The sequence below is a fragment of the Bufo bufo genome, chromosome 2 (assembly GCF_905171765.1).
Source record: "Bufo bufo chromosome 2, aBufBuf1.1, whole genome shotgun sequence".
Classification (NCBI taxonomy): Eukaryota; Metazoa; Chordata; class Amphibia; order Anura; family Bufonidae; genus Bufo; species Bufo bufo.
In genome coordinates, this window is record NC_053390.1 from 54,153,806 (window position 1) to 54,225,894 (window position 72,089).

At 44.3% G+C, this 72,089-nt stretch overlaps 1 protein-coding gene across 2 annotated transcripts; it reads left to right on the forward strand.

Annotated features, from left to right (window-relative positions):
* Positions 1-2,547: 2,547 nt before the first annotated feature.
* LOC120992250 (CD5 antigen-like) lies at positions 2,548-27,019 on the forward strand. 2 transcript variants are annotated; one of them, XM_040421104.1, is made up of 5 exons: positions 2,548-2,659; positions 17,262-17,288; positions 17,893-18,210; positions 24,743-25,060; positions 26,749-27,019. In XM_040421104.1, exons 1-5 carry the CDS (start codon positions 2,569-2,571, stop codon positions 26,751-26,753), a joined length of 759 nt encoding a protein of 252 aa, XP_040277038.1. In that variant the 5' UTR covers positions 2,548-2,568; the 3' UTR covers positions 26,754-27,019. The 2 variants fall into 2 exon arrangements, with proteins under 2 accessions (XP_040277038.1, XP_040277039.1); XM_040421105.1 differs by lacking the exon at positions 17,262-17,288 and having other exon boundaries at positions 2,606-2,659.
* Positions 27,020-72,089: the final 45,070 nt, after the last annotated feature.

Here is a 72,089-nt window from a genome sequence, read left to right on the forward strand (position 1 = left end):
TTTTTGCTCCTGTTATGAATGTGATTACTGCTGTTATGCCAGAATTTCCCCACTGAGGGACAATAAAGGGATTTTCTTCTTCTTCTTCAAGACACATTACCTTTGTATTTTAAGCAAAAACTATTTTCTATTTTCATCTTTTAAATTTTCAAAATAATAAAACAGTTAAAGGGTCTGAAGCAAAACTTTAGGCACCCTGCATGGTTAGTACCTAGTAGCAACCCCTTTGGCAAGTATCACAGCTTGTAAACACTTTTTGTAGCCAGCCAACAGTCTTTTAGTTCTTGTTTGAGGGATTTTCATCCATTCTTCCTTGCAAAATTCCTCCAGTTCTGTGAGATATCTGGGCCATCTTGCATTCACTGCTCTTTTGAGGCCTATCCACAGATTTTCAATAATGTTCAGATCAGGAGATGGGAGGTCCATGCTAAAACCTTCAGCTTCTGCTCTTCACTTTTTGCTTAAAATACAAATGGAATGCCTTTTGATCATTTCATCTTCAGCATCCTTAACTGTTCACAGGGTAGGAGCAGGTGCCCCCATGTATTCATAGACGCCCATAGTATAGCTTTGATTACATTGACAGTAGTGGCGCACCTAGAGAAGCAAGGGCCCCATAGCAAGGATCAAACCCGGCCTCCCACACAGGATAGAAGGGTTTCCGCCTAAACCCTTTTCAAAGACCCTTGAGCCATTTTTCCACTGCCTCATTTGCTAAAAGCTGTTCCTTTAGAGAAGGGGTGGGAAACCTTTTTGCTGCGAGGGCCATTTGGATATTTGTAACATCGTTCGGGGGCCATACAAAATTCTCGACTAAAAAATTTGACGGCTATATTTGGTCAAACATATAAGTGACTTAGGGGTAAGTTACAGAAATTGCGCTTCAATTAAAAAAAATCCAGAGCGCTGTATTTTTGCAGCACAAAATGGAGCCTGCACTATATATTACAAATAGTACAGGCGCCATTTTGACCACATGTAGCAGTCTAATTTTTAAGCTGAAAATGTTATATATTTAGTTCTTTATTTGGCATTAATGGCAGCAAAGCTAAACCCAGAGGGGTCCACCCAGCTTTCACTCTCCCTGATAACGTCCCTGCCTTTGTCCCTTTCTCAGCCTCAGATCTGTCCCCCACCTCCATCAGCCTCAAATTAGTCTCCTTTCGTACCCCCAGGCCTATATCAGCCTCAGGCCCTTATCAGACCCTCCCCAGCCTTAGATCAGACCCCCATCAGACCTCCCAACCTCAGATCAGACCCCCATTAGACCCTCCCCAGCCTCAGATCAGACCCTCATTAGACCCCCAGCCTCAGATCAGACCCCTCAGCCTCAGATCAGACCCCCAGCCTCAGATCAGACCCCCAATATGCCTCCCCAGCCTCAGTTCAAACCCCTATCAGACCCCCAGGCTTAGATCACACCCCCCAGCCTCAGATCAGCCCCATCAGACTCCCCATCCTCAGATCAGACCCCATCAGACCCCCAACCTCAGATCCGACCCCCAATAGGCCCCCCAGCCTCAGATCAGACCCCTATCAGACCCCCAGCCTTAGATCACACCCCCCAGCCTCAGATCAGCCCCCATCAGACTCCCCATCCTCAGATCAGACCCCATCAGACCCCCCCATAGGCCCTCAGCCTCAGATCAGATACCTATCAGACCCCCAACCTCAGATCCGACCCCCAATAGGCCCCTCAGCCTCAGATCAGACCCCCATCAGACCCCCAGCCTCAGATCAGCACCCATCAGAGCTCCCAGCCTCAGATCAGACCCAATCCGACCCCCAGCCTCAGATCAGCCCCAATCAGACCCCCCAGCCATAGATCAGACCCCCATCAGACCCTCCTCAACCTCAGATCAGCCACAATCAGACCTCAGATCAGACATTTAAAATAAGTAAAAAAAAAGAAACTTCTCGAGCTCCGGATGGCGCTGCCACTTGGCAGATTCACTTACCCTCCCTGGTCTTCTTCCTGCCACGCTGTACTGTGACCTGACAGAGCACAGCGTCAGGTCATAGTGCGCGTCTACGTGCACTACGTCCTGACACTATACGTGTCATGAGACAGCGTGGGGCTAGAAGAAGACCAGGAAAGGTGAGTACAGCTAGAAATGCGCTGTTCTCACCTTCCTGTGCCTCCCGCATGCTAATGACCGCTTCAATAATGGAAGCAGTCATTAGCATTTTCATAATATGTTCTGGCAGGGGGCTGGGGGCCACATGAAATGGTTTCCCACCCCTGCTTTAGAGGGTACAGTCCTGACCAAGTTTTCATCTCTAGTAGAAGAGGAGATAATCCCAACTAAGACTGGGATCCCTCTTGCCTGGGGCCCATAGCAGTCCCATGGTCTGCCGCTATGGTAGTTACGCCCCGATTGACAGTATTGTATAGAGTTTTGTCCTAGAAATGGTATATCCTGCAGATACTTCGGTTCATGAACACGTTGGCGCCACTTACATTTACCAGTTTTTATATTTATTTGCAAAAGTTATTGGCAGCAAAAATCTAGGCATCATTTTAAATCCTATTTCATGAGTTCAGCAGTAAATGTGCTGATTCCACTTATGTCCCGAACGTATAAAGTTTTACTTCATGTTCAGCGTTCTAGTTCTTACCCGGCCGGAACCATGAAGGGTGCGAGGCTGATACTGCTGGGTGAGTGTCTGCAATAACTATGGACATTGATTGCTTTTCAGTATACTCTCTGTATGACAGTATAGTGTACAGCAGGGGTCAGCATCCTTCAGCACTCCCAGTATGCTCCATTCAATTCTGGGAGAGAGTTTGGAAAAGAGCAGAGGAAGTATGCCTGCTGGGAGTTGTAGTTTCACAACAGTTGGTGCACAGTCACCACTGGAAACCCTATACCATTAGTTCAGAGGCTTGATTAAAGGGTTAATCCCATCTCAGGCATGGCCTAAAATGTGATTGGGACCCACAGTTATCAGGGGTGACCCGACCCCTCTCTGACGATCTGACACCCCTGACGATAAGCTGAATGAAGGCACACCAGTGATCACCGCGTCCTCTTGAGTGATAAAGAGGAACTGTCACCATAAAATATTTTCTTATAACTGCATGCTGTCATTCCTCTATTATTCCTATGAGAAGTTTATTGATAAATTGACAATTGGGTGTCACCAGTTGGGGGGGGGGGGGTTCCCTTCAAAGTTTTCCACTGCCAGGACTGATTGAACAATGTCAGACTGTACAGGGACCCCCCCCCCCCCCCTCCTCCCTCAGATGTAACAGCTGTCAGATAATCCATAAACGTCTAATAGGAATAACAGAGGAGTGACACAAAATTGAGTCAAAAGAACAGATGTTCCAGAATTGTTATTACATGGGAAATGCAATTACATAAACAGACATTTTAGGAGAGAGGACGGGTCCTCTATAACTCAGTGCTCCCTGTGTATTTGGTTGTGGCTGTGCTTGGTACATTGAAGGGAATGACACTGAGCTGCAGTACCTGGCACCACCACAACTGAATGTATTGCACTATGGCTGATTAACAATTAACTGGATGCAGCTGCTCTGAGAGGGTAGTAGGAGTAGTAGGGTAGTAGGAGTCAACCCCTCCACTAATCAGATACAGATGGTCAGTCCTAAGGATTACAGTCATAGTAACATAGTTTATAAGGCCAAAAGAAAACATCTGTCCATCCAGTTCGGCTTGTTATCCTGCAAGAGGTAGAAAAACCCCTGTGATGTAGAAGCAAATTTTCCTCACTTAAGGGGAATAAAGGGCTCATGCACACGACCGTATGCCCTCCGAGACATACGGTCCGTGAGCTGGCTATACACTGCGTGCAGAATTATTAGGCAAATGAGTATTTTGACCACATCATCCTCTTTATGCATGTTGTCTTACTCCAAGCTGTATAGGCTCGAAAGCCTACTACCAATCAAGCATATTAGGTGATGTGCATATCTGTAATGAGAAGGGGTGTGGTCTAATGACATCAACACCCTATATTAGGTGTGCATAATTATTAGGCAACTTCCTTTCCTTTGGCAAAATGGGTCAAAAGAAGGACTTGACAGGCTCAGAAAAGTCAAAAATAGTGAGATATCTTGCAGAGGGATGCATCACTCTTAAAATTGCAAAGCTTCTGAAGCGTGATCATCGAACAATCAAGCGTTTCATTCAAAATAGTCAACAGGGTCGCAAGAAGCGTGTGGAAAAACCAAGGCGCAAAATAACTGCCCATGAACTGAGAAAAGTCAAGCGTGCAGCTGCCAAGATGCCACTTGCCACCAGTTTGGCCATATTTCAGAGCTGCAACATCACTGGAGTGCCCAAAAGCACAAGGTGTGCAATACTCAGAGACATGGCCAAGGTAAGAAAGGCTGAAAGACGACCACCACTGAACAAGACACACAAGCTGAAACGTCAAGACTGGGCCAAGAAATATCTCAAGACTGATTTTTCTAAGGTTTTATGGATTGATGAAATGAGAGTGAGTCTTGATGGGCCAGATGGATGGGCCCGTGGCTGGATTGGTAAAGGGCAGAGAGCTCCAGTCCGACTCAGATGCCAGCAAGGTGGAGGTGGAGTACTGGTTTGGGCTGGTATCATCAAAGATGAGCTTGTGGGGCCTTTTCGGGTTGAGGATGGAGTCAAGCTCAACTCCCAGTCCTACTGCCAGTTTCTGGAAGACACCTTCTTCAAGCAGTGGTACAGGAAGAAGTCTGCATCCTTCAAGAAAAACATGATTTTCATGCAGGACAATGCTCCATCACACGCGTCCAAGTACTCCACAGCGTGGCTGGCAAGAAAGGGTATAAAAGAAGAAAATCTAATGACATGGCCTCCTTGTTCACCTGATCTGAACCCCATTGAGAACCTGTGGTCCATCATCAAATGTGAGATTTACAAGGAGGGAAAACAGTACACCTCTCTGAACAGTGTCTGGGAGGCTGTGGTTGCTGCTGCACGCAATGTTGATGGTGAACAGATCAAAACACTGACAGAATCCATGGATGGCAGGCTTTTGAGTGTCCTTGCAAAGAAAGGTGGCTATATTGGTCACTGATTTGTTTTTGTTTTGTTTTTGAATGTCAGAAATGTATATTTGTGAATGTTGAGATGTTATATTGGTTTCACTGGTAAAAATAAATAATTGAAATGGGTATATATTTGTTTTTTGTTAAGTTGCCTAATAATTATGCACAGTAATAGTCACCTGCACACACAGATATCCCCCTAAAATAGCTAAAACTAAAAACAAACTAAAAACTACTTCCAAAAATATTCAGCTTTGATATTAATGAGTTTTTTGGGTTCATTGAGAACATGGTTGTTGTTCAATAATAAAATTAATCCTCAAAAATACAACTTGCCTAATAATTCTGCACTCCCTGTATGTCCTGAAGCGGCATACATCGTGCGCACAGGAGTACACAGCATCATAGGTTACTATGATGCTGTGCGCATCGGGCCGCCCGCGGGGCTATTGTCCTGCACTCATAATATCATATGAGTGAAGGACAGTAGTCCCGCGGACGGCCCGATGCGCACAGCATCATAGTAACCTATGATGCTGTGTACTCCTGTGCGCACGATGTATGCCGCTTCGGGACATATAGCCAGCTCACGGACCGTATGTCTCTACGGTCATGTGCATGAGCCCTAACTCCCTGGATCAACGACCCCTCTCTAGTAGCTGTAGCCTGTAATATTATTACACTCCAGAAATACATCCAGGCCCCTCTTGAACTCTTTTAGTGAACTCACCATCACCACCTCCTCAGGCAGAGAGTTTCATAGTCTCACTGCTCTTACCGTAAAGAATCCTCTTCTATGTTTGTGTACAAACCTTCTTTCCTCCAGACGCAGAGGATGTCCTCTCGTCACAGTCACAGTCCTGGGGATAAATAGATGATGGGAGAGATCTCTATACTGACCCCTGATATCAGGGGCGTTGCTAGGTAAAACATTCGGGGCCTGGGCCCCTGATGTTTTGTCCTAGGCCCAGAAAGTCCTGCCTGCCTGCTAATGGCAACTGCATTGCCATCCTCAGGATGGCAATACCATTTAATCTAATGCACTGGAAGAGCTGAAGGACCTGTGGTGACATCACAGGTCATGTGACCAGCAAAACAGGCAGTGGTTTAGAAGGACCTGCGATGATGTCACCATCATGTGACCACTGCAGGAGAGGACGGCAGTGAAGAGGAGAAGGATCTGTGGAGATATCTGCTACATAAGGAGAGGTAAGTGAAGGGAGAGGCAGAGCAATGCTGGCAGTTGTGGTTATTTAACTGGGACTGTATGTTAGGGCTGAAGGGAGTGATGTTATTTACATGGAACTGTGTGTTGGAGGTAACTGTAGGAGGGAGTGATGTTAGTTACATGGGACTGTTTGTTGGAGGGTGTGGCAGGCGCAGCACTATGAAGTGCCTTTTGCTCTGTGGCATTAGAAGAATTTTGATATCTCCGACTTTTAGTCTAACCAGACTGTCTATTACTCTGTAATTCCTCTAGCGCCGTTCTATGGAAACAGTAGGTTTAAAGAGCACACCAAATGCTTGAAATAACGTCTTTATTAACTTCAACTTTTCTTCATATAACACTGCCGCCTCCGCAGCAGATAGTCCATGTACATAACACGTGTTGAAAAGATATCACAAAATGGCGGTATGATTAAGATGGTGGCTCAACTGTTCAATCTTGTCATTCAACATAAAATGGTGGATATATTTCTCTCTTCAGTATCTGTGCTCTCACTTTAAGTTATTTAAGCACTGTATGATCTTTCTGAGGTCTAACTAATAGTTCTGCTGAATTTGGTCGCAATTTGCAGTATGCAGTTAGCAGTAACTATTTGCAGATTGGTTGAGTATGATCTGGTATGGTTGTATGCAATTTGGATTGCAATATGGAATTTGAATTTGGATTGTGAACTTTGTAGTTTGCAATTGGATGCAATTTGTATGGTTGCAATTGGTGGAACTATTTTGGCCTCTTGTTCCCAGGCTGTGTGTGAGGCTGGCTGTGATTTGTGAAAACTATTGCTGTATGAGAAGCTGGCTGTGATTGGTCTAGACTTCTGCCCAGCAACAACAGATTAACACTATGCATTCTGTTGTTTCTGCTGTGTCATTGAGCTTACCTTACATTACAAAATGAATCTTAAAGGCATATTATCTTTTTCTGCTTCTGTGAACACAAAATATAACAGTAATATGACATCCAAAACATGATGTCACAGTAAATAACTCTACTTTTGCCTTTAACACATAAACATAGGAACTGTATTAAGGTTATTGGCAGATTTAGCTGTATAAACATATAAGCTATATTAGCAACCTAGGACAGGTCTTAGCTGGCCAACTACACTCTCACCAAAATTACCTAGAAAATTCTATGTTCTTAGTGGTAGGACTTGAACATGAATTTGAGGAATTTTCCATCAGGTTCTCAACTTCCAAGTGTCTTTTATCACTCTCAAGTAGAACAACAAACTTCTGTATAGGATGTTCCAACATGAGTGGAGTAGTGAGACGTTTTCCTTTTTTTGTCAAGTTTTGAGTCTCCTATTTGTAACAACACTCTTCTTACTAGTTTGTCTTTATCCTTTTGAACGTCTAGAACTTTGGCCAATTTCCATTGACTTTTAGGTAAATCTTCTTCTTTTACTAACACTATGTCACCAACTTGGACATTTCTTCTGGGTGTTTGCCATTTACTTCTTAGCATCAGATTGGCTCAGTACTCTTTCCTCCATCTTTTCCAAAACTGTTCTGATAGATATTGAACTCTTCGCCATCTCCTTTTAGCATATAAATCCTCTTTGATAAACTTGCCAGGTGGTGGCTGTATGTAATCAGACTTAAGGTGAAGTAGATGGTTGGGAGTTAAAGGGTCCAAACTTGTTGGGTCGTTGATATTATCAACTGTAAGTGGACGACTGTTAACAATAGACATTACTTCATAGAACAGGGTCCTAAGTGAAGCATCATCTATTCTTCCAGCGTTCTTTTTCAACACGAAACTTAACACATTTCTCACAGTTTTAATTTGTCTTTCCTAAACTCCTCCTGTATGGCTTGCATGTGGAGCATTCATATGAAAATCACACTGTTTCTCTAACAAATACTCAGTTACTTTTTCTTTATCGATCTCTTTTAGAGCTTTCTTCAATTCATTCTTTGCTTCGACAAAATTAGATCCTTGGTCAGAGCTAAGCTCTCTGACGGTACCTCTAATGGCTATGAAACATCTTAAAGCGTTGATGAATGCGTCAGTTGACATGTCCTCTAACATTTCCAGGTGAATTGCTCTGGAACTCAGACAAGTAAATGTTAGTCCATATCTCTTGTACTCCTTGCGGCTCTGTTTGGTGATGAATGGGCCAAAGCAGTCCATTCCGCTATAAAGAAATGGTGGTGATGGGTTTACATGATCTGCCGGTAAATCTGCCATTCTTTGGTCTTCTGTAGGTCTACATGCCTTTCTGCAGACAACACATTTACTTATATACTTTGCTATAAATTTGCTTCCTTTCACAATAAAGTAACCACCTTCTCTCACACAGCTTTGGATAATACATTTATCGGGGTAATACATTTTGTGTATGCAAATATACTGTGAGCCAGCCTAATTTATTATTGATTTAGTTTTGGATAAAGCTTCTTCCTTGATGCAAGGATATGTTGTGGTAGTGATCAATAATCAATCTTGTGAAGGTAGAGTTTTTGGGTAGAATTGCTGGATGATTCACTCTGCTAGGTAACGATGCATTTTCCAGTCTCCCTCCCACCGACCCCGTAAGTTCAAAGCAGATTAGGGGGACGGCATTGGTCTAATTGACTAATGACCGACCAAAGCCTTGTACACAGGTGTAGGGCAGGATCATGACCTATGGGGAGTGGACACTTGGCGCCCTGGGATTTGTTAGCAGGCACATAAAAGGTGGCTTCCCAGGTCGGTCAGTGCCCACTGTTATCCTTCCTTATCCAGGTGCAGGTCAGTACTGTTAGCTACTGACTGAAGTTTGCTGGCATTCCATCCGTTCCAGAGGTAACCAGGACCCGGGACTTTCCGCGACGCATCCGTTTACCTGGCAAGTGGCACAGAGACTTATGCACGGATCGGGACTACTCCTGGCTTTCCTTCGTTTTTTGTTTGCCTGATGTTTGCCCATGTGAAGTTTACCTGGACTTTGATTATTTTGTTAAATAAACCACTTTTACTTCACCCTCACTGGTCTGTTTCATTGCTGCCTTGCATTACAGAACAGTGGGCCCAACAAATAGTTGCCATGGAAAGAATCCAGCAGCAGCTAACTGAGTTAACAGGAGCAGTTAATCTGTTAACCGAACGACGCCTGAATGTGCCGTCAGTCGCTGCAGCTCAAATCCAGGAGCAAATGTCTAGTGTGATGGGGGAGGTTCAGCAGCTGCTCCAAGGAGCTTCCACGTTACCCACACGATCCCAAGACACCAAGTGGAGCCGAAGATTCCTCTGCCTGACTCCTTCACAGGAGATAGACAGGAATTCCTAAACTTCAGGGACTCCTGTCTTTTATATTTCCAGTTGCGGACGATAGCTTCCGGCAATATCAGACAGAGGATTGGAATCATAATGCTTGCTGCGTGGAGATCCCCAACGTTGGGCGTTTAATTTGCCCCAGGACCACGCCGCCTATTTGTCAGTCGAAGCTTTCTTTGAGGCCATGGCCGTTATCTACGACGACCCAGATCATACCCGTACTGCCGAGAACCATCTCGAGCATATTTAGCAAGGTCGCCGCCCTGCCGAAGAATATGCTGCAGAATTCAGGCCATGGGCAGCTTTCACCACCTGGGGCGACGCAGCCCTCCGCCATCGTTTTCGGCTGGGACTTTCTGATGCAGTTCGGGATCTTCTTTTAGCCTTACCCACTCCCGTCTCATTGGAGATGACCATCTCCCAGGCAATCGATGCTGACAGACGGAACCGGGAGAGGCGGGTAGAACGGTCAACTCGCTTTACACTTTCACGGCCACATCCAGGGGGCCACCAAGCAGGCAGAAGAGCCAATGGAGGTTGGGTCCTCCCATCTTACACAAGCGGAATGAGCTCGTCGCCAACAGAAAGGTCTGTGCCTGTTTTATGGAAAAGCAGGACATCTCGTTAAGACCTGTCTCCTCCTGTCGGCGGGAAACAAATGTACCTAGGGGCATAGAGGAGAACCTCCTAGGTGCTATTATCCCTCCTCCAACTCGAGTGATGGTATCCATTTCACTACAGTGGCAAGACAAAGTCCATGTGTTTTCTGCCCTGATTGATTCTGGAGCAGCAGGGAATTTTATGGACTCAGTCTTGGTGCATCGACTTGGCATCCCGCTTATCCAACCAAAGACCACCCTGTCGGTGACTGCTATTGATGGATCTCCTCTCCAGGATGGTTGTGCCGTGTGGATGATGCCCGGGATGCAGGGAACGGTAGGGGCTGATCATCGGGAGACCTTAAGCCTTTTTGTCCTGGACATGCCATCCACTAGTGTGATTTTGGGTCTCCCTTGGTTGAGACTACATAATCCGATAGTGGACTGGCGCTCAGATCAGATTTGCCGGTGGAGTACTGAATGCCTCACTCAGTGCATATGTCCTGAATTGCCACTAGCCTCCACGGAAGTATTAAGTACATTACCACAGCATTACCATCACTTCCAGGACGTGTTCAGTCCACAGAGGACTGATGTGTTACCTCTCCATAGGTCATGTGATTGTCCCATAGATCTGTTGCCAGGTACCATGCCACCCCAGTGACATCTATATAATTTCACTGACATCTATATAATCTCACTGGGCCTGAGATTCAGGTCCAGTGTGATTATATTAAAGAGAATCTCGAGAAGGGTTTCATTCATCCATCTACTTCCCCCACTGGAGCCGGGTTCTTCTTAGTGGAGAAGAAGGATGGAGGCTTGAGACCCTGCATCGACTTTCGCTCCCTCAATCGGATCACGGTGAAGAACTAGTACCCTCTGCCTCTGATTGACAATTTGTTTTCTCAGGTGGCAGGGGCCCGGATCTTCACCAAACTCGATTTGAGGAGTGCATATAACTTGGTATGCGTCAGAGAAGGTGATGAATGGAAGACCGCATTCAACACCAGGGATGGGCATTACGAGTATCTCGTTATGCCTTTTGGTCTCTGTAATGCTCCTGCGGTCTTCCAGGAGTTTATCAATGATGTCCTCAGGGATTTCTTAGGTAGATTTGTTGTTGTCTATTTACTCGTCTATTTACTAATTTACTCGTCGGATCTGGTGTCTCATCGGAGACACGTGTTTCAGGTTTTCCAGAAACTGAGGGAGAACCACCTCTTTGCCAAACTAGAGAAGTGTCTGTTTGAGGTAACGGAATTGCCTTTTCTGGGGTACATTATCTCAGAAAGGGGACTGGCTATGGATCAATCCAAACTTTCTGCTGTCTTGGATTGGCCTCGGCCTAAGGATCTGAAGGGACTGCAGCGTTTCTTAGGCTTTGACAACTTCTACCACAAGTTTATTAAGAATTTCTCTGTGATAGTGTTACCTCTCACTAACCTCACTAAGAAGGGAGCTAATCCTTCAAAGTGGGCAAGAGAGGCATACAGAGCCTTTGAAACGCTAAAGCAGGCCTTTTGCACTGCGCCAATCTTTACTCATCCAGACACTTCCCGACCTTTTGTCCTCGAGGTCGACGCCTCCAAGGTTGGTGTTGGGGCAGTTCTTTCACAGTATTCTGGGGTCCCTGAGAGATTACATCCCTGTGCCTTCTTCTCTCGTAAGCTCTCTCCAGCCGAGTGTAATTATGACATCGGCAATAGAGAGCTTCTGGGAGTAAAACTGGCTTTCCCAGAGTGGAGACATTGGCTAGAGGGTGCGGAACATCCCATTACGGTTTACACTGACCACAAAATTATAGAGTACCTAGAGACTGCCAAGAGAATCAACTCCCGACAAGCTCGGTGAGCATTGTTTTTCACCCGCTTCAATTTTCGCCTCACACATAAGCCAGGTTCTAAAAATGTGAAGGCAGATGCTCTGTCCCGCTGCTTCCCTGAGGCTGCTTTCATCCTGAGATTTGAGCCAGAGACTATTCTTCCCACTAAATGTTTTCTGGCCGCCCTAGGTACCGCAGAGTTAATTGAGGACTTGTTCTCTCTTCTCGAGCCTTTACAGGCAGAGAGTCCGCCTAACAAGCCCGAGGGGCGATGGTTTGTACCAGTTAACCTTCGGTTAAAGGTTATCCAACAGCTTCACGACTCCAAGTCTGCAGGGCATCTGGGTGTTAAGAAAACACTTGCACTTGTTAAACGTCACGTTTGGCCCAGTATGTCCGTGGATGTTAAGGCCTACATCCAGGCATGTAGTGTGTGTGCTCGATGTAAACCATCTCGGTCCGCCCCTTCTGGTACTTTGCTTCCATTGCCCATTCCTCAGGCTCCATGGACTCACATCTCCATGGACTTGATCACAGATTTGCCAAGGTCCTCTGGAAGTACGGTAATCTGGGTAGTGGTGGACCGTTTTAGTAAAATGGCCCATTTTATCCCACTTCCCGGATTTCCCTCGGCCAGAGAATTGGCAGATCTGTTTTTTAATCATGTCTTTCGATTACACGGAGCGCCGAATGATATTGTTTCAGATAGAGGTGTTCAATTCATCTCTCGGTTCTGGTATAAATTTGTCTTTCTCTTCCGGTTTTCACCCAGAGACCAACGGTAAGACAGAAAGTACTAACCAGACCCTGGAGCAATATCTCCGGTGCTTCGTGTCAGACTGCCAGGAGGAATGGGCCGCGCATCTACCCTTCGTGGAGGTGGCTTATAACAACTCTGAGCATGCGTCCACTAAGATGTCTCCATTCAGGTGCGTGGGGGGCAGGGATCCAAGGCTCTCTTCTCTGGCTGGGCCCTCTACTGATTCACCGGTGGTGGATCAATGGTTCGAGGATAGACGTCCCATTTGGTCGTCGGTTCAGTGGAATCTCCGCAGTGAGGTGGCGCAACAGAAGAAATTTGCTGATCATCATTGCACTGTAGAGCAAAAGTTTAAGGTGGGAGATCAGGTGTGGGTCTCCACCTGGAACATTCCGCTGCGTCAGCCATCTTCCAAGTTGGGTCCTCGATTCATTGGTCCATACCCGGTGATGCAGAAGATCAACTGAGTTACATACAAGGTTGCTCTTCCACCGTCAATTCGAGGAGTGAACACCTTTCATGTATCACTTCTCAAATCGGCGGCCGACTCCGCCCCCTTCATTCAGACTCCACCCCCGTTGGAGGTCCAAGGGGTGTCAGAGTTCGAGGTGAACAGGATTTTGGACTCTCGTTTTGTCCAGAGGTCTCTCCAATACTTGGTAGACTGGAAGGGTTTTGGTCTAGAGGAGAGATGTTGGGTACCTGCTCGTCAGGTGCATGCGGATGAGTTGGTGGCAGCCTTCCACCGGGATAATCCGGGGAAAGCTCGCTTGGAGTCTTCTGAGCCGCCTCCTCAAGGGGGGGTAATGTAAGATCCTCACCTGTCTCGCACTCCGGTATGACCAAAAAGGGTCCTCGTGGAGTTGCGGGAGAGGTTACGCGTGTCTCCATTGATACACCAGCTCCGACCCCTTTGCGAACCGACGCGGGGATGCGTTCGCATGTGTGCGCCGGAGGGGAAGACCGCATGACTTTCGGGGACAGCTTGGCCGGGCTAGTGGCAGTACGCTACGGCTGAGCTTGTCTCTGGTGCCTGTTGCGGAATTCAATTTCGGTGTCCAGGTCGACGTGCTCGCGCACTCTCGCAGGGCCTGTCGTGCATCCGCATTTAGGTTTGAAAACGGGTTTGCAAGGGGATACGCGGTTGCGCGTACGTGCTTCTTATGCGCTTCGCCGACCAGCGAAGGGAATAGCACCTGGCCGCAAGTTCAAAGCAGATTAGGGGGCCAGCATTGGTCTAATTGACTAATGACCGACCAAAGCTTTGTACACAGGTGTAGGGCAGGATCATGACCTATGGGGAGTGGACACTTGGTGCTCTAGGATTTGTTAGCAGGCACATAAAAGGTGGCCTCCCAGGTCGGTCAGTGCCCACTGTTATCCTTTCTTATCCAGGTGCAGGTCAGTACTGCTAGCTACTGACTGAAGTTTGCTGGGACTCCGTCCGTTCCAGTGGGACCCAGTACCCGGGACTTTCCGCGGGCATACGTTTACCTGGCAAATTGCACAGAGACTTATGCATGGATCGGGACTACTCCTGGCTTTCCTTCGTTTTTTGTTTGCCTGATGTTTGCCCCGTGAAGTTTACCTGGACTTTGTTTATTTTGTTAATAAACCCCTTTTACTTCACCCTCACTGGTCTGTTTCATTGGTGCCTTGCATTACACTTGTACAATGGGTGGATGTTTGGAAGCCTTTTAGGTTCTTGACTAAGTCTCTTCAACTCTTCACTGTAGAATCTCTGTTAAATGAGTCTTATGACTTCTTCAGCTTTCATTCTTTCTTCTACATTCAACAATTCCTTCTTTCTGATTCCCTTTGCCAAACGTTAAATTCGAGCTACTACGTTTATGACTGTATTGCATTTTGAACATCTGGCTAGTCTTTCAAGTAAGTCATCCTGACACTTGGCAGCAGTGCTCAATGTTTGTACAACTTTTACTTCTGGATCATCCATAGACAATTCTCTGTAATCTTTACTGTGTGTGATTTCCTTTTCCCAAAGGAACTCTGGACCGGTGAACCAGTTAGAATTTTTCAATTCTGTTATATTCAGGCCTCTTGACGCATGATCTGCTGGGTTATGCTTTATGTCAATGTGATGCCAGTGTTCCGGATTTGTTAGGATATAAAATGAGAATGCTCAGACTGGGAGAAAATATATGTACGTGGGTAAGTAACTGGTTCAGTGATAGAAAACCGAAGGTGGTTATTAACGGTACACACTCAGATTGGGTCACTGTCACTAGTGGGGTACCTCAGGGGTCAGTACTGGGCCCTATTCTCTTCAATATATTTATTAATGATCTTGTAGAAGGCTTGCACAGTAAAATATAAATTTTTGCAGATGACACTAAACTGTGTAAAGTACCGTCATTAACACGGAAGAGGACCGTATACTGTATATATATACTACAGAGGACTGTATACTGTATATATATACTACAGAGGACCGTATACTGTATATATATACTACAGAGGACAGTATACTGTATATATACTAACCCAGCTAGCTACCTTACTTTCCTGAGCCTCCTCGCTACCACCCTCCCCCACATCTACTCCATAGAGTGCTTGCTCAGTGAGCAGCAAACTTTTTTCCAAATTGTCAACACTTCTCAGTATTGAAACTCACCCGGTTAGATACACGATGTGTGATTCCAAACTGGCAATTTGCTCACATTTTGAACAAAGATATGCACCCTCAAACAGCTGTTCCAGGACTGCATACATTAGACAAGATGTTCACTGGACTGCGCTGTCAATAATGGAACACATACTAAATAGGGACTACGCAAGAAAAGATAAAAAATACAATATAGTGCAGTGATAAGAATCTAACTTACTGTAGTCCCCTCTCAAAGTCCCTGAATCTCATGTCACGTAATCTAAAGTCACACACTTAATACAAATGTAACATCCCAGAGTATGTCACTAAAACTCTGTTCCCCTGCTTCATGATGTTAAAGTGTAAATGTGTTAACATCCTGTGTAATATGGCATTGCAATTATATAACCTGGATTTACTGGGACTGTTTAATATGCTGTAATTTCCAATGTACACCAGCAGGTGGCAGCAATATGTATGCAGTCTACAGTTAGTTAGTTAGTATACCTAGACTGGAATATACCATTCCAGGCTAGCTTCCCCCTATCTGAGGAGGAGTGGAATGTTCCCACATCCTACTTCAGAGGGAGGAAAGAAAGTTCTAGCAGTGTACCAGCCACCCCCTGCTGGGGTAGGCTGCGTCAGTAGGAGCTCCAAGAAACAGGGACCCCAACCCAGGATCCAAGCCTCTGCTGAGGCCCAAGATCAACTCTTCCCAGCCTGAGTCTCTTACCTCAGCTGGATGACCAAGGAAGCAGCCAACTTCAGAACTATCAGATCTCCAGGAAGAAACCACCATTCCCTGCGAGCAGTCCTGTAAGTACAGATCCCAATACAAGGAGAAGATAAGTACCTCCACAGTTAGTCAGGCCCATACCAAGCAGACCACAGGCAGAGCAGAAGACAGATACCTGCCAGATCTATAGGCGTATGTACCAGATGCAGAATAGATATATAAATTCCTGCCACATATTGCCAATACCTGCTGGGATCCTAGACTAAAGCTGTAACATTGTATGGATCAAGAGCTGTATATTATAACATCAGTAAAGAAGAGTTGGACCCTATTCTCTGTGTGGAATTCCATCATTCCTCCATTACTCCTATTGACAGCACTCAATTTTGTTGCATGTGAGCCAGGATACAGGAGTCCATCCATACTACAGGTAGGATACACCGTTGACACAATACAGAGACAATATCCCCCTCTGGCATTCCTCACCTAGTACGTGTGCTCATACCATCTTAAAGGGCCCTTTTACAGTACCTGCGCAAGCTGCAACTGGCGTCACGAACTTATTTACACCTAAATCTGACCCACTGCATAGCAGCCCCAATGACCCAGTGTCCTGCTCATTGCACAAACACACACTTGAACTTAAACACACGGACGCTCACAAACTCGCGTTGTTTGTCTGCTTGTATTAGTGAAGTCCAGGAATATCCCTTTAAGTGGGTGCTCTATCACTGCAGCATGCCTATAAGAGCCTCATTTTCTGTGACTTTTTAGCAATTTTATTCCACTAGTTCAAGAGCCATGTCCCAAATATGCAGTCATTTATCAGGGTACACTAACTTTATCATGCTCTAGTGTAGGGCACAAATTCTTCTGGTGGTATTTCCCCTGATTTGGGGTGTCCCCTTTCTCTTCCTTTTCTCATGGGGAGGAAAAGCAACAACCAAAGTAAAAATCCCCATAAAGCTAGCAAAATAAGTATAGTTACCAACAGTCCTGGCAAATTTTGGGTGTCCTGTGATGGAAATAGGAAGGGTTTATGCTAGCTCTGCCCATAAATCACCAATGATCGCAGATGGGGGTGTAGTGGCGCTGACATGACCAAAATTTACCACCTACAATACTGGTAATTATGTATAAGCTATTGCATACAGAGATTGAATGGGAACTAATGTAAGATTTTTTAAAATGTTGTATTTGTAGTTGTAAATTTATTTTTCTTTTTTTTAGCTTCACTTTTTGGAATTGCGGCTTCAGGTCAGTATGTATATGTTTCAGATCCTTGACATGGGGGAAGGGGGCTCAGGTGGGAATGCTCCTTTCATAGGTACCCTAACATGACAATAGATAGAACTGACAACGATGGTATTGTGGTGCATGTAAAATTTTTGTTAATGGGCCTGATATCCTTAAAAAAATCCCAAAAAATTCCATCAAAGCCAGCAATTGGCATAAAATAATAAAAGAATTTATGCTCATCTATTTCATCCCCACCACTACCTAGGCCACCTCTCTGATCCCCCACCCCGATGGGCTTTGTTTGTTTGGCTGTTGATGTGCCTGTATACCCCACATGACATCTGCAGCCAATCACTGGCCTGAGCAGTCTCATGTTGTATAGTGCTGAGGCCAGTGATTGGCTGCAGCAGTGTCCAGGATATACAGGTGACATCAAGGCTTGAGTGGCGGGGAGGTCTGGGGAAGTGAAAAGATGAGAATACATCATTATAGCTGGAGGACAAAGACAATCCTTTTAATCCACTAGTAATTGTAACAACGTATACAAATGTATCTAGAATGTATTTGGTGTGCGGTATATGTACTATATATCTGATACAATCCACTGTGTTGTATATTTTAGAAGAGTTCTTGAAAGTCAAACTGGTCAGTGGGAACCATCGTTGTACTGGAAGACTGGAGGTGGAACATGATGGGGAATGGGCCACTGTCTGTGATCATAACTGGAGCAGGCTGAACTTTAAGGTGGTGTGTAAGCAGCTGAACTGTGGGGCTCCAAGAACATTTATGCCCTGCGGTTCACGAAAAAAAGGAAGTGGCGCCATCTGGATGAATGAGGTGAAATGTACTGGGGACGAGCGGTCTCTGTCTGAGTGCCCAGTGACCCCTCTGACCAAACACAAATGTGCCCACAAGCAAGAAGTCTGGGTGACTTGCAGAGGTATGAAATTATTCCTCATTACATTACTGGTTCGTAGTCCATAATATAGATAGATAGATAGATAGATAGATAGATAGATAGATAGAGTGCTTTGAAAAAGTATTCATACCCCTTGAACATTTTTTCACGTTGCAGCCACAAACTTAAATGTATTTTATTTGGATTTTACGTGATAGACCAACAGTAGATCTTTTTTTTTTTTTTTTTTTATTTTTTTTTTTAACCCAGCAGAAGCAAATACCACAGTGCAGCACAAAATACTGCTACCCTCATCACAGTATTCAGGAAGGTCAGGAGGACGTCTGCGGCATTAACCAACGGCGAGAGCACAAGATCATCATGTACCCGGTCGGCAGCGACAAAGAGGGCCCAAGAGGCCCCCGGGCATCGGCCCACCTGGAAATCTCCCTGTAGGGTCCACAGCCAGTTCACCCCAGATATGTGTTACTATCTGGTTTTAACTGTGAGATAAAATTTTTGATGATACATTTCCTTAAGGGCTTATTCACACGAACGTGTGCTGCCCGTTGCCATATTGCGGATCTGCAATACAGGGGCACAGTTCCGTGTGCATTCCACATCACTTCAATGGGTCCGCAAATCCGGAGGTGCGGAACGGAAGCACGGAACGGAACACTACGGAAGCACTACGGACTACAAGATCAGTGACAGAGATGGACATATGCAGCCATGGATTTACCTGTAGGCACAGTAGATAGAAATAATTTTATCTCATAAAGATACTTAACAGTGTGCATTTATATGCAAATTCTATGTGTTCCTTCACAACCCAGAAAGTTGGCATAATTGCATTAAAAAGAGTATTCAGCATGACCACCATATTAATGAATTAAAATTTTTACCGTAGGTGTCAGAAAAAAATTCTACAGTCTACATCAATCCAGTGCCTCAATCCGTATACTGTTGTAATTGCTCATAATCCAAAATGTCACTGAGTTAGGGCTCATGCACGCGACCGTTGTTCTGGTCCGCATCCGCAGTTTTTGCCGCTCAGGTGTGGACCCATTCACTTCAATGGGACCACAAAAGATGCGGACAGCACTCTGTGTGCAGTCCGCATCCGTTGCTCCGTTCCGTAGCCCCGCAAAAAAAATATAACATGTCCTATTCTTGTCCGTTTTGCGGACAAGAAAAGGCATTTCTACAATGGGCCGCGTTCCATTCCGCAAATTGTGGAAGGCACACGGGCGGCTTCCGTGTTTTGCGGATCCCTAATTTGCGGACCGCAAAAATCGGAACGGTCGTGTGCATGAGTCCTTACTCAATAAAATGTATCTGTAAAGCGCCACCTGTTTGTTCTTTTCCTTATTTCGCTGTCCAACTTTGCGACATTGCTGAGGTGGTCGCACATGCACAGTTCCATCTCTCAGCTGCCTCCAGGGAAACCTACTGTGACATTTAGGGTGGTTTCACACATAGTGAAAAAATCTGCCACAATATATGCCGGTGCAGATTTTGTTACAGATTTTTACAAGGTGATTAACATGTGGATTTACTGTCTGTGCAGAATTTGTTGCAAATTTCTGTGCGGATTACATCTCCCATTCAAATTAATGGAGACATTCCGCTTTAGAAAAACTGTGACACATCAATAGTTGCGCTACAGTATGTTTTTCCACAGCCGAACACAGGACAGAGATCGACACTTTTCAAACCTATATGATAACATGTAGGAAATCTTAATGCTGAGTATTTTCTAGCGGATTTTTCCACCATGTGTGAAGGCACCCTTACAGGGAGAGAGCGGCAGTAGAAAGTATCTTCCCGTTGATTTTTGCTAGGGAGAGAGCTGCAACAGTAATGACCCGTCCCTTGAGGTGTGATAGGGAGAGAGCTGCAACAGTAATGACCCGTCCCTTGAGGTGTGATAGGGAGAGAGCTGCAACAGTAATGACCCGTCCCTTGAGGTGTGATAGGGAGAGAGCTGCAACAGTAATGACCCGTCCCTTGAGTTGTGATAGGGAGAGAGCTGCAACAGTAATGACCCGTCCCTTGAGGTGTGATAGGGAGAGAGCTGCAGCACAAAGGACCTGCCCTTTGAGCTGCAGGCTAGAAATCAATCTAACAGAGCAACTGGAGAAAAGAATGGGAAGATCTCTGGATCCACGTGAGGCACGGGGGTTGGTTCCCACTCTGTTAGAAAGAGACCCTCAAGTACTATGCGATGTATGACTTTCACTGTTTACTTTTTTTTTTTAATCATTTATTTTATTTAACAAATACAATAGACAGCCAATTACACAGTATACACCCCTGCCAAATAAGACAATTTCATAAGACGTTAACCCCATATTACCCCTGGTGAAGCGGGGGAAAAAAAAAAAAAAACTGCAACCATCTACCAGATAGACCACAATTTAGACCATACTTCTGATTTATTTTGGGAAATGTATCTAATCTTTTCATATGTCTTCACTTTGTTAACCAAGCTAAGTCAGTTGTTAATGTCAGGAGCAGCTCTAGCCATCCACCCACGTGCTATAATCACTCTATCCAACATAAACACCATAGAGATAAGCTTGAGTTTATAGGTTGAACCCTGATCTTTCTCTATATCCCCTAATATAGCCACTTGAACAGTAAAAGGTAACTTCACCCCCGTCCTGTTTTTCCCAATATACCTGAACGTATCTACAGTGCCAACAAAGATGCATGAAGTTGGTGAACTTGTGGTCCCCCCTAGGGCAACCCGAGTTAGGCCCCCATGCATCCTTGCTAGGGGATGAATATAGCCAGTGTCAGAGTAGTTCAATTTTCAGGTACAAAATAATTAAATAATTAAGTAGGCCGACAGAGACACAGACACAGTTGCTGTATCTAAGGAGATCTGAGAGACCACCCCAAAAATCTTTATTTTATACCTTTATGATAATGGGGGTAACTGGGTGTTTCAAGGGGTGCCTTGGTCAATATTTCAGTTAATCTGTTATGTTCTACAGTAAATAATACAGATTGGCCTGTGAGAATTTAAGCAGAATATAGTTGTCTATATCTGAACCAATTAATCTTACTAGTGCCTACTAAGTGAGAAATCTCATCTGATGTAAAAATCGCCCCATCCCTAAAAAGTTGAGAAATATAATTAACGCCCGAATTTGTCCAAAATTTATCTTGTGACATACTCAAAAACTCACCCAAGTGAACATTTCCCCAAAGTGGGGTGAAGTCTAGTGTAGCAGTAACTTCCAATATCTTTCTCCTATAATCCATACTTTTACAAGAAGATACACCATGGCACGGCATGCAGGTCCCTTTGCTTCTATTGTCCTGATTCCAATAGCACAAATATACTTTTAGAGGTTATTACCTGGCAGCCCAGCTACAAAAGATAAGGGGATGGCAGTATGACCGTGTTAAAAGATTTGGTTCATAAGTCAGGATACAACAGTAGATCTTTAATAAATAAAAATCTGAAGCGCATTTTGTATTCAGCCCCCTGTACTCTGATCATCCGAAAATGGAAGGAGTATGACACAACTACAAACCTACCAAGACATGGCTGTCCACCTAACCTGACAGCCCAGGCAAGGTGAACACTAATTAGGGAAGCAGCCAAGAGGCCCATGGTCACTCTGGAGGAGCTGCAGAGATCCACAGCTCAGGTGGGAGAATCTGTCCACAGGACAACTATTAGTCGTGTCCACCACAAATCTGGTCTTTATGGAATAGTGGCAAGACGAAGGCCATTTTTGAAAGCAAGCCATATAAGAAGTCCTATTTGCAGTTTGCCAGAAGTCATGTAGGGGGCACAGCAAACATGTGCAGGTGCTCTGATCAGATGAGACAAAAGTTAAACTTTTTGGCCTAAATGCAAAACGCTATATGTGACAGAAAACTAATCCTGCACATCACCCTGAACACACCATCCCCACTGTGAAACATGGTTCATTCTGTGGAGAGGCTTTTTTTATTCAGCAGGATTAGGGAAGCTGGTCAGAGTCGATAAGAAGATGGATGGAGCTAAATACAGGGCAATCCTGGAGGAAAACCTGGTAGAGGCTGCAAAAAAACTGAAACTGGGGAAGGAGGTTGACCTTCCAGCAGGACAACAACCCTAAACATATGTACAGCCAGAGCTACAATGGATTGGTTTAGATCAAAGCATATTCATGTCAAAAGTCCAGACCTAAATCCCATTAAGAATCTGTGGCAAGACTTGAAAATTGCTATTCACAGACGCTCTCCATCCAATCTGACTGAACTTGAGCTCTTCTGCAAAGAAGAATGGGCACAAATTTCAGTCTCTAGATGTACAAAGCTGGTAGAGACATAATTTAAAAGACTTCCAGCTGTAATTGCAGTGAAAGGTGGTCCTACAAAGTATTGACTCAGGGGGGCTGAATGCAAGTGCACACCACACTTTTCAAATTCTTACTCATTAAAATTTTTTAAAAACATGACTCATTTTCTTTTCACTTCACACATACTTGATTCTTTGTGTTGGCCTATGACATAAAATCCCAATAAAATACATTTAAGTTTGTGGGTAGAACATAAAAAAATGTGGAAAAGTTCAAGGGGTATGAATACTTTTTCAAGGTACTGTAGATAGAAAATACAAAAAATGACAAATATCAGCACAAAATACCTTCCCAGAAATCGCCCTTTTGTGGTGGCTAGATTCAGCTGTCATGTTTTGTCCTACTCCAGTTGTCTCTAATTAAAATATGGAGGAAGGGGCACAGGAGGTAAGATGCAGACCATAGCAGTATCCTGTCTGGTTTTTCAGCACTACCAAACATACAGGATAATACAACACAATATACCTATTACATCCAGTGACATCTCCCATAATTGTAGACATTCTATTTCCCCATCTTCTCTATTCGACCCAGACCTCCATGGCGACACAGACATCTTAGATTCCCACTTTTCTACCATTCTTCCCTCCTACTCAGAACAAAATTTTCATGGTGCCCCAACTATGTCATCCTGCTGCTACCCCCAATACTGTGCACCCCAATTCCCCAAATACTATATTGCAGAAATGATAATGGCATACAGATAATCCCCCTCAGAAAAAATAGTCCCACACTGGTAGTGTTCTTCACAGTAATATTATCCCCCAAAAATAATTGTGCCAAGCAAATTGCCCTTGACAGTTTTAGTGCTCCTTTATAGTAACCCCAGTAGTAATAATTCCCCACTTTAGTGAGCCTGGTAGTAATATGCTGTCTCAGAGTGGATCCAGTGGCTATAAAGCCTCCTTACAGTGTCCTCAGTACTATTAAAGCCCCTTATAGTGATAACAATAGTAATAAAGCCCCCTGTTGAACCCTCAATAATATTAAATCCTCATAGGAAACAAATCCTCAAGTGTCCCCAGTAATAAAAAAAAGCCTCCGTATTGCCACCAGTAGGCATACTACCCCTATAATGCCCATATAGCGCCCACCATAACAATACTGATCCCTATAGTGCCTCCAGTAAAAATAATGCCCCCTTAGTGCCAATGTCTCCATAGTGCCCCTAGTAACAATATTGTTCTCTATAGTTCCCCTAGTAACAATAATGCCCCTAAAGTGCACCTAGTAGTAATTATATTGCCCCCTATAGTGCTCCTAGTAAGAAAATTGTTCCCTATAGTCCCCCTAGTAAAATAATGCCCCTAAAGTACACCTAGTAGTAATTCTATTTCCCCCTATAGTGCCCCTAGTAACAAGATTGTTCCCTATAGTTCCCCTAGTAACAATAATGCCCCTAAAGTGCACCTAGTAGTAATTATATTGCCGCCTATAGTGCCCCTAGTAAGAATAGTGTTCCCTATAGTTCCCCTAGTAACATAATGCCCCTAAAGTACACCTAGTAGTAATTATATTGCCCCTATAGCTCCCCTAGTAAGAATATTGTTCCCTATAGTTCCCCTAGTAAAATAATACCCCTAAAGTACACCTAGTAGTAATTATATTGCCCCCTATAGTGCCCCTAGTAAGAATATTGTTCCCTATAGTTCCCCTAATAAAATAATGCCCCTAAAGTACACATAGTAGTAATTATATTGCCCCCTATAGTGCCTCTAAGATGTCATTGCGTTGCCTGCACTGTTGATATATCATTTCATAGGTTTTAGGCCATGTGTCCTGTGGCCTATGAGGTTGAATGGCAAGGTAGGGAGTGATCTGATGCCTCACTTCAGTATTCAACTGTATTGACGTCCTGAGGACGTCTCCCAATGTTTCATAATTCTGGGAGTGCCTGGTCTGTATCTGTTCAGTGGCCAGGAAGTTCTTTATCAATACTGTAATATACCTTCCTGGCTGCCCTTACACAGATGGTGGTGCAGAAATGCCTATTGCAGTATTAATAACAACAGGAAGGAAATGAGGAGGGACCCTCATGGTGACATGGACGGTCTAGGTATCGGCCCACCAGAAGATTTCCTGGTCTAGATAAGTAGAACATGTTGTAATAAGTCCATATGTGCAGATGTTTTCTATCTTTGTTTTTCTGGATTTTTATGTGACCCTCCTACATCCATATTTATTCATACTTCTTTATTTCTTGGCACTAGAACCTTTCCAGGCCAGACTGGTGGATGGGCCCAGTAGATGCATTGGGAGGTTGGAGGTCTATCATGATGGGCAATGGGGAAGTGTATGTGATGATCACTGGGATGACAAGGACGCCAACGTTATTTGTAGTCAGATAAATTGTGGATCCTGCCAGCCGTACATGCGGAGGAGAAAGAGGTTTGGTCAATCACAAGGAAAAATCTGGTTGGATGATGTTGAGTGCAGTGGAGATGAACCATCACTGGAAGAATGCAAGCATCGCGTGTGGTCTTATAATGACTGTACCCATATGGAGGACGTGAGTGTCTACTGCACAGGTGGGTTACTGCATGTTTCTTGTGGGGCTCTTCTTTGTCTTTGTTACCTGTAAGAATATTGGCAACCAAGCAAAGCGAGAGGTCTATAGATGGTGGCATGTGGAGTACATGAACACTGTCCAGGTCTCCTCTGTAGGATCCAGAATGCCCTGATGAGCTTGTCCCATCAATGCTTTAGAAAGATGGCCATGTAAGTCTACATTTCAACTGCACGGGGCGCTTCAAGGGAAATATCTGGCCAGAAGTCAGTGCACGGGCTTTAACTCTTTCTGTATCAGGAAAAGGGAGCTGCAGACTTTTTAAGGTGGTGTCCACTTGCTGCAAAAATTTCACAAATGCCATTCACTGATGTGTAATGGCATAAGAAACAAGGTAAATCAGAATCAGCATGGTGGCATCATCATCCACACGTCAGCGCTCAGCAAGATTTTCAAGAAAAGCCTGGAGAACCCCTTTAATATGGAATTTCTGAAATTTATACAAAATGCGGACAACCCCTTAAGTCAACATTGCCCATGGTTTCTAACGTGTTAAACTGCCAGGATCTGAGTTACCTCAGATCCAGACAGGGGTAGCAGGGTGCCAGCTGCATAAAACAGATAGCACCCACAATTGATGGTGTGGGCACATCTCCTTGGCCAATGTACCGTTAACTTACTCCCCTGCAGCGCCGCCTCAGGCAAAATTAAGCATCACATGGAACCCATTGAATTCAATGGGCTTCCTGTGCAATGCATGGGTGTCCTCCATAGAGGAAAAGTGAATCTCTGTATAGCTGTTCTCACTTCAAACTAATATATCAGGGTCCTGATTAGGAAGGATCAACACCATTAACTTGAAATTAGTATATACATGAAAAAAGCTTTCTAAACCAGATAATCCCTTTACAGGGGTTGGCTCATCTCAGATATTGAAGGCATGCCACTAGGATATGCCACCAATATCACAAGAATATAACTACTATAATACTGCTCCTATGTAATAGAATATAAATACTATAATACTGCTCCTATGTACAAGAATATAACTGCTATAATACTGCTCCTATGTACAGTAATATAACTACTATAATACTGCTCCTATGTACAGTAATATAACTACTATAATACTGCCTCCTATGTACAAGAATATAACTACTATAATACTGCTCCTATGTACAAGAATATAAATACTATAATACTGCTCCTATGTACAAGAATATAACTACTATAATACTGCTCCTATGTACAAGAATATAACTGCTATAATACTGCTCCTATGTACAAGAATATAAATACTATAATACTGCTCCTATGTACAAGAATATAACTACTATAATACTGCTCCTATGTACAAGAATGTTTCTACTATAATACTGCTCCTATGTACAAGAATATAACTACTATAATACTGTCTCCTATGTACAAGAATATAACTACTATACCGTAATAGTGCCTCCTATGTACAAGAATATAACTACTATAATACTGTCTCCTATGTACAAGAATATAACTACTATAATACTGCCTCCTATGTACAAGAATATAACTACTATAATACTGCCTCCTATGTACAATAATATAACTACTATAATACTAATAATAGCATCTAATTGTTATGAATTTGAGAAGCTGAGAAAATAATACAGATTTTTTTTTACAGGTTTTTAAATGTAAAATATAATAATCATAACCTTATTATTTTCACAGGGTAAAGTATAAAGAAGTCGTCTCACATGCCTGAAATGTCTAAAGCTTTAATACCAACAAAATATTATTTTTTTTTTTAATCAGTTCTTTGGGGGAGATTTATCAAAACTGGTTTAGTTGACCATAGCAACCAATCAAATTGAATCTTTGGTTTTCCACTGCTCTGAAAAATGAAAGGAGGAATCTGATTGGTTATAGGCAACCAAACCAGTTTTATTTCCAGCAGTTCCCCCATTGTACTGTATCTGTTGATTAAAGATCAATGAATTACGTACAGCCGTGTTGTACTTTCATTTACATTGCAATGAATATTAATTGTTACTAATTATAATCAGGATTTGTTTTTAGTAGAGTCCAGAACAGAGAGAAAAATCACTGAGCCCCATAGTGAAACTGAGAAGGGGCCCTACTCTACATCTGTATAGAGGAGCTGCTTTTATCCACCACTAGGGGGAGCTAAGTGGCTATGGATCTATACTGCCAGTGTTAAAGGCTATGGACACCTTCTGGGGCATTTTTTATGGTTGCATTTTACTCATTTTGGGCAAAAAATAATTTTTTCAGTTAATCTTTATTAAAAATTGTCAGCAGGTTTGTCAAGTCTAGCTGTGAGCATCTGGATTTCACTTTGAGCCTCCCATCATATAGTCATTATTGTTGCTCTCCTAAGAGCTCATAAACACTTATTTAAAGGGGTGTGTCACTTCAACAAGTGGCTTTTATCATGTAGAGACAGTTATTACAAGGCACTTACTAATGTATTGTGATTGTCCATATTGCCTCCTTTGCTGGCTGGATTCATTTTCCCATCATATTATACACTGCTTGTTTCCATGGTTATGACCACCCTGCAATCCATCAGCGGTGGAAATCATAGATAAGAGCTACACATGAGCCGTCAGAGGATGGGATTCAGAGTAAATAGACTGAAATTTAACCCCTGTAATAAAGACCAATTGAAAAAAATCACTTTAGGGGTGACCAGGCATGGGCTGTAAATGCAAAACAATATAAAACATTACTCACCTTGTCGGAACCTCTGTGTTCCAGTCATGTGCCTCCATTCTCCCAAGGGACCGGAAGTGTTACCTGCCATCGTCATGCATGGGGCTGTTGCTGACCAATCAATGGCTTTAGCTGTGATGTGTTAGTAATGGCACATGGCCACTGAGCCTCAGTAGTTATGTGCCATTTCTGCACACGTCACCATTAAGGCCATTCATTGGATAGCAGGGGTGACATGCATGTAGGTGGCACATAACATTTCCAGTCCGACAACGACTTGCAAACTGATCTAGATTTTATGTTATTTATTCTGTTCATGCTATGTATGTATTTCCAAAAGCTGTAGGTGGCACTGTTCAGTTAAATTATGCTCTGACTCAACAGAGGGAATTAGCTTTCCCCTCTGAGAGGCGAGCTTTCTAGTCGCTATTGCATTAGCCACTTGGGAGTTTAGCTCTGCCTGACGTTTATGGCAGATGCCAGATCTGCTCCAGGAGAAACATCATTTCTGTTGAGAGGAGAATCCCTCAGGGAAGCCGGAGAAGACATTCATAGACTGTCCAGGATCACAAGGCCGTACATGCTAACAAGATATTTGTTGTTTATGGGCAATATATAGATACTCTAATGCTTGTGGAAGGTTTAAAGCCTCCTCTCTCTATCTCCCGGTCCCGACACTGTTTACATCCGGCTGACTATGGGCATGGTCACATGCAACGCTACAGCCAATGACTGGCTTCACAGGTGACGTGCTGCTTGTGGCCATCACTGCTGAAGCCAATCATTGGCTGTAGAGATGCATGTGACCATGTCTATAGCCAGTTGGATGTAAGCAGTGTGGGGAACAGAAGAAGACATTTTTGAGAGTTTTGCATGTCTGTGATCACCCTAGAAAGGTTGTAAAGTGTTTAGGAGATCAGGGACTACTACTCCTATCATCATCATGTTGCTGTTTGCCTATATACAGCTATCAGGAAGAGATTGCACTTTGACTTGCATTCGAACTGGGCATTGATAGTATTGGATGTACTACAACTCCCATTCTGCACTTTAGTAAACAAAGACCTTTCTTTTCTGCACTGACTCCAGCACCATTTGCCGGCTACAGCACCTACATATCCTGCCTTGCGCCCGTTCAGCACTTATAACACCAAGAGCACCCCAACTACCATCAGGCATTAGCCTCAACATTATAGTGCGCCCAAAGAGAAGCAAGGGTGTGCCCTTCTATCACTGCCTGACCATAGGGAGCATCGCTATGAGGGTTGCCCATGTGAAGGATTATTGCAGCCAGACCCCTTACCACTGCCATCCTCTGCGCCTCTCCTCCGGGGCTTGCGGCAGGTGCAGTGGTGGAACTGTGATCATCTTGGAAAGGTTGCAAAGTGTTTAGAAGGAGATTAAGGACTACTACTCCTGTCATCATATCTGTAAAGAATAAATCAAGGCAACTGGACTTACTGTAGATTTCTTGAAAACGTTTCACTCGTTCTTCCAACGAGCTTTCTCAATTCTGAGTGACTGTACAAGAATTCTCTGGGAATAAATATGTAACTGAATCAACAACTGGTAATTATACCCAGCATGGGGTCAGAGGTCATTATACCCAGCATGGGGTCAAAGGTGTTGATTCCATTATCCTAATTGGAGTCAGTAGGTGATAATGACCTCCCAGAAAAAGGTATCAAGACAGCATTGTATGTGGCAGACAATAGATGTCTAACGTAAAAATGGAGAAGCCAAGCTTGAATAGAGGTGGGGGGGTTAGACATCTATTGTCTGCCACATACAATGCTGTCTTGACACCTTTTTCTGGGAGGTCATTATCACCTACTGACTCCAATTAGGATAATGGAATCAACACCTTTGACCCCATGCTGGGTATAATGACCTCTGACCCCATGCTGGGTATAATTACCAGATGTTGATTCAGTTACATATTTATTCCCAGAGAATTCTTGTACAGTCACTCAGAATTGAGAAAGCTCGTTCTAAGAACGAGTGAAACGTTTTCAAGAAATCTACAGTAAGTCCAGTTGCCTTGATTTTTTCTTTACAGATATACCATGACCTGGATAAATGAGAACCTTCACAGACATATTGCAATCCTATCATCATGTTGCTGTTTGCCTATATACAGCTATTGGGAAGAGACTGCACTGTGACTTGCCTTGGATGTACTAAGACTCCCATTCTGAACTTTAGTAAAGAGAGACATGTCTTATCTGCACTGACTCCAGCACCATTCGTCGGTCACAGCACCTACATCTCCTGCCTTGCATCCATACACCATTCATAACACCAAAGGCACCCCAACTACCATCAGGCAGGAGCCTCAACATTATAGTGTGCCCTGAGAGAAGAAAGGGTGTGCCCTCCTATCACTGCCCTGGCCATAGGGAGCATCAGTATGAGGGTTGCCCATGTGAAGGATAATTGCAGCCAGACGCCCCACCACTGCCATCATCTTCTCAGCTCCACCGGTGCCTGCGGCAGGTGCAGTGCTGGGACTGGGAGAAGACAAGTTGAGTAGTGTTTTTTTTGTTTATTTTTTTTTCAAGCCACCTCAAATTATTTTTTAGTTTTTAGATAACCCTTTTAAAGAGAGCCCACCCCATCCTGAAGGGGTAGTTAGGACAGTTTTCATGTTGCATCGGCCATGTGCTTCCCTGTAAGGTCGTAGACTGAAAATTCCACTCATTTTTAGTAAATTTGCACAGTTGTGAGAAAAATACTGCAGATTTCCAATATTTGCTGAGGATTGAGGCGGCTATAAGGAAATATTTCACATATAAGGTGCTGGGCCTGTAAATAGACCTCCACATTCTCCTCCGATAATGAACCAAACATAGTAACAGATTAGTGACAGATGGGAGTGAACGGAACAAAACGTCATCTGGAATGGAGATCTCACATTCAGGAGGAACTTGACAAGCACAGCAGATTCATCGCCCCTCCGCCCCGGGCAACAAGTCTCTACACTTAGCTACAGAGTAGATGGCTTTGTATGGAGGAACCTTAAAGGGGTATTCCGGTGGAAATAATTTTTTTCATCAAGTGCCCGAAGCATGGTCCCTGAAACAGAAGATTTACACTTACCTGTTCCACGCTGCTCCGGTCCTCCGCACTGCCTCCGCTCCCTCCATCTCCCGATACTGGCACTGTTTACAGCCGGCTGGCTATGGTCATGGTCACATGTACTGCTCCAGCCAATGACTTGTGCAGCATTGTGCTCTGTAGGCACATGAAGTGGAAACCCCTTCTAGTGCCCGGTCCTGGAATCTTCATGGTCATTAATAAGTGGTCAGTACTTGACATGCAGAAGTGACCTCCCTTCTAATGACTGGCTGCCTCCCTGTGAGGAACTGGGAACTGGTATGTGACAAGTGATGCCCCCAGCGCCAGTCTATGACACACACCAATGACCATAGCCCTATGGCTACACATAGCACTAAGGCCCCATGCAGGGTGCAAGTCTACAGTGGACCTACTTTTTGTGCATCCCCCTTGCCTGTGATAAGATAGATAGAGAGATAGATGGACAGACACATAGATAGATAGATAGATAGATAGACAGACAGACAGACAGATAGATAGATAGATAGATGGACAGACAGAGAGACAGACAGACAGAGAGAGAGAGAGAGATGGACAGACACATAGATAGATAGATAGATAGACATGAGATAGATAGATAGATAGATAGATAGATAGATAGATAGATAGATAGGAGATAGATAGATGGATAGATAGATAGATACTAGTGCATCTCAATAAATTATAATATCATCAAAAGTGTTAATTTATTTCAGTAATTCAATTCAAAAAGTGAAATTCATATATTTTAAAAATGTATTACATACAGTACAGAGTGATCTATTTCAAACATTAATTTTTATGTTGATGATTATGGGTTACAGCTAATGAAAACCAAAAAGTCAGTATCTCAGAAAATTAGAATATTGTGAAAATGTTCCATATTGTAGACTCATGGTGTCACACTCTAATCAGCTAATAAACACAAAACACCTAAAAAGGTTTCCCAAGCCTTTAAACGGTCCCTCAGTCTGGTTAAGTAAATGGTCCCACAATCATGGGGAAGACTGCTGACTTGGCAGTTGTCCAGAAGACAGTCATTAACATCCTCCACAAAGAGGGGAAGCCACAAAAAGTCATCGCTAAAGAAGCTGGCTGTTCACAGAATGATGTATCTAAGCAGGGACGGTTTTAGGTGAAATGGGGCCCTGGGGCAAAAAACAATAAGGCCCCCCCCCCCCCCCAAAATGCACATTTCTCCAGTCCAACTGACTCCAAACAGAACCAGGGCGGGCTAATACACTGGCACGGGTGAGATGGTGCCTGGGATGGATCCGATCCAGTTTAATCAACCAACCTACCAGACTGGGATGGATCCCGATCCAATTTAATCAGCCAACCTACAAGACTGGTAGGTTGGTTGATTAAACTGGATTGGGATCCATCCCAGGCACCATATCAACCGTCCCATTGCCAGTGTACTACTAGCCCGCCCTGGTTCTTTTTGGAGTCAGTTGGACTAGAGAAATGTGCATTTGGGGTGGGGGGAGGGGGCCAGTTACTGGTAGTAACAGTAACTGGCCCCCTTTCCCCCCCAAATGCACATTTCTCCAGTCCAACTGACTCCAAACAGAACCGGGGTGGGCTAGTAGTACACTGGGACTAAGTGAGTGGGATTTGGGAAACTGGGAATGGATGGATCCAATCCAGTTTAATTTACAATAAGTTTAACCAAAGCAACCAACCTACCAGACAGAACTGGTCTGTACATGTAGACTGTACTTGTGGTCGTGGAACTTGGCTGGCTGCCTGTCTTCAGTCTTCTGTGGGCCTTCCCTGGCGCTGGCAGAGACAGAGTCAGACTGCGGCTGGCTGCCAATGGCGCTTCCTCCCCTTCTTCAAGTTCTCTGCTCTGGGGGGGTGGAGCCTGTGGCAACGTCAGCCAGACGCGAAACGTTCCTGCCTGTGCCGTGCATGCCGCTCCAGTCTCGAATCTCTTCCAAAGTTCTGATTTCAGATGAAAGTAAGGCCTCATGCACACGACCGTTTTTTGTTTCCGTGTCCGTTCCATTTTTTTGCGGATAGGATGCGGATCCATTCATTTCAATGGGTCCGCAAAAAATGCGGACAACACACCGTGTGCTGTCCGCATCAGTATGTCCGTTCCGTTGCTCCGCCAAAAAAATAGTGCATGTCCTATTTTTTTCTAGTTTGCGGACAAGGATAGGCATTATTACAATGGATCCGCAAAAAAAATGGATCCGCAAAAAAAAAACAGATGCTATACGGCAAGCAAATGGAGGCGGTACGTTAGAATTTTTTTGTTTTTTATACTATTTCAGGTTAAATTGATTCGCTGACACAAAGCACCATGAAATTCAGCTTCTAGGCTAATCTAATTTATCCAAAAATTGGATCGAATTCCACTTCGTGGGATTTGATTCGCTCATCTCTTATCCACACTGCCAAAAATACCAATACTTGGTTTAATAACCACTGTATCACTGTGCTTGATTGGTCAGCAAACTCGCCTATAGAGAATCTATGGAGTATTGTCAAGAGGAGGATGACAGACACCAGACCCAGCAATGCAGACGAGCTGAAGGCCACTATCAAAGCAACCTGGGCTTCCATAACCCCTCAGCAGGGAAAACAACATTCCTTCCTCCCCCAATAGGTGAGGTCATTCCACCCACAATGGTGCCTACCTATTCTGCTTAATGTTGGTGAGCCTTCTGCTCTCTTGTAACAGCTGCCACCAGTGTTTTCATACTGAGTGCACCTTAATGTGGGAACGTATGTCACAACTTATGTCATGCCCTTTATTTTTCTTAAGCTCAATATTCATAGATGTTACAATGGCGGTTCACTGGTCACCATTGATTCCGGGTGGGTTGGTTGCTGGATACTTGTTGGGGTGTAGCGAGGGCCATTTCTCAGTATGGCAGTGCCACTGTTTAGTGCAATGGCCGCAGATACTTATAGTGTGAATTGCACCACTACGACTTGTATCTCTCCTCAATCTGGCTCTTGTGGAGTTAATTTTGTGTCTGCACCTGTCTGAGAAACATGCTGGAACACGGCCGTCAGCGGTCTGTGGTATCCCAGCCTGGCATCCTGCTGAGAGCAGGAGCGCACGGCGTCATTGGTTGCTATGACGCTGTACGCTTCATGCCGACGCTGCACTACAGTAATACACTCGTATAAATCATACCAGTGTATTACTGTAGTGCAGCGGCGGCATGAAGCGTACAGCGTCATAGCAACCAATGACGCCGTGCGCTCCTGCTCTCAGGAGGAATCCAGGCCGTGTTACCACAGACCTTAGGCCTTAGGCCTCATGCACACGACCGTGCTGTTTTTTGCAGACCTCAAACCGGGGATCCGCAAAAAAACGGAAGCCGTCCGCGTGCCTTCCGCAATTTGGCCCAACGGGAGGCCCATTGTAGACATGCCTATTCTTGTCCGCAAAACGGACAAGAATAGGACATGCTATATTTTTTTTGTGGGGCCTCGGATTAGAGCAACGGATGCGGACAGCACACGGAGTGCTGTCCGCATCTTTTGTGGCACCATTGAAGTGAATGGATCCGCAAAAACTGCGGCTCGGATGCGGACCCAAAAAACGGTCGTGTGCATGAGGCCTTAGTCTGTCATTTAGTTCCTGAGTTGTGTGTCAGTTTTGCTGTGAGTTTTTTCTGAAGTGTATGCTGCGCAATTATGTTCGTACATTATTTGTTGGTCCGGTTGGTTTTGTCTGCCTTGTCCCTGAAGGTTTGCCTAGCGTTTTCCTGTTCCAGCCAAGCATGTACGGGTTCCTGCAGCTTCTGCCATGTGGTTCCTGCAAGTATCACTGATAGCAGGGGCGTAGCTATAGGGGGTGCAGAGGTAGCAGTCGCTACCGGGCCCAGGAGCCTGAGGGGGCCCAAAGACCCTTGTGCCACATAAGACACTGGCATTATAGAAAGTGCATACTGGTCAATTTACACCTCTGGCTGGAGGGAAGGGGTTAGGTTAAGAATTTGGCATGAGGGGGTGCCCTTTCAATGTTTGCCTCAGGCAGCAGGAAGGCTATGTGCTCCCCTGCCCCTTGCCAACAAGCACTGAGGGACGGGGGCCCAAGCTGAACTCTTGCACCAGGGCCCATGAGATTTTAGCTATGCCCCTGACTGATAGGCTGGTTTCTGTGAGATTTGTGGGTTCCAGATGTTTTGCCAGGTCTGGATGTGCTATTTGCTATTATCCAGTATGTTTAGGTTCCTGTGGCTTCTGCCATGTATGTACTGGTGCCTGCAGTTATCCCTGCTGGACTGGTTTCTGTTGTATGTCTGAGTTCCAGAAGTATATTCTAGTCTGCATATGTTCCTAGTCTTTGGGGTAGATTTATCAAAGCTGCTGTAAAGGGAAACTGGTTTAGTTGCCTATTGCATCCAATCAGATTCCACCTTGTATTTTTCAGAGCTCCTTTAGAAAATAAAAGGTGGAATCTGATTGGTTGCTATGGACAACTAAGCCAGTTTTTCTTTACACCATTTTTGATCAATCTCCCTCTTTGTCTCTGTATGTCTGGGTTCCTGAGGCTTTCTTTAGCCTAAAGTTAGCTTCCCAGTAGCGCTAAAATTTTAAGGGAACCTGTCACCAGTTTTATAGTGTCCTAACTAAGGGCAACATAAATAAGTGACTGATTCTCTTAGCACAATGCTGGGTCACTTTCTTTAATTGACCCAGTCAATCTGCCAACATCTTGTATTGAAAAGCTCCAGCTCATAATGATGAGTCATGAATATTCATGAGCTCCTGACTCTCCCCGCCCACCTGCTGTTGATTGACAGTTATTTTCCATATGAATCAGCAGCAGGTGGGCAGGGGAGTGGCTATAGCTCTGAATTAAATAAACACTGGACTCAATGACATCACGCTGGACTCAAATCAGCTCATTAGCATGCGGCATCTTTGTGTGTATATTATGAGGTAACCATCTGTCACACCAGTAAGTGAATACATCTAAGGTACTTTTTAGTAGTTAATGATTGTATATAATTTGTTAGATTATAATCAAATATCCACATGACAGGTTCCCTTTAAGTTCATTGTATCTGGCATATCCCGATACTACCTTTCCCTGCCAAAGCCCACCTACTATAATGGGACCCAGCAGGTGCTGGGCACTAATGCTGGAAACAAGCCGATCGCCGCCAGGTCCCATTATAGTCAGTGGGGCCTGGCGGTGCTCTGGCTATACCAGATACGATGAACTCTGGCAGGCTATTCCTCTCCTGGAACAGCCTACCGGAAGATTTTAGTGCTAATGTGCACTTTTTTTTTTTTGTGTCTGTACAATTTTTTTGTGTGGCGCATATGCGGAACCATTCACTTCAATGGGGCTGCTAAAACAACAGTAATGACTCTGTGTGCATTCCGTGTCTGTATGTCCGCGCTGCAAAAATATAGAGCATGTCCCATTATTGATGAATTACTGATAAGGATAGGAGTAATACAGTTTGAACCGGCCTTTCCGCAAAACATGCAATGGTCGCATGAGCCCTAAGTGTCTGTTCAGTCTGTTTCTGCTCTTCTGGACCTTTAGTTTGAGGTCAGCTGCCTTCTATTCCAGAATCCTCCTTCTGGGTGTTTTTCTGGTTAAGGATCACTCACAGGTCAGAGTTCCACAGCACACGTCCCATTCATTTTAATGTGTGTATTCACACATCAGTGTTTTAGCACGGTCCGTGGATCTGTGTTTTTAGCGCGGAAGCATGCTCTAGTTTGTCTGTGTTCACGGATCCATCACGCCCATTATAGTCTATGGGTCCGTGATGGATGCCATCCGTGTTGCATCAGTGTTTCACGGATCATAAGGAAAAGATGCTTTGAATTATTTTTTTTCAGCTGTGCAGAGTCAGTGAAACACAGACAGCAAAAAACGGACACATGGACCCAACACGGATCCTTCACGGACAGCTTCATTGATGCATCACTGACGACCTTCTCACGGACGTGTGAATGAGGCTTTAGGCACAGTGGTTCCATAGTACCTACAATCCATAATTAATAGAAAACATTTTTTGTTTTTTTAGATTCTTTGGTTGTTTTTAATTTTTTTTCGTATTTCTGCAGCACCTTGAAAATCATATAAAAAATCTACAAATGTATGCCTCATTTATATGTCAGTGTCCGGTCAGTGACATACCCCTGTGATAAGTAGAGAGCCGCAGCAGAAAGGACATACCCACTGAGGGGTGATAGAGAGAGACCTGCACAGGAAGGACACCCGCTTAGTTGTGATAGGGAGAGAGCTACAGCAGGAAGGAAACATTGCCTGAGCTGTGATAGTAAGAACTGAAGCAAAAATCACCCCCCCCCCCGTGATAGGAGGGGCTACAGGAGAAAGGACACCCACCCTGAGCTGTGATAGGAGGGGCTACAGGAGAAAGGACACCCACCCTGAGCTGTGATAGGAGGGGCTACAGGAGAAAGGACACACTCCCAGAGCTGTGATAGGAGGGGCTACAGGAGAAAGGACACACTCCCTGAGCTGTGATAGGAGGGGCTACAGGAGAAAGGACACACACCCTGAGCTGGGATAGGAGGGGCTACAGGAGAAAGGACACACTCCCTGAGCTGTGATAGGAGGGGCTACAGGAGAAAGGACACACACCCTGAGCTGGGATAGGAGGGGCTACAGGAGAAAGGACACACCCCCTGAGCTGTGATAGGAGGGGCTACAGTAGAAAGGACACACACCCTGAGCTGGGATAGGAGGGGCTACAGGAAAAAGGACACACACCCTGAGCTGTGATAGGAGGGGCTACAGGAGAAAGGACACCCACCCTGAGCTGTGATAGGAGGGGCTACAGGAGAAAGGACACACACCCTGAGCTGGGATAGGAGGGGCTACAGGAGAAAGGACACACCCCCTGAGCTGTGATAGGAGGGGCTACAGTAGAAAGGACACACACCCTAATCTGGGATAGGAGGGGCTACAGGAGAAAGGACACACACCCTGAGCTGTGATAGGAGGGGCTACAGGAGAAAGGACACACCCCCTGAGCTGTGATAGGAGGGGCTACAGGAGAAAGGACACACTCCCTGAGCTGTGATAGGAGGGGCTACAGGAGAAAGGACACACCCCCTGAGCTGTGATAGGAGGGGCTACAGGAGAAAGGACACACACCCTGAGCTGACAGCCAGAAGGATATCTAGTAGAGCAATAGGAGCAATGAATGAAGAGATCTCTGGATCCATGTGTTGTCCTGTACAGTATGATGCCTGATTTTCATTTCTATCATTGCACAGCCTCTTTAAGCTCTGGGCTGTGATGTTATGACACCCAATACAACGTACGCCTGTAATGTGAGCCCATGATATCCCAGGCATGAACTCCGATGTGAAGGGCATCTGAAGCTTCGACGTCAGTCTCTAGGAACAATAATACAGAAGATCATGTGATGTCAACAGTGGAGAACATCGCTAGAGGTGAATGGAAAGTCATGGCATGTGACTGGGGAATCGATTTGTGTTACGCACTGGAGCGGTGTCGTTACCATAACACATTACAGTCCTGCACATGACTCAGATGACATACACATAATGTGCTATGATTGTGGAAAGCACATGCACTTGTGTTCTACTACTGAAGTACATGTTATTATGAGACCTCATGCACATGACTATCTGCTTTGCAGTCCGCAAATCGCGAATCCACAAATACGGATGCGGTCCGTGTGCTGTCCGCATTTTATTGCAGGCGCATTGCTTTCAATGGGTCTTTGGTCCGTGTTTTGGGGAATGGACATACAGATGCGGAAAGCACACTTGTCTTGCATAGATGCTTATTAGGCCCTTAACCAGGAAGAACCTATGTAACTGACACAATACACTGCAATACAAAAGTATTGCAGTGTATTATAGAGATAATTAGGGGATGGCAGGTTCAAGTCTTCTCCTGGTACTGAGAAAAAAAAAAGTTAAAAACAATAAAAAAAAAAAAAGGTGTCTGGAAAAAATTCAAGTTTAAAACACCAACAACATCCTTTTTGCTTACAAATACCTTTATTTCTGTAAAATAAAAACATGAAAAACATATATAATTGGTATTGCCAAGTCTGTAACGTCCTGTACGAAAACATCAAATTATTTATCCAGTATAGTGAACCTCATTGAAAAATAAGCTAAAAATGGCTGTCCTTTGTACATTCCACCTTCTAAAAAACGCATTAAAAAGTGATCAAAAAAGTTGTAAGATTGACCAAATTGCCATGAACGAAGATTTCAACTCCTCCTGCAGAAAAAACAAGCCCTCACGCAGCTCAGTGGAGGAAAAATAATATATCTTCTTGGCCTTTGGATGTGGCGACACAAAAACAATGTGAAAAAATAGAGTTTTTATTGTGCAAAAGTAAAACAAAAAAAATGGTAAAAACTACATAAATTTGGTGTCATTGTAATTGTACTGACCCACAAAATAAAGTTATTATTTCACTTATACCACAATGTGAATGTCATCAAAACAAAGTCCAAAAAAAGCAACGGTGGAAAGGGTCACCAATAGTTGGGCAATTACTTTTTAGGATGACAGGTGGCTCTTTGAGGGCAGCAGAAGCAAAAACAAGATGGCAGGGTATCTATGGAGGGAGAGGGTGAGGAGGGAGGCACAAGAGAGCAGAGGGCCTATGGAAGAGGCGGCACAGCCTGCATTGGGCGCTGTCGAGGGTGGGCAAAGTAGGTGGCAATGGTTCTCCGGGGGGGAGATGGGGTCAGGCCACGGATATCTGTACTGGACGTTCTCCTCTGATCAGACGTTATCCAAAGCACACATAGGTTACATTTAGGACAAATACAGTCTTTTCTAAATTTGAGAGAAATGAGAATTCCAGGTAATCGGAGCCATTCCTGACAAATGGCATCATATCAAACCAAATAATAGTTATCTGGGCTTCTTTCCTAAGCAACCTTGGTGTAGACTTCAAACAGCTCGCCCTTGGCTGAGACCTACAGGATGAAGAACATCTAATTGACAATCTGCCCAGTGACACAAACAGCCAGTAGAGAGATATTTCTGTGCCTGTCAGAGAGTCCTGCAGCTTCTGCACCCGCTGTCATCACAATAACATACACTGTCCACTGAGGCAGGGAGTTCTGGTGACAAGACGCCCGTCTACCTGGAAAACTGCTGCAGCTGTCATGTATTCATCCTCTCGTGTCAAACAATACTGTAAATATGACATCTCAATCATGTTTAATGTTTATCAGTGTGTTGTTACCCCCTTACACAAAAGGCTTTTAGTAAACAATTATACCTGATCCATTACACCATATCCACCAAAAAGTTACAAAAAGGTATAAAAGTATCTGTATTGTACTCCAGAGCTGCACTCACTATTCTGCTGGTGGAGTCACTGTGTACACACATTACATTACTTATCCTGTACTAAACCTGAGTTACATCCTATATTATACTCCAGAGCTGCACTCACTATTCTGCTGGTGGAGTCACTGTGTACATACATTACATTACTTATCCTGTACTGATCCTGAGTTACATCCTGTATTATACTCCAGAGCTGCACTCACTGTTCTGCTGGTGGAGTCACCATGTACATACATTACAGTCATTACTTATCCTGTACTGATCCTGAGTTATATCCTGTGTTATACTCCAGAGCTGCACTCACTATTCTGCTGGTGGAGTCACTGGGTACATACATTACAGTCATTACTTATCCTGTACTGATCCTGAGTTATATCCTGTGTTATACTCCAGAGCTGCACTCACTATTCTGCTGGTAGAGTCACTGTGCACATACATTACAGTCATGACTTATCCTGTACTGATCCTGAGTTACATCCTGTATTATACTCCAGAGCTGCACTCACTGTTCTGCTGGTGGAGTCACTGTGTACATACATTACATTACTTATCCTGTACTAAACCTGAGTTACATCCTCTGTTATACTCCAGAGCTTCACTCACTATTCTGCTGGTGGAGTCACTGTGTACATACATGACATTGCTTATCCTGTACTGATCCTGAGTTACATCCTGTATTATACTCCAGAGCTGCACTCACTATTCTGCCGGTGGAGTCACTGTGCACATACAGTACAGACCAAAAGTTTGGACACACCTTCTCATTCAAAGAGTTTTCTTTATTTTCATGACTATGAAGGCATCAAAACTATGAATTAACACATGTGGAATTATATACATAACAAACAAGTGTGAAACAACTGAAAATATGTCATATTCTAGGTTCTTCAAAGTAGCCACCTTTTGCTTTGATTACTGCTTTGCACACTCTTGGCATTCTCTTGATGAGCTTCAAGAGGTAGTCCCCTGAAATGGTTTTCACTTCATAGGTGTGCCCTGTCAGGTTTAATAAGTGGGATTTCTTGCCTTATAAATTGGGTTGGGACCATCAGTGGCGTTGAGGAGAAGTCAGGTGGATACACAGCTGATAGTCCTACTGAATAGACTGTTAGAATTTGTATTATGGCAAGAAAAAAGCAGCTAAGTAAAGAAAAACGAGTGGCCATCATTACTTTAAGAAATGAAGGTCAGTCAGTCAGCCGAAAAATTGGGAAAACTTTGAAAGTAAGGGCTATTTGACCATGAAGTAGAGTGATGGGGTGCTGTGCCAGATGACCTGGCCTCCACAGTCACCGGACCTGAACCCAATCGAGATGGTTTGGGGTGAGCTGGACCGCAGAGTGAAGGCAAAAGGGCCAACAAGTGCTAAGCATCTCTGGGAACTCCTTCAAGACTGTTGGAAGACCATTTCAGGGTACTACCTCTTGAAGCTCATCAAGAGAATGCCAAGAGTGTGCAAAGCAGAAATCAAAGCAAAAGGTGGCTACTTTTAAGAACCTAGAATATGACTTATTTTCAGTTGTTTCACACTTGTTTGTTATGTATATAATTCCACATGTGTTAATTCATAGTTTTGATGCCTTCATAGTCATGAAAATAAAAAAAACTCTTTGAATGAGAAAGTGTGTCCAAACTTTTGGTCTGTACTGTACATTACAGTCATTACTTATCCTGTACTGATCCTGAGTTATATCCTGTGTTATACTCCAGAGCTGCACTCACTATTCTGCTGGTGGACTCACTGTGTACATACATTACATTACTTATCCTGTACTGATCCTGAGTTACATCCTTTGTTATACTCCAGAGCTGCACTCACTATTCTGCAGGTTTAATGGCTAAAATATATCCATGTTCTCTACTTGTTCAGCACCTACACAAAGCTTGCTCTGGTGATCTGTATTCTGAGAAATATTGTTGAAAAGTTCCTTTTAAATGACGGCAAGCAGAGATCTTAAAAACTATGAGGAATCACTCACTGGTAACACTGACTGGTAAGTCCTATCCTAATGAATAAATACCTTGCTTTACCTGTTAGTGAAGGTGAAGTTCAAGGAAATCTTCAAAAACAGAAAGAGAATTTACTTGAGCTTTCCCTTTAAGAATGGCGACATTTTTGGCATGCCAAGAAGGCCTGATGTGTAATATGAGTAACTGCAAGAATGGGTCTGATCTGGAACCAGGGACTGGGATCCTGAGAAGGGGGAATGGTATTCACTTCTATGACCTGCTCCATCATCAGTAGTAACTGTACCTCATACAAAAACACAAGCTGTTCTCAGATCTTCCCTGAAAAGCAGAACCTGCCCCGCCCACATTCCAAAAGTGTTACAATGTATCAGTCTCAAAAAATGTTGCACTAAATACATAATAAATGCATTGACTTGACTTGTAAACAGTTTAACCCCCTGTGATCCGCACATAGTATGTACCCCACCCCCCTCCAGCTATGATTGCTATCCGAAACGCGCTGGTTCTGCAGTAATTAACAGGTGTTAAGCGCTGGGGATGATCGGATTCGTCACGTTCTGTCCGGTCTCTGCTTGTTCTGAGCCTCATCATTTAGAAGCACGAGACATTTTTGATCTCATTACTCATCGTGTCTTTCAGACTTGTTGAATCCGCTCCGTCCCAAGTTCTTACTAGTACCAGGTGGAGACATGTACGACCAGATACCTATCCTGACTGCAGAGCATGCCAGCAGTACTATGGAGTATCTCCGTTGTGAACGCTTTACCTATTCATACCGGACATATAGTATTTAGGGACCTCAAGAATGGATCCCTGATGGTTGTGGAGGGCGCACTGCGGAAGCGCAGCCGCCCTCCTATCATTTCTATGGGGGCGTCGAAAATAGCCGGCTATTTCCGTTGGTCCGATAGAAATGAATAGAAGCAGTGGCCGCGCAAGCACAGCGTACTACCATTAACTTCTATGGGGAGAGAGCTTGGCAGTGGCCAGACCCCAGAAAACCCGGGGTCCTCTGGCCACCAACTTCCCCTATCTTTTCTCGGTGTAGGTGCAGGTCCCAGAGGTGGGACCTGCCCCTATCAGACAATTGAGGCATATCCTAGCAATATGCCTCCATTGTCTGAAATGGGAATATCCCTTTAAAGGGATTTTCCAGGACTTACCGATCAGCTCTTTTCGCAAGTTTCACAAGCCCCAGAACGACATAGCTCCATACCGCGTGTAGTGCCCATTCCTGGTTACAGAACCGTTGCTATCATTCCCTTGTCAGCCAAATCTGATTTTGGCTAACGTGTATAGGGGTTCCTGATTCTCCTCCAACGGCAGAAGAAAGGTCAAGCATATTAAGCTACCACAAGAGGAGTCTGGCAGCAGGTTACTCGCCTACCCATTGATGATTCATGCACCCTCAGCCAAGCCAAGCATGCATGTATATATTTGAGAATGGCAGGAGGAATAGCTGTTGGCCAAATGTTCAGCTGGCAGTCATCTAAAGTATGTGACCAGCTTAACCAACCATCACTTTTGGGAGGCTGAGGGGCCCTGTTCTATGTCATTCTTCACTCCGGTGGGGTTCACACAGATCAGATTCCCACCAAAGAGGCCTCTCCTCTAGAGCATACTTACCTGCTCCCCGATACCCACGTCTCTTCAGATCCCTGCACGGCCGTCGCTGCATTTCCCGGCCTCCCTAGCATCATGGGTGACGATAGGGAGGCTGGTCACCGTCGCAGCCTGCTATTGTCTGCTTCCCCCGTCGCCGGATGTTTTGATCTTCAAAACGGAGAGATGCAGCGACGGCTGTGCAGGGATCCGGAGGGACGCGGATGACGGAGAGCAGGTAAGTATGCTCTAGAGCAGGCATGCTCAACCTGCGGCCCTCCAGCTGTTGTAAAACTACAACTCCCACAATGCCCTGCTGTGGGATGATAGCTGTAGGCTGTCTGGGTATGCTGGGAGTTGTAGTTTTGCAACAGCTGGAGGGCCGCAGGTTGAGCATCCCTGCTCTAGAGGAAAGAATGGGCATTCTGGGGTCGTTATAGGGATTGGATAACCCCTTTAATGAGTGCACCTGCAGACAAAATCTGTCCTAATCACAGAGCAGGACAAGTTACTTCACAACACTGAGGTAAAGAGCTGCCTCCTCCTCCTCTCTGCTCTGCTTGTCCGGGATTGTGGTCCTGAATACAGCTGATAAGATCTTCAGTTGAATATCTGTAGGAATAGGGTTCATGAGGAGACAAGAAGTACAGAGAGGTGGTGGGGGTGCAGCACTTGTATGCAGTCTCCATTACCACAGCTCCACATTATCACAGTCTGTCCTGTCCGACCTCTCTGTACTTCATGTCTCCTCATGAACTCAATTCCTACAGACATTCAGCTGAAGATCTTATCAGATGTATTGAGGATCATAATCTGTGACAAGTAGGAGAGGAGGATGAGGCACCTCTTTACCTAAGTGTTGTGAAGTAACTTGTCCTCCCGTGTGATTAGGACAGTTTTTTGTGTACTAATAGGACAGCAGCCATTTTATTTCTCCTAATAATTGCTTCCCAGACCAAACGAGCCATTATAACCAATGAAAGGTATTTAGGAACCTATTTATAATAATGTAATATTTAAGTATTTTTATTTTTCTAAATTCCCGGAGAACCCCTTTAAACGGCAGACTGATCAGCAAAACCACAGCTTTACAGACCCTGCGGCAGGTGAGGGACTACTGCTCAGACACCTATCACCTAGACCTCTTCCAGGCCAGTCTAACTCCAGGACTGTATCTGACCATGGATACCACAAGTACCAGTAAGGGCCATTTAATTGCCACCTAACCAGCCACTGTACCTCATCACCTGGTGACCAAATCTGCACTTTGTATTTACTACTGCTGGATGTACCACAAGCCTTATTTTGCATAATCCAAAGTCGTCATCAATCTGCTAGCTGCCAAAGCTAAATGTCCTTCTTGACCTTTACTCTGCCTTCGACACTGTTAACCACTCTCTCTCCTCCTACAAATCCTATCTTCCCTTGGCCTCTCCTGGATCTCCTCGTAACTCACCAACAGAACCTTCATTGTTTCCCATTCATACACTACCTCCTCATCACGCCCCCTTTTTGTTGGTGTCCCTCAAGGCTCTGTTCTGGGTCCCTTGCTTTTTTCCACTTATACATGCGGCCTGGGACAGCTCATAGAGTCCCATGGCTTCCAATACCACCTCTATGCTGACGACACTCAAATCTACCTCTCCGGCACAGATGTTGCTTCCTCCAGAATTCCAGCATGTCTGTCAGCAATATCTTCATTCTTCTCTTCCCGTTTCCTAAAACTCAACATGGAGAAAACTGAATTCATTGTCTTCTCCCATGTCACTCAGCCCCCCTACCTGACCTGTCCATCACAGTTAATAGCACAGCACTTTCTCCAGTCTGCCCGGGGCTAACATTGGATTCTGCCATGTCCTCTAAGCCACACATCCAAACCCTCACCTCCACATGACGTTTCCTACTTAAGACCATCTCTCGTATTCGCGCCTTTCTCACCCCTGAGTCAACTAAAATACTAGTGCATGCTCTCGTCATCTCCCGCCTGGACTACTCCTGTGTGGCCTCCCATCAAGCACTCTCGCTCCCCTTCAATCTATTCTCAACTCTGCTGCCTGACTAATCCACCTCTCCCCTTGTTTCTCCTCTGCCTCCCCCCTCTGCCAATATCTTCATTGGCTTTTCATTGCCTGCGAATTCAGTTTAAAATACTTACAACTATATATAAGACCGCCCACAACCTGTCCCCTCCTTACATCTCTGACCTGCTTTCTCAATACATCCCAACACATAATCTCAGATCCTCACAGGACCTCCTCCTCTGTTCTCCTCTCATCTGTTCCTCACACAATCGACTACAAGATTTCTCACGTCCTCTCCCCTACTCTGGACCTCACTACCCCAGCACATCAGGCTCTCCCCCAACATCCAAAGCTTCAAGAGAAATCTGAAAACCCACCTTTTCAGGAAAGCCTACCATCTGCAATGAGCATGCTGCCACCCCACAGCCACAAGAGCAGCCTATACCCTCACCTATCCCTTATAGACTGTAAGCTCTTGCAAGCAGGGTCCTCTACCCCTCTGTACCAGTCTGTTAATAGTTTCTTGTTTACTGTGTTTTTTATTTCTGTGTAACCCCAGCTGGATGTACAGCGCTATGGAATTAATGGTGCGTTAAAATAAATAATAATAATAATAATAAAGAGAGACTTTTATTCTTTTAAAGAGAACCTTTCACCCGAAGAAAGTATGTAAACTCACCATAAAGATGTGTAGAGCGGCGCCCAGGGATCCCCCTGCACTTACTGTTATCCCCGGGCGCCGCTCCGTTCTCCGGTTATAGCCTCCGGTATGTTTGCAGTTAGGCTCCACCCAGTTGAGCCTGCCGCGGTCTCCTTCTCCTATGCTGTACCGCTGGCCAATCGCAGCGCTCAGCTCATAGCCAGGCTATGAGCTGAGCGCTGCGATTGGCCAGCGCTACAGCATAGGAGAAGGAGACCGCGGCAGGCTCAACTGGGTGGAGCCTAACTGCAAACATAACGGAGGCTATAACCGGAGAACGGAGCGGCGCCCGGGCTAACAGTAAGTGCAGGGGGATCCCTGGGCGCCGCTCTACACATCTTTATGGTGAGTTTACATACTTTCTTCGGGTGAAAGGTTCTCTTTAAGTAGTTAAGATGTCGCACTGAGGAACCTTGGACACCAAAATAGGTGCACCTGTCCAAACGAGAACACTCACTCGAATAAAAAGGGGAAATAATGATAGGTATGGGCAGAGCACTCAAAGAAATTCGGGACCATGTGATTATACAGAAAATATAATTTTATTTGTTAATGCTATTGGTCAGCAATCAATAAAATCAATAAAAGGGTAGCAGCATAGAGTGTAGACAAATATTTGACTCTGTATATAATAGCAACACAATAAAGATTAAATAACAGCCAATGTAGCGAAGATGCGAGACAGTGCAAATAATCAAAAAATGGCAGATAATATTCGATAAAATGTTCAATAAAATATTCGACCCAATGTCCATATAAGGGGTATAACCTAGAAAAAGTCGATGGAAAAATCGATCCTATCGAAAGTTCTGCAGAGCAACGTTCGATTAGCTCCAATAAATTTTGAGACCAAGAACAATATTCATATGGTGATTTCCCCACACCTGAAACCAGCGGCGTCCCGCTAAAGCAGGGTGGGTAGTGGTAACCCCCCGAGAATACAGTGCTACAACAACGGAGGCACGATTGGGGAGTGATAACATCTCGAGGTCTGGCCGAAGGTCTAAGTCGATTTAAAGGTAAAAATAACTTGCAAGTTGTTTAGTAGAGGGACGCCGCTACCCACCCTGCTTTAGCGGGACGCCGCTGGTTTCAGGTGTGGGGAAATCACCATATGAATATTGTTCTTGGTCTCAAAATTTATTGGAGCTAATCGAACGTTGCTCTGCAGAACTTTCGATAGGATCGATTTTTCCATCGACTTTTTCTAGGTTATACCCCTTATATGGACATTGGGTCGAATATTTTATTGAACATTTTATCGAATATTATCTGCCATTTTTTGATTATTTGCACTGTCTCGTATCTTTGCTACATTGGCTGCTATTTAATCTTTATTGTGTTGCTATTATATACAGAGTCAAATATTTGTCTACACTCTATGCTACTACCCTTTTAATGATTTTATTGATTGCTGACCAATAGCTTTAACAAATAAAATTGTATTTTCTGTCTAATCACATGGTCCCGAATTTCTTTGAGTGCTCTGCCCATACCTATCACTTTTATTCTTTTACTTCTGTCTCCACTGCAGCGATCCCCAGGGAACAACACCCTGAGGGAGTACACTGTAACACATCATCTCATCAGGGCCACTACACTCCCATCCTCTGCACCGGCTCCTCAGGGGCTGGCTGCACATATATTCGTAAAAATATTTATTTCTTAAAGGGAACCTGTCATCATGAAAATGCAATGTAAGCTACAGACACCATGATATAGAGCAGGAGGAGCTGAGCAGATTGATATATAGTTTATGGGAAAGGATTCAGTATAAGTTGTATTTTATTCTCTTAAATTCCTGCTCATTCTGGGCTTTGAAGTCCAGGAGGCGGTCCTATCAGTGATTGACAGCTATCCCTGTATGCATAGAGGGAAGGCTGTAAGTCACTGATAGGACCGCCTCCTGGACTTCAAAGCCCAGAATGAGCAGGAATTTAAAAGAATAAAATACAACTTATACTGAATCCTTTCCCATAAACTATATATCAATCTGCTCAGCTCCTGCTGCTCTAAAACATGTGCCTGCGGCTTAAAAAACATGTTCAACGTGACAGGTTCCCTTTAAGGCCCTCTTTAAAGGGGTTGTGCCATGAAATCAACTTAACCCCAAGCCACAAGCAGCTGATCGATGGTGCCTGACTATTGGGACCCCCATGAACAGCAGAGCAAGAAGAGCAGCTGCTCTAACCATTCTCTTTAGGACTGCTGGAGATAGGGACCTTCAAGGTCAAATGTTTATCCCCTATCCTGAGGATAGGTCATTAATGTCGAAGTCCCACAAAAACATTTTTCATTGACACAGTGCACACAGTCATGTAATAACCAAGCTTTACCCATGCATCATGGGAAATAGCTAAAATGAAAAGCAGATTACAGGTTATATGAATATAAATATTATGTTTGTTTGCCTCATTTTATATAACTTTTCCATTCTATGTTTGGCTGCAAATATCCAAGTATGAACAGTATGAACATTCAGAACACAATGTTTGCTCCAGGTACCTAATAATGGTGCTCGGTGCACCTGGCAATCATCAAGTTGATGTGGGGACAGCATTCTGACTGCAGCATCATGTATCACTATGTGCTTGTTTTTGGTCCAAAATCTATTTCCAGATTTAAGGACAGCAGAGGACAGGGTATGATCTGGTACTTGAAGGAGATTTAGCGAACTCTGACAGCAGTCATTTAAATTAACCCTTCAGGACACAGCCTTATTTCACCTTAAGGACCAGGCCATTTTTTGCAAATCTGACCAGTGTCACTTTAAGTGGTGATAACTTTAAGACACTTTGACTTATCCAGGCCATTCTGAGATTTATTTTTCGTCACATATTGTACTTCATGACACTGGTAAAATGAAGTTAAAAAAAATCATTTTTATTTATAAAAAAATACCAAATTTACCAAAAATTTGAAAAAAATTGCTAATTTCCAAGTTTCAATTTCTCTACTTCTATAGTACATAGTAATACCTACAAAAATACAGGGAGTGCAGAATTATTAGGCAAGTTGTATTTTTGAGGATTAATTTTATTATTGAACAACAACCATGTTCTCAATGAACCCAAAAAACTCATTAATATCAAAGCTGAATATTTTTGGAAGTAGTTTTTAGTTTGTTTTTAGTTTTAGCTATTTTAGGGGGATATCTGTGTGTGCAGGTGACTATTACTGTGCATAATTATTAGGCAACTTAACAAAAAACAAATATATACCCATTTCAATTATTTATTTTTACCAGTGAAACCAATATAACATCTCAACATTCACAAATATACATTTCTGACATTCAAAAACAAAACAAAAACAAATCAGTGACCAATATAGCCACCTTTCTTTGCAAGGACACTCAAAAGCCTGCCATCCATGGATTCTGTCAGTGTTTTGATCTGTTCACCATCAACATTGCGTGCAGCAGCAACCACAGCCTCCCAGACACTGTTCAGAGAGGTGTACTGTTTTCCCTCCTTGTAAATCTCACATTTGATGATGGACCACAGGTTCTCAATGGGGTTCAGATCAGGTGAACAAGGAGGCCATGTCATTAGATTTTCTTCTTTTATACCCTTTCTTGCCAGCCACGCTGTGGAGTACTTGGACGCGTGTGATGGAGCATTGTCCTGCATGAAAATCATGTTTTTCTTGAAGGATACAGACTTCTTCCTGTACCACTGCTTGAAGAAGGTGTCTTCCAGAAACTGGCAGTAGGACTGGGAGTTGAGCCTGACTCCATCCTCAACCCGAAAAGGCCCCACAAGCTCATCTTTGATGATACCAACCCAAACCAGTACTCCACCTCCACCTTGCTGGCGTCTGAGTCGGACTGGAGCTCTCTGCCCTTTACCAATCCAGCCATGGGCCCATCCATCTGGCCCATCAAGACTCACTCTCATTTCATCAGTCCATAAAACCTTAGAAAAATCAGTCTTGAGATATTTCTTGGCCCAGTCTTGACGTTTCAGCTTGTGTGTCTTGTTCAGTGGTGGTCGTCTTTCAGCCTTTCTTACCTTGGCCATGTCTCTGAGTATTGCACACCTTGTGGTTTTGGGCACTCCAGTGATTTTGCAGCTCTGAAATATGGCCAAACTGGTGGCAAGTGGCATCTTGGCAGCTGCACGCTTGACTTTTCTCAGTTCATCGGCAGTTTTTATGCGCCTTGGTTTTTCCACACGCTTCTTGCGACCCTGTTGACTATTTTGAATGAAACGCTTGATTTTTCGATGATCACGCTTCAGAAGCTTTGCAATTTTAAGAGTGCTGCATCCCTCTGCAAGATATCTCACTATTTTTGACTTTTCTGAGCCTGTCAAGTCCTTCTTTTGACCCATTTTGCCAAAGGAAAGGAAGTTGCCTAATAATTATGCACACCTAATATAGGGTGTTGATGTCATTAGACCACACCCCTTCTCATTACAGAGATGCACATCACCTAATATGCTTAATTGGTAGTAGGCTTTCGAGCCTATACAGCTTGGAGTAAGACAACATGCATAAAGAGGATGATGTGGTCAAAATACTCATTTGCCTAATAATTCTGCACGCAGTGTATTTATTACTTTACATTCCCCATATGTCTACTTCATGTTTGGATCAATTTGGGAATGATATTTTATTTTTGGGGGATGTTACAAGGCTTAGAAGTTTAGAAGCAAATCTTGAAATTTTTCAGAAATTTTCAAAAACCCACTTTTTAGAGACCAGTTCAGGTCTGAAGTCACTTTGTGAGGCTTACATAATAGAAACCTCCCAAAAATGACCCCATTCTAGAAACTACACCCCTCAAGGTATTCAAAACTAATTTTACAAACGTCGTTAACCCTTTAGGTGTTCCACAAGAGTTAATGGCAAACGGTGATAAAATTTCAGAATTTAGATTTTTGGGCAAATTTTCCATTTTAATCCATTTTTTCCAGTAACAAAGCGAGGGTTAACAGCCAAACAAAATGCTATATTTATTGCCCCGATTCTGTAGTTTGCAGAAACACCCCATATGTGGCCATAAACTACTGTATGGGCACACAGTAGGGCGTAGAGGGAAAGGTGCGCCGTATGGTTTTTGGAAGGCAGATTTTGCTGGACTGGTTTTTTGGACACCATGTCCCATTTGAAGCCCCTCTGATGCACCCCTAGAGTAGAAACTCCATAAAAGTGACCCCATCTAAGAAACTACACCCTCAAGGTATTCAAAACTGATTTTACAAACTTTGTTAACCCTTTAGGTGTTGCACAAGATTTAATGGAAATTAGAGATACAATTTCAAAATTTCACTTTTTTGGCAGATTTTCCATTTTAATATATGATTAGCGCATACGCCCAGTGATGTGGAGCGTGACATCATAGAGGCACGCCTGCCGCGTCACACGACCAGGCAGGGAGGAGGGGGCCGCATCAAACAGCGCGCAGCCACACACCCCACCCGTCCGATCACATGACACGCGGGCGCACGTCAGCCGGCCCCCAGAAATCCAGGTATAGGAGCACCTCCCCGATGCCGCCCGAACAGCGCACCGGTGCGATGCGCATATGCCAGGTGGAGATAGAACATAAAAATAAAGGGCAGAAGGATCGCCAAATAATTCAGAGTATCTACTCAAGGGTCCAGCATACCAGGGCAATACTAAATAGACATTACCGTGTCAGAAGGTAGCATAACCCAATACAGATAACATATATTTCTCTATTACAAATACCTGGGAAATCTATGTGTCTATATATATATTTGTACACACACCATATTAGTATAGCCTGGGAGACAGTATAGTAAAATAGTAGAAACAGAAAACAACAGAACATATATCATGGTAGAGTATTGGTAAAGTATATCTGAGTGCTGCGACAGTGTGGTCCTTTTGGAGATTTTCGAACTTTGACCTAGAGGAGAACGTCTCTCTATGGAGCAATGGACATTTATCATTCTTCAATATTACAATACTCATCCCACTGCATGGGAAGTAGCTGTTGCTCACTGTGTCCTTCACCCTAATTGGTTGACCTGGGTTATCATGTAAAGTGGGTGGTTGAAGGGTCTTACTACGCGCTTAGCATCTATTGGCTCTGTGGCTATTCTGCTCAGGGCCCTATTGCACTACGCACTTTAATTGGTCCCACATTATTATTATTATTATATATTATTACTATATATTATTACTTGTATATTTTTTACACATATGTATTATTCGTGTCATCTTAGAATTTTGTTTTTGCACTTATATGAAACTCATCATGTTTGCTGTATTGATTACATGAATTTACCAGAATAGGGGCATGGGAAAGCACTTCTCTTTTGAGATACTTACATTTACTCATCTAATGGTTTTTGATGGCATTGGTACTATTATATTATTAATGCCATCACTTTATGCATTCACTTATATATTCACATAAGTAAATATTACGACACTACCATGTATTCACTGTTTTAGGCTTATTCTTTCGGATATGTTTAGTGCTATCCTTGCACTAACGGCTCTGGCCATTGTAATCATATTCACTCCTATTTATCATGGTATGATTGCATGAATATATCTGTTTACCAATACTCTACCATGATATATGTTCTGTTGTTTTCTGTTTCTACTATTTTACTATACTGTCTCCCAGGCTATACTAATATAGGGTGTGTATATATATAGGGACATAGATTTTCACAGGTATTTGTAATAGAGAGATATAAGTTATCTGTATTGGGTTATGCTACCTTCTGACACGGTAATGTCTATTTAGTATTGCCCTGGTATGCTGGACCCTTGAGTAGATACTCTGAATTATTTGGCGATCCTTCTGCCCTTTATTTTTATGTTCTATCTCCACCTGGCATATGCGCATCGCACCGGTGCGCTGTTCGGGCGGCATCGGGGAGGCGCTCCTATACCTGCTCTTCTGGGGGCCCGCTGACGTGCGCCCGCGTGTCATGTGATCGGATGGGAGGCGGGTGTAACTGTGCGCTGTTTAATGCGGCCCCCTCCTCCCTGCCTGGTCGTGTGACGCGGCGGGCGTGCCTCGCCTTCCTTTGGACGCTGGGTGGCGCGCCTCTATGATGTCACGCTCCACATCACTGGGCCTATGCGCTAATCAACTGCCGGCTGTGGACCACACTATTTAAAGACGAACTTTGCTTGTTAATCTTACCTCCTGACGAAGCCTCTCCAGGCGAAACGTGCGTTGAGGTGCAGCTCCGGTCACAGACTCTGCGTTCCAGCATACCATGGGTAATTTATGTTTTGTTGTCATGCTTGGCTAGTTTGTTATTTTATGTCACTGCTTGCACTTAGCATTCTTGCCCTGCCTGTACCTTCAGTTATTTGGCTACCAGCATTTTCAATGCGGCCATCCCAATTATCTCGGGTGGGCAAGTCCGCTATGTGTGACCATACTTACCTTTTATATACATAGTGTTATATGTTACTTTGGGTGAACTTACAGTTTTCCCATATCAATGCAGCCTCATACCCAGGGCTGTGACCCTTTTTCCCTGTCAGTTGGGTATTTGTGAGGGAGGTTGTTTATGACCCCGCTCAGGGCTTTTTTTCTGGCGGAACGCACCAGAACGGCGTTCCGCCACCTTTTGACATCGCAAGCTGCGATGTATCAGCGGGGAGGGACTGGGAGGAGGAGCTGGGGGCCGGTGCGTTCACTGTGCTCCGGCCCCGCAGCTCCAGTAGAGACTTATAAAATGTTTAATTAAATGAATAATGATTCCTGCTGCCCCTCAGTAGTATAACATTCAATGTATTTGTACTCACAGCCGGCTACTGACATCGTAATCTAGGCCGGCCGGGCAGACGAGCGGCAGCGTCACTGACTGACGTCACCTGCCTGGGCCGCCTGCTTCATTCATAAAGTAGGCGGCGCACTCACGTGACGTCAGTCAGTGACGCTGCCGCTCGTCTGCCCGGCCGGCCTGGATTACGATAACAGTAGCCGGCTGTGAGTACAATATATTGAAAGTTATACTACAGAGGGGCAGCAGGAATCATTATTCATTTCATTACACATTGTATAACTGTACTGGAGCGGCAATGGGGGGGTCTGTGGATGACACTGTCATGGGGTGGGGGGTCTATGGATGGCACTGTTATGGGGTGGGGGGGTTTGTGGATGGCACTGTTATGGGGTGGGGGGGTTTGTGGATGGCACTGTTATGGGGTGGGGGGTCTCTGGATGGCACTGTTATGGGGTGGGGGTGTCTGTGGATGGCACTGTTATGGGGTGGGGGGGTCTCTGGATGGCACTGTTATGGCTTGGGGGTGTCTGTGGATGGCACTGTTATGGGGTGGGGGGGTCTCTGGATGGCACTGTTATGGGGTGGGGGGGTTTGTGGATGGCACTGTTATGGGGTGGGGGGGTCTCTGGATGGCACTGTTATGGGGTGGGGGTGTCTGTGGATGGCACTGTTATGGGGTGGGGGGGTCTCTGGATGGCACTGTTATGGAGTGGGGGTGTCTGTGGATGGCACTGTTATGGGGTGGGGGGGTTTGTGGATGGCACTGTTATGGGGTGGGGGGGTCTCTGGATGGCACTGTTATGGGGTGGGGGTGTCTGTGGATGGCACTGTTATGGGGTGGGGGGGTGTGTGGATGGCACTGTTATGGGGTGGGGGTGTGTGTGGATGGCACTGTTATGGGGTGTGGGGGGGGGGTGTGGATGGCACTGTTATGGGGTGGGGGGTCTGTGGATGGCACTGTTATGGGGTGGGGGGGTCTGCGGATGGCACTGTTATAGGATGGGGGGGGTGTCTGTGGATGGCACTGTTATAGGATGGGGGATCTGTGGATGCCATTCCCAGATCCTCCACCCCATAACAGTGCCATCCTCAGATCCCCCCATTAGTGCCATCCCCAGATCCAGTGCCATCCCCATCTGGGGGGTTTCTTTGCTGGCCTGGACTTTTATAGCCCCCCCCCCTCCAAATTTTACTTGCGGTCCTAGGGTTGGGTAGAGGGGGCGGTCCTAGGGGTGGGTAGGGGGCGGTCTTAGGGGCGGGTAGGGGGGGCGGTCCTAGGGTTGGGTAGGGGCGTGGCCAGGGGAGGGGGGGTGAGTTCCACCACCTTTTCTCTGAGAAAAAAAGCCCTGACCCCGCTACACGGGGCCCCCCACCCTCCTTTACCCTTGTGCCTTGTGTTATATATTCCTTGTCATTTGATTATGTTTCAATAAAATTACATATATTTTATATGTGTGTTTCCTATCTTTTTGGGGTTATTGGTTTGTTTCGTTTGTTGGCTCAGTATAGTATACTAGACCCCAGTGTTATCTATACATTCATTTTGAGTTTTTTCTTATAGGGGGGGTACTAGTTTAGGGTACATATGATTTTTGGTTGCTCTATATTACACTTTTTGTGAGGCAAGGTAACAAGAAATAGCTTTTTTGGCACCGTTTTTTTTTGTTATTTACAACATTCATCTGACAGGTTAGATCATGTGGTATTTTTATAGAGCAGGTTTATGTAAGTTTTACACAATGATTTCCTTTTTGAAACAAAAAAAATCATGTTTTAGTGTCTCCATAGTCTGAGAGCCATAGTTTTTTTCAATTTTTGGGCGATTATCTTAGGTAGGGTCTAAATTTTTGTGGGATGAGATGACAGTTTGATTGACACTATTTTGGGGTGCATATGACTTTTTGATCGCTTGCTATTACACTTTTTGTTAAGTAAGGTGACAAAAAATGGTTTATTTAGCACAGTTTTTATTTTTTCGTTTTTTACGGTGTTCATCTGAGGGGTTAGGTCATGTGATATTTTTATAGAGCCGGTCGATACGGACGCGGCGATACCTAATATGTATACTTTTATTTATTTATGTAAGTTTTACACAATGATTTCATTTTTGAAACCAAAAAAATCATGTTTTAGTGTTTCCATAGTCTAAGAGCCATAGTTTTTTCAGTTTTTGGGCGATTATCTTGGGTAGTGTATGATTTTTGCGGGATGAGATGACGGTTTGATTGGTACTATTTTGGCGTACATGTGACTTTTTTGATCACTTTTATTACGTTTTTTGAGAAGTAAGGTGGGCAAAATTTCAATTTCCTCATAGTTTTTATTTTTTTATTTTTTTTATGGCGTTCACCATGCGGGGAAAGTAACATGACCGTTTTATAGATCAGGTCGTTACGGACGCGGCGATACCTAATATGTGTAGTGTATTTTTTATTTTTATTCAGTGATAAATGTGTTTTTTTCAATCTTTACTTTTTTCACTTTTTTTTACATTTTTTTGACCCAGACCTACTTGGTTCTTGAAGATCCAGTGGGTCTGATGTCTGTAATACAGTACAGAAATCACGAGATGATCACAGCACTCTATCTAAGGCTGATAGATTTAGGGTGCACGTCTAGGTGCGTTCCTTGCTCCACCTCTCGGAACTGGTAAGTATTTGAATAATTTAGACAGCACTCCAGTATTAGATTAATGCTTTTTATTTGCCGGACATAGAGGTCCTTTTTGGAACTGGGGCAACGTTTCGGGCAAAAAGCATGCCCTTCATCAGGCTGATGTAAAAAGGGAAAAATAATAAAGAAAACAAATAAATATGTATGAATACATACAATATTTACAATTGACATGATTACAAAATTAGAAGGTTCTGTGAGTACATGATTCAAACAAGTAATTAGTTGCAATACAGTCATAAATAACATGATTCAAAAAGACATGGTTTAAAGAAACCAAGAAAAGGGGAGGGGGTGGAGGGGGGCGGGTGGAAATTCCATGATTATTAATGGGAGTTCATATGTTCCATGAAACGGGTATCCAGCCATATAGCTGACAAACATCATGTACCGAAAGTATGCAGTATTAATTACATCAGGCTTCAGAGCAAAAATGGACCACTAGAATCGAGTGTGTAACAAATGGAGTGGGGAGAAAAGATAAGAGTGTGAGGAGTGGGGCCAGAGGGTATATACACGTTATATGCTAATTGCGTATATATATGTGAAGAGGGAAAAAATGTTCAGAACGGTAATATAAAGTAGTTCAGGAGAGAAGTATCTACTCCTATTTGGCTTACCTAGTTGCGTACACGGATGCATGGAAGGCCGGCATATCTGAAGTATGTTTGGGAGTGCTTTAAATAGGCGGGTTCCCGTCTTTTGGGTAGCGCTCATGATCTCGCGATATTGGGGAGGTCATAACTAGGCGCCGGCCGGGTGGAATGACGTGTTGTCTATATATGCGCATGCGCACAAAGGCCGGAAGATACGCGCGTGAGCACAAGGGTCGGGAGGTAGAGGTCGGCCATTTTGGTTGAGGAAATGTCTCAAATGTAGGCGCATGCGCGCCAGGGATAGACGGCAAGGAACGGTCATTACGATATAAGAGAAATGCTCTGAATGTGCGTGTGCTCAGGGGTCAAATGACTGGTGGCAACTATATTAGAATCGGGGAATAATTCATGGTAGTATATGCTGAAATGTCAACTTGTGACACTAGTAAAAAGTGTAATGAAGAGAGCAAGTATGTGTGATTCGATTGACCAATATGTGTTTAAGGGCACATATCGTAATTCCATAAAATATGGGGGAAATTATATTGATTCCTGAAGGGATAGGATATGGGGTTATAGCAATGAAATGACACAAGAGATGCTTCTACCTATGTATATGTGGAGCCCTAGTGTGGGATCAGTAGATATATGTCATGCATATTGCAAGAATGTGACGTCACAAATTAATAGTGAGTTGGATACAGTACAAATGGCTAAAGCAAAAAAGATATAGATATCACATAGGACATATACCAACGGCTAGGGCGTGCTTCACGGGTGTCGCCACCCGTTATTAGACGACTCTGGCCTTGAAAAACATAGAAAAGGATTAACATAGAGGAATAGACATAAAAGAATTAACATAAAAGAAGAGGAAGAGATCGCTCTCAACAATGGTATTATTAACAAGAAAGCAGCAGACTACCTTGTTCCGATCTTTCCCCGCATTTCGGTCATCTACGTGTTGCCCAAAATTCATAAAAGTATTGATCACCCCCCAGGCAGACCAATAGTCTCTGGTTGTGAGTCTGTTTTCCAACCAGCAGCTAAAATGCTAGATAACCTGTTAAGGATCTACGCGCAACAGGGTGCCTCCTTTATCCAGGACACCACTGACTTTCTCAATAAAATTCAATGCCTGAACTTGGAGGGTGATAATATCTTTTTGGCGACAATGGATGTTAGTAGTCTTTACACTAATATCCCCACTGATGCCGGCATAGAATGTGTTAGAGAAATTATCCGCCAACAAGCGGAATTCTCTATCCCAGAACAAGAATTTATCATTTCCCTTCTAACATTTGTACTTAAAAGGAATTATTTTCTGTTTGAAGATCAATTTTACTTTCAAATCTCCGGGACAGCCATGGGCTGTAACGTAGCAGCAACTTTTGCAGTTCTTTACATGAACCACTTTGAGGACTCCTTTGTATACACGAACAAACTATTTTCTAATCATGTGAAATGTTGGTATCGATACATTGATGATATCTTTTGCGTTTGGCAGGGTCCAGTGGAAGACCTGTACACATTCCATAGAACAATCGACTCGGCCACAGACTCAATCTCTCTCTCCTTGACCTGCAACAACACTGAGATTTCGTTTCTGGATGTCCTAATAAGGGTAAGCAACAATACACTGCAAACTGACCTCTACACTAAGCCCACAGATAGGAACAGTCTCCTCAGACACAACTCATTCCATCCTCCTGGGCTCATTCACTCTTTACCTTGCTCACAACTCATGCAAGTTAAACGTATTGTGTCAGATCCGGATACCATTAATTCCCGACTCATAGAAATGTTGAATAAATTCCTCAGCAGAGGTTTCCCTAAACATGTTCTGGAAGAGCATATTGAAAAAAACACTCATCTGTCCAGAACCGACTTACTCAAACCTAAACATCCTAGATCCAACCAGACACAGAAACGCATCCCGTGTGTCACCACATTTAAGTCCAGACATCAAACGGATCATATACAAACACTGGTCCGTATTATGAAATAACTTCCACAACATCTTCCCAGACAAACCTCTTATGTCATACAAAAGAGCCAAATATATCAGGGATAATATTGTACGGTCTGATCTTGGTTCCAACAAGGCACACAGCATACAAAGTACAATTACTGGCTCCTCCATCAAAGGAACATATCCTTGCCTATCCTGCGCTCAATGCGGGAATGTTACAAAAGGCTCCACTTTCACCCACCCATCCACCGGGAAGAAATTTAACATCAATGGTCACTACTCCTGTGTTTCCAACTATGTAGTGTATTTAATTAAATGTCCGTGTGGATTAGGATATGTTGGGGAAACCATTCAAAAAATAAAAGAACGAATATCCCAACATAAGTCTAATATACGCACTACCAAATTAGAAGCACCCCTTGTCCAACACTTTACCAAATATGGTCATTCAGTTAGTCAGCTTCGATTCCAAGTCATCGACTGGATATCACCACCAAGACGAGGAGGTAACCGTGAGCTGCAGTTACAGGAGAGAGAGATGTCTTGGATCCGACGCCTTAACACTCTTGAACCCCATGGTCTTAATAGAGATTATGTCTTAGACTAATAAATCATCCTCTTCTTTTATGTTAATTATTTTATGTCTATTCCTCTATGTTAATCCTTTTCTATGTTTTTCTTTCAGGGCCAGAGTCGTCTAATAACGGGTGGCGACACCCGTGAAGCACGCCCTAGCCGTTGGTATATGTCCTATGTGATATATATATCTTTTTTGCTTTAGCCATTTGTACTGTATCCAACTCACTATTAATTTGTGACGTCACATTCTTGCAATATGCATGACATATATCTACTGATCCCACACTAGGGCTCCACATATACATAGGTAGAAGCATCTCTTGTGTCATTTCATTGCTATAACCCCATATCCTATCCCTTCAGGAATCAATATAATTTCCCCCATATTTTATGGAATTACGATATGTGCCCTTAAACACATATTGGTCAATCGAATCACACATACTTGCTCTCTTCATTACACTTTTTACTAGTGTCACAAGTTGACATTTCAGCATATACTACCATGAATTATTCCCCGATTCTAATATAGTTGCCACCAGTCATTTGACCCCTGAGCACACGCACATTCAGAGCATTTCTCTTATATCGTAATGACCGTTCCTTGCCGTCTATCCCCGGTGCGCATGCGCCTACATTTGAGACATTTCCTCAACCAAAATGGCCGACCTCTACCTCCCGACCCTTGTGCGCACGCGCGTACCTTCCGGCCTTTGTGCGCATGCGCCTAGTTATGACCTCCCCAATATCGCGAGATCATGAGCGCTACCCAAAAGACGGGAACCCGCCTATTTAAAGCACTCCCAAACATACTTCAGATATGCCGGCCTTCCATGCATCCGTGTACGCAACTAGGTAAGCCAAATAGGAGTAGATACTTCTCTCCTGAACTACTTTATATTACCGTTCTGAATGTGCTGCTACTCCATCCCGAGAGGTAACATTTTTTCCCTCTTCACATATATATACACAATTAGCATATAACGTGTATATACCCTCTGGCCCCACTCCTCACACTCTTATCTTTTCTCCCCACTCCATTTGTTACACACTCGATTCTAGTGGTCCATTTTTGCTCTGAAGCCTGATGTAATTAATACTGCATACTTTCGGTACATGATGTTTGTCAGCTATATGGCTGGATACCCGTTTCATGGAACATATGAACTCCCATTAATAATCATGGAATTTCCCCCCCCCCCTCCACCCCCTCCCCTTTTCTTGGTTTCTTTAAACCATGTCTTTTTGAATCATTTTATTTATGACTGTATTGCAACTAATTACTTGTTTGAATCATGTACTCACAGAACCTTCTAATTTTGTAATCATGTCAATTGTAAATATTGTATGTATTCATACATATTTATTTGTTTTCTTTATTATTTTTCCCTTTTTACATCAGCCTGATGAAGGGCATGCTTTTTGCCCGAAACGTTGCCCCAGTTCCAAAAAGGACCTCTATGTCCGGCAAATAAAAAGCATTAATCTAATACTGGAGTGCTGTCTAAATTATTCAAATGTATAATACAGTACAGTACACTATATAGTGTATTGTACTGTATTTTACTTACACTTTGTCTATTCAGCACCATGGACAGCAGGATGCCTGAGAAGGCGTACTGTTGCCATGGGAACCTTCCCCGTCTGCTCAGTTGTGGCCACAACTGAGCAGACGGGGAAGGGAAGGAGGGGGGCTCCCTCCCTCTGTGACCCCATCCTGTCTGGGGGCTGCAAAGGCACAGCAGCCCCCCGATCGGAGAGGGAGGGAGCCCCTTTTGACTGTTAACCTTTTCCATACAGCGGTCCGTACGGACCGCGGTATGGAAAGGGTTAAACAGCTGACATCACAGCACAGATGTCAGCCGTTTATACCAGAGTGTCAGCAATGTGCTGACACTCTGGTATAACCACTGGACGCCAATTAATATTCAAGAGGAGGCGGGCGGGGGATCGCGATCCCACCTGCCGCACCGCCCGCCTCCTGCACCACCCGCCGGCATAAAATCATTCAGGGGTGCAAGGGGGTGAAAAATCTATACTTTCGGCATATTAAAGTTTCTGATCCCCGTCGTCTTTCCGGCGTTGGCTTGAATGGGGCTGAGCTGCAACTAGACCACGTGACCAATGTACGGTGATGTCACATGGCCTCGGAAGAGACCGCGTCACTCGCAGACCGCCAGCCTCTTCTGATCAGCAAGGGTCAGCTGATCAGCAAGGGTCTCGGGTGTCGAATCCCCACCAATCTGATACTGATGACCTATTCAGGGGATAGGTCATCAATATAAATTCCTGGATAACCTCTTGAAGCGGTTGAAGGGGTTTTCTGGAACTTAGATATTGATGACCTATCCTCAGGAATGGTATGTCTTGGGGCTCCCTGATCTCTGGGGCCACAAAATATTTCCTTGGTTTATGTGGTGGTAAAGTCTATGAACCGGTACCTAAACGTCAGCCCCAGATTGTCAGCTCTAAGGTAAGCAAAAAACTCTTGGGTAGTTTAGTGTTAATCCCAGTGTATGCCCTAAAGAAGTGGTCCCCAAACAGTGGCTCGCGGCCAGGGGTGCACCACCAATGAGGCCAGGTGAGGCGATCGCTTCAGGCAGCACCAGGTAGGGGCAAGCACAGCGGAAGGGCCATGGACAATGAGCGCTTTCATTGTGACAAAGGGTTTAGGTTAATAAATTGGCATTGCCGTGGGGGAACGCTGTTTCAGTTTTCCCCTCAGGCAGCAGAAAGGCTAGGTGCACCCCTACCCGCAGCCCCCTGCTGTGTAGCTCACCGTGGGAGTCCTGAGTTATGACCATATGTGCTCGCAATTGACATTGTTGTGTTAAGTTTCACACTGAAATATTTATCAGCTAATGTTTGCAATTTCAGATTTTTTTTTCTTCACATTCTAAATTTTTGAATTGCCTGTTGCTCCCAACCATCACTGAAAGATGAATGTGGCTCACAACATACATAAGGTTGGGGACCTCCACCCTAAAAGATGGCTGGTCATTTTACATGCACATCAGTTTTCCTATGCATTATAATAAAAAACATGGCATTTATACAGTAGCTGTATTTATTGTATATAAAGTTTAATTTAAATTGTATATAACGTTTAATAAAATAATTTGCTAAAAACATACCGTACTTAATAAATATGTATAAAAACACACGTTATATATTATACTGTCTATCCCATTAATCTGTGCAGCCTATGCAGCATAAAACAAGTTGTTCAGGAAAAAAAAAAAACATGATGGAATGTATTATTTTTTTGCCACATTTCATTTTTCTGTCACTCTAGGGCAAATTGAAACCATACCATTTTTGATTGATAAAGATTTTTATCCTAGGGGAAAAAAGAAGGATTACAATTACCAGTTGCCTTACTTTGCATGTTCAGGTTTCATAACATGAGAATCCGTAGAATAATAGCATTTTGCAGTTTCCATTCTTACTGTATCAGAAAAGTGTAATGGGGTACATGAACGGATGCAATGTCCTGAAATTATCATGGCCGTATGCAGTACTCCACAGTTTTTTTGTTTTTTAACTCCCCACATTCCCAGAGTCATAACTTTTTTATTTTTCTGTTCACATAGCCTTATGAGGGCTTTTTTTTTGTGGGACGAGTTTTACTTTCTAATGGCACCATTTACGGTTGCATATAATATAGTGGGAAGTGGGAAAAAAATTATAAAAAGGGTGCAATTGAAAAAAAAACGCTATTCTGCCAGTTTTTTGTTGTTGTTGTTTTTTTTTTACAGCGTTCACTAAGGGTGGGTTCACATCTGCATTCTGGATTCCGTTATGGCTTTCCGTTATAACATGGTTATAACGGAAAATAACGGAATCCATAAGACGGAAGGACAGAGCCGTTATACTGCCCATAGACTTGTATTATGATGGAATGCAAAACGGAAGCCTTTAACCACCTCCGGACCGCCTAACGCACGGATGCGTCCGGAAGGTGGTTGACTCATTCCTCCTGGACGCATCCGTGCGTCATCTCGCAAGACGCGAGATTTCGGTCAGAGCCGGCCCGGCAAAAGTTAAAGGACAAGTTCGTCACCAGCCTGCCAGCAACGATTATTGGCTGGCAGGCTGGCGATTTTCAAAAAAACGAATCACAAGCCATATAACAGATCATATTAGTAAATATGATCTGTTATATGGCTTCTCTGCTCCTCTGCTGGTCCTTTTCGTCGGTTGGATCCAGCAGAGGAGCAGACTTCACAGTGAGTACACCAAACAGCACACCTTAGCCCCAGATCACCCCCTGCACCCCAATTAACCCTTTGATCACCCCTTTGATCGCCCCTGTCAATCACTAGTGAAAGGAAAAAAGTGATCAGTGTAAACTGTCACTTTTTTTTTCCACTGGTATTGGCTGTTAGGTTTTAGGATTAGTTTAGGCCTCTTGGTTAGGCTACTTTCACACTAGCGTTCGGAGCGGATCCGTCTGATGTTTCATCAGACGGATCCGCTCTGATAATGCAGACGTTCGCATCCGTTCAGAACGGATCCGTCTGCATTAAAACTTAGAAAATTTTCTAAGTGTGAAAGTAGCCTGAGCGGATCCGTTCAGACTTTACATTGAAAGTCAATGGGGAACGGATCCGCTTGAAGATTGAGCCATATTGTGTCATCTTCAAGCGGATCCGTCCCCATTGACTTACATTGTAAGTGTGGACGGATCCGCTCGCCTCCGCACGGCCAGGCGGACACCCGAACGCTGCAAGCAGCGTTCAGCTGTCCGCCTGGCCGTGCGGAGGCGAGCGGAGCGGAGGCTGAACGCCGCCAGACTGATGCAGTCTGAGCGGATCCGCATCCATTCAGACTGCATCAGGGCTGGACGGAAGCGTTCTGCTCCGCTCGTGAGCCCCTTCAAACGGAGCTCACGAGCGGACAGCAGAACGCTAGTGTGAAAGTAGCCTAGGGATCAGTTAGCGCCCAGCCCACCGCACCACAGTCACTTATTCGCTGTTTAGCGTATCGCTAATCAGCATTTGTACTTTTATAGTATCTGTAAGTGATCAAAACTGATCACGGTCAGATCTATAATAGTATTAGTGTCACTTTAGTTCGCCCTCCACCCAAAACGCAGTGTTTGCCCGATCAGGTCTGATCGGTCGCCCACACGTGCGTTCACCCACGCCCACCCCACCGCAGTGACAAAAAATTATTATTTTTTGATCACTGCACATTCACTTTACACGCGCTGCGGCGATAAAAAAATCAGTTTTGATATTTTTTATCAACCGCAGCGGCCTCCGGTACTTCGCTAGCCTCCCATTTGTAAGACAGGCTTGCTTTTTTTCTTGGGTAGTCTCAGGGAATACCCCTAAATTTCGTTGCCCAAATGTCAAACAGGGGGTATTCTTCTGAAGAGGCCTACAGGATTCTGACCCAGTCGGATGAGGAATGGGAACCCTCATCTGACGAATCTAGCGGGTCAGAATATGAACCTGTAGAAAGCAGTGGCTCTCTGACCCAAAGTTCAGACGAGGAGGTGGAGGTCCCTGATAGCACCAGGCGTACCCGGCCCCGTGTCGCTAGACCACAGGTTGCGCAGGATCCGCTTCAAGAGCAGCAGAGTGGGGCTGGCGCTGTCGGATCACGTGGTGAGGCATACACCAGCAGCGCAGCCCTTCCTGGACCTAGTACCAGCACTGCCGTACAACATGGTGAAGTAGCGAGCACCAGAAGGGCAGTTGAAGCTGGTACGGTGGCACGTGCAGTAGTTACCCAGTCGCAGCCACTGCACAGACAGGCCCGTAGAGCCCCTAGAATCCCTGAGGTGCTGGCAAACCCTGATTGGCAGTCACCAACTTCAGCCGCACCATTAGTTCCCCCTTTCACCGCCCAGTCTGGAGTTCGGGTTGAGACGGCTCAGATCGGTTCGGCCCTGGGATTTTTTGAGCTGTTCTTGACTGCGGAGCTCTTAGACTTAGCTGTGGCAGAAACAAATCGGTATGCCACACAATTTATAACCGCCAACCCGGGAAGCTTTTATGCCCAGCCTTTCCGGTGGAAACCAGTCCAAGTTTCCGAAATTAAAAATTTTCTGGGCCTTCTCCTCAACATGGGTCTAACTAAAAAGCATGAATTGCGGTCATATTGGTCCACGAACCCAATTCATCACATGCCCATGTTCTCTGCTGCTATGTCCAGGACACGATTTGAGACCATCCTGCGTTTCCTGCATTTTAGCGACAACACCACCTCCCGTCCCAGAGGCCACCCAGCTTTTGACCAGCTCCACAAAATTCGGCCCCTCATAGACCATTTCAACCAGAAATTTGCAGATTTGTATACCCCAGAGCAAAACATCTGCATAGACGAGTCCCTAATACATTTTACCGGGCGCCTTGGCTTCAAACAATACATCCCAAGCAAGCGCGCCCGGTATGGGGTCAAATTGTATAAGCTCTGTGAAAGGGCCACAGGCTATACCCACAAATTTCGTGTCTATGAGGGAAAGATCAGACCCTGGAGCCGGTCGGTTGCCCTGACTACCTGGGGAGCAGTGGGAAGACAGTCTGGGACTTGGTGTCACCCTTATTCGGCAAGGGGTACCATCTTTATGTGGACAATTTCTACACAAGTGTGGCCCTCTTTAGGCATTTGTTTCTAGAACAGATTTGCGCCTGTGGCACCGTGCGACCTAGTCGCCGGGGCTTCCCCCAACGGCTCGTTACCACCCGTCTTGCAAGGGGGGAGAGGGCTGCCTTGTGTAACGAAGAACTGCTCGCGGTGAAATGGAGAGACAAGCGTGACGTTTACATGCTCTCCTCCATTCACGCAGACACGACAATCCAAATAGAGCGAGCAACCCGTGTCATTGAAAAGCCCCTCTCAGTCCACGACTATAATTTGCTCATGGGAGGGGTGGACTTCAATGACCAAATGTTGTCTCCGTATTTAGTTTCCCAACGCACCAGACGCTGGTATAAGAAGGTGTCTGTATATTTGATTCAATTGGCTGCCTATAATAGTTTTGTTCTCTACAGTAAGGCTGGGAGAACACGATCCTTCCTCAAATTTCAGGAAGAGATCATCGAGAACCTCCTGTATCCAGAAGGTTCCGTGGCCCCATCCACCAGTGTAGTTAGCCGTCTACACGAGCGACATTTCCCCAATGTCGTTGCCGGTACCTCAACCCAACCGTCACCCCGAAAAAGATGTCGTGTCTGTAGCAGGAGTGGAATAAGGCGTGACACCCGCTATTTCTGTCCTGACTGTCCTGACCACCCTGCCCTATGCTTAGGGGAGTGTTTCCGGAAGTACCACACACAGGTACACCTAGCATAGGGATCACATCTCACCAGGACAGGCACACAGGGCTATTAGGGCCCTTTTACTCACAGCTGCTGCAAACCTCTCCTTTCACCTGGGATAAAGTGCATAACGTACTTCGCCACATCTTTGGGCGATTTGCGCTTTGCACATTGACCCATGGGGAAGGAGAGGTTTGTTCTATAAAGGTAAAAAAAAAATAATAAAAAAAAAAAACACCAGTAAGCAAAAAGGTTAATGTTCAGTTCAAAAAGTTAAAGTTTATATGTTCTGTTCCAAAGTTAATAAAATTATTGCGTTGCGGCCTGTTTTTTTTTTTTTTACCTTCCAGGTGGACCAACCGATCGACTAGCTGCAGCACTGATGTGCATTCTGACAGAAGCATTGCGCTGCTGTCAGATTACACACAAGTCGGTGTATGCGGCGCTGCAAGACGAGATTTCTCCTCTGCAGTAAAAGATATGTTTGCCGAGGCATATGAGCTGAGGAGGTGGCGGTGTTCATATGCTTTGGCAAACACTTTGTATATATAAAAAAAAAAAAAAAATCCCGGCAATGATTTATTCATCCACATCGATTGGTGTGAATGGATAAATCTGGTTTGCCAGGGCATACGTGCTAAGTGGGTATGGATGTTGGGCGGAGCTCCTATGTCCTGGCAGACGCCTTTCCCCTCCTTTTTCTTATTTTGGCAGAGATTTTTTCATCCACATTGATCGATGCGAATGAAGAAATCTGTGCCGTTCATTTTTTTCTTTCAGCCCAGAGGCTGAACGGAAAAAATAAATCTCATTATCTGTATGCTCAATATAAGGAGAATAGCAGAAACTCTTAATGCTGGCCATACATGTAATGATTGCGGAGACCCTCAAATGCCAGGGCAGTACAAACACCCCACAACTGACCCCATTTTGGAAAGAAGACACCCCAAGGTATTCGCTGAGGGGCATATTGAGTCCATGAAAGATTTAATTTTTTGTCCCAAGTTAGCGGAAAGTGAGACTTTGTGAGAAAAAAATAAATAATCAATTTCCGCTAACTTATGCCAAAAAAAAAATAAATTCGATGAACTCGCCAGGCCCCTCATTGAATACCTTGGGGTGTCTTCTTTCCAAAATGGGGTCACATGTGGGGTATTTATACTGCCCTGGCTTTTTAGGGGCCCTAAAGTGTGAGAAGAAGTCTGGGATCCAAATGTCTAAAAATGCCCTCCTAAAAGGAATTTGGGCACCTTTGCGCATCTAGGCTGCAAAAAAGTGTCACACATGTGGTATCGCCTTACTCAGGAGAAGTTGGGGAATGTGTTTTGGGGTGTCATTTTACATATACCCATGCTGGGTGAGATAAATATCTTGGTCAAATGCCAACTTTGTATAAAAAAATGGGAAAAGTTGTCTTTTGCCAAGATATTTCTCTCACCCAGCATGGGTATATGTAAAATGACACCCCAAAACACATTCCCCAACTTCTCCTGAGTACGGAGATACTACATCTGTGACACTTTTTTGCAGCCTAGGTGGGCAAAGGGGCCCACATTCCAAAGAGCACCTTTCGGATTTCACCGGTCATTTTTTACACATTTTGTTTTCAAACTTCTTACCACACATTTGGGCCCCTAGAATGCCAGGGCAGTATAACTACCCCACAAGTGACCCCATTTTGGAAAGAAGACACCCCAAGGTATTCCGTGAGGGGCATGGCGAGTTCCTAGAATTTTTTATTTTCTGTCACAAGTTAGCGGAAAATGATGATTTTTTTTTCTTACAAAGTCTCATATTCCACTAACTTGAGACAAAAAATAAAAACTTCCATGAACTCACTATGCCCATCAGCGAATACCTTGGGGTGTCTTCTTTCCAAAATGGGGTCACTTGTGGGGTAGTTACACTCACCTAAAGAATTATTAGGAACACCTGTTCTATTTCTCATTAATGCAATTATCTAGTCAACCAATCACATGGCAGTTGCTTCAATGCATTTAGGGGGGTGCTCCTGGTCAAGACAATCTCCTGAACTCCAAACTGAATGTCAGAATGGGAAAGAAAGGTGATTTAAGCAATTTTGAGCGTGGCATGGTTGTTGGTGCCAGACGGGCCGGTCTGAGTATTTCACAATCTGCTCAGTTACTGGGATTTTCACGCACAACCATTTCTAGGGTTTACAAAGAATGGTGTGAAAAGGGAAAAACATCCAGTATGCGGCAGTCCTGTGGGCAAAAATGCCTTGTGGATGTTAGAGGTCAGAGGAGAATGGGCCGACTGATTCAAGCTGATAGAAGAGCAACGTTGACTGAAATAACCACTCGTTATAACCGAGGTATGCAGCAAAGCATTTGTGAAGCCACAACACGCACAACCTTGAGGCGGATGGGCTACAACAGCAGAAGACCCCACCAGGTACCACTCATCTCCACTACAAATAGGAAAAAGAGGCTACAATTTGCACGAGCTCACCAAAATTGGACTGTTGAAGACTGGAAAAATGTTGCCTGGTCTGATGAGTCTCGATTTCTGTTGAGACATTCAAATGGTAGAATCCGAATTTGGCGTAAACAGAATGAGAACATGTATCCATCATGCCTTGTTACCACTGTGCAGGCTGGTGGTGGTGGTGTAATGGTGTGGGGGATGTTTTCTGGGCACACTTTAGGCCCCTTAGTGCCAATTGGGCATCATTTAAATGCCACGGGCTACCTGAGCATTGTTTCTGACCATGTCCATCCCTTCATGACCACCATGTAGCCATCCTCTGATGGATACTTCCAGCAGGATAATGCACCATGTCACAAAGCTCGAATCATTTCAAATTGGTTTCTTGAACATGACAATGAGTTCACTGTACTAAAATGGCCCCCACACTCACCAGATCTCAACCCAATAGAGCATCTTTGGGATGTGGTGGAACGGGAGCTTCGTACCCTGGATGTGCATCCCTCAAATCTCCATCAACTGCAAGATGCTATCCTATCAATATGGGCCAACAATGCTATCAGCACCTTGTTAAATCAATGCCACGTAGAATTAAGGCAGTTCTGAAGGCAAAAGGGGGTCAAACACCGTATTAGTATGGTGTTCCTAATAATTCTTTAGGTGAGTGTATACTGCCCTGGCATCCCGTTTCGGTTATGCAGAATGGAGAAAAAAGTACTGTCGACAGGACTTTGTTTTCCATCTTGCATAACGGGAACCAGACAGATCCGTTATGATTCCCATGGACTTCTATGAAGACGGATCAAAACGGAATGCCTCTTAAAGGCTTCCGTTTTGACTTCCGTCTTATGGATTCCGTTATTTTCCGTTATAACCATGTTATAACGGAAAGCCATAACGGAATCCAGAACGCAGATGTGAAACCACCCTAAGCAGTAAAATTGATTGATTACCTTCCAGGTCGGTACAATTACAACGATACCACACTTGTATAGTTTTTCTTGTGTTTTAATACTGAAAAAAAAAACAAAAACCTTTAAATAATTTTTTTTTTAATCACCATTTTCTGACCCCTATAATTTTTTTGGAGTTATGCTTACAGAGTTGTGTGAGGGCTCATTTTTTTATGGGATGATACCATTTTAAAGTTTTTGCGACTTTTTAATCACTGTTTATAAAAATAATTGTCAAAATTGACCAAAAATGCCGAATTGGCCATTTTATTTGATTATTATTAATTATATTTTATTAATTTATTTTAATAGCATGATTTTGGGGAAGGGGGGGTGATTCGAACTTTTATATTTATTAATTTTTTCTTATATTTTTAAAAACTTTGAGGCTTTGGGCTATTAGAGCAGTGCAACAGGTTCCCTGATCTCAGCTGGGGATAGATGGTATGGGAGCGTGTGGTTTCCGCTTTCGGACTGCTCAGATGCCGTGGTCACTTTTGACCACGGCATCTGAAGGGTCAAATGCATGCCATCAGCCTTGTGGCTGATTGCATACATGTGCCGTACAGAAATCTGGCATACAGAAATCTGGCATCAATGGCGCCCGCTGCACGCACGAGCGAGTGCAATGTTTAAAGACGTGATTTCCACGTATGTGTGGCAGAGATTATAAAGGGGTTAATGCTTGCCATGTAATTTAATGTTATTTTATACCAAGTATACCCAGTATGGTTATGGACGGAAGTTATTCAACTCTGACACATCACCCTACAGGAAGCTTGGGTGTGGTTCCTGGTTCTGACCTGAGCTCAGTCTGCAGAGTTCTAGCGTGAGGAAGCAACTCCACGTACTCTATTCCTCACTAGACTGGACTAAAGCTACAGAGACTCACTGATCTCTGTAGCTTCTACAGTAAAAAAAAAAAAAAAGAGAGAAGACAAGAAGGTTCAGAAATCTGCATGGCTGAGCATTGGAGTCAGTAAGGTATCCTGCTACCTAAGCTATTTAGACTTTACTGCAGTGAGGGGAATACTGTTAAGACATCCTTTATACTTGGACACAACTTGGCCAGTCATATCTCTAAAGCCTGTGTGCCTTAGTTGTGAATTACAGGCACAATTGCAAAAGTGGGATTGCCAGCTATAGATTCTTCAGGAAGAAACTTGAGAAAGAGAGGAAAGAGTATAATTTCCATCCTTGATCAAATTTGTACAAAACCATCTGGGAAGATTTGCACCATATATTTATGAAATTGTGTTTTTGCTATCGTTGGATGTACTACCCCAACTGCTTTAGGAGAGAAAGAGTGTGTCCTCCTTAAACTGCAAGGCCCTAGGGAGCAATGGTGTGAGGAAAGCCACTGGGATTGACTGCTACAGCCAGATCAACTACTACTCCCATCCTCTGCTCCGGA

What these genes read in the sequence shown, in the direction of transcription:
- LOC120992250 (XM_040421104.1), top strand. Translation starts at nt 2,569, where the DNA reads ATGTCCCGAACGTATAAAGTTTTACTTCATGTTCAGCGTTCTAGTTCT. An exon ending in TTTTGGAATTGCGGCTTCAG is followed by an intron (nt 17,289 to 17,892) that starts GTCAGTATGTAT and finishes TGTATATTTTAG; the next exon opens with AAGAGTTCTTGAAAGTCAAA. An exon ending in AGTCTGGGTGACTTGCAGAG is followed by an intron (nt 18,211 to 24,742) that starts GTATGAAATTAT and finishes TCTTGGCACTAG; the next exon opens with AACCTTTCCAGGCCAGACTG.